This window comes from Podarcis erhardii (genome assembly GCF_964252035.2).
Source record: "Podarcis erhardii genome assembly, chromosome: 6".
Classification (NCBI taxonomy): domain Eukaryota; kingdom Metazoa; phylum Chordata; class Lepidosauria; order Squamata; family Lacertidae; genus Podarcis; species Podarcis erhardii.
This window is the reverse complement of record NC_138510.1, coordinates 73,486,632-73,558,720: the sequence shown is the minus strand read 5'-3', so window position 1 is coordinate 73,558,720 and position 72,089 is coordinate 73,486,632. Positions and strand designations below refer to the sequence as shown.

The 72,089-nt window shown below is 44.1% G+C and overlaps 2 long non-coding RNA genes across 2 annotated transcripts in view; one reads left to right on the top strand and one right to left on the bottom strand.

Annotated features, from left to right (window-relative positions):
• Positions 1 to 7,945, top strand: part of LOC309344072 — a 22,885-nt gene extending 14,940 nt beyond the window's left edge. The window contains exon 3 of the long non-coding RNA XR_014157603.1: positions 7,040 to 7,945. This is a non-coding gene — a long non-coding RNA (uncharacterized lncRNA). The remainder of the gene's footprint in view (positions 1 to 7,039) is intronic.
• Positions 7,946 to 15,973: 8,028 nt separating this feature from the next.
• LOC309344073 lies at positions 15,974 to 46,716 on the bottom strand. Its single transcript, XR_014157604.1, has 3 exons — positions 45,222 to 46,716; positions 26,381 to 26,500; positions 15,974 to 16,780 (listed from the first exon to the last, which is right to left on the bottom strand). It is a non-coding gene; the product is annotated as an uncharacterized lncRNA (long non-coding RNA).
• Positions 46,717 to 72,089: the final 25,373 nt, after the last annotated feature.

Genomic DNA, 72,089 nt, shown 5'->3' with positions numbered 1-72,089 from the left:
ACATGGAAATAAATTCCCTTGTAAACCACGGGGATTACGTTCCAAGTAAGGCTGCTGTCATAAACATGCTTACTCAGTTGAACCACTGAAATAATGAGAAGTAAACTTGGTTAAAATCAGACACTGTCTTTGAGACTGACATTCCAGAAGAGAGAAGACAGGAGAATTGCTGTAAGTCTTTTTCCCAGCATGGAGAAGCAGGGATAGTGAAAAACTGAGGCATGGAGACACAATGAAATTCTGCTATGTGTACCGGATTTCTGCGAGTCTTGCAGCTTTTAAAGGTGTCAAACCTCTTCAAGGAAAAAAGTGGGTAACTTTAGCACAAGTGAAATGCACAGGCCCCAAATCTCTGCTTATGGATGTCTAAAAATTTAGAATTTGCTAGACAATGTTTTTCAGTTTTTTTGCCCAGTTGTTGCATGGGCTCCAGACGTTTTACCTCTGCCAGCAATTCTGTTGTGGGGAAATGCGTGTCTTCCTGTAATTCAAATGACTAGATCTTGATATGGGGAAAATGAAATCCTCCCGTCTGGCCGTAGCTAAGGGCCCTTATTATAATCTGAGGTGTTCTAGGCACATATAAACAAGGAGGAAACAAGCCCATTTCTTATTCCTTTGTCTTTTTCTGCTCTTTTAAGAACTTCACTATTGATATACTGAAATAAGGTAGTCACAGGAGGTTTCTACAACATGGTTTTGCTGAATTGGGTACCTAGGCCTTTTTAATTTTGTCGCTGGCTTAAATAGTCTGCACTCACTGTTGTTACCTGTAAGACAAGATGGATTTCCAAGCAGCTTTGGCAGACCTTTGACTGTGTACACATTCTGGTTTGCTTTATATGCAGTGCACTCCCAACACTGGTTTTGGAAATGGTGTACACATGACATTAGCCACAATTCATACCTATCCTTTTCTCATATCTGCTTTTTTTAAAAAAATGAAACACTGCATTTTGATGTCGTTCCCACTTGAAACCAGCTTTGATCCGAACCGAGAAAAAGAACAACCTTGCTACATTTGGAGCCAGCAATGTGTACACAGCCTTAGTCATGGAAGTTGAACTAAATTTCCTTCCCCCTGCCCACGCCGAGACCTTGTGCCACTAACAATTCTGCGGCAGGAGTTCAACAGGTGCAGCCTCACATCACTGCATCTGTATGGAAGGGGGGAAAACCCACATTTGCCAACCAATAAAGGCACAGGAACCTTCCTAGCAGAAAAGCAGCAACTGGAGTCTAGAGGGAGCTCGCCATTATATTCATTGTACAGATAAGGAACTAATATTAGCATCGCAGTAAGGCCACAGCCAAGCAATGATCTGGATCCAAGGATGAGCTCAGTACTTTTGCCATTGTGCCTATTGTCCTCCTGCAGCCGAAACGAATACAAATGTCTTCATCCGGCTGGTAATAATTCAAAATAAAACAAATCTGTGGGCTCAGTAACACATGCATATGAGAACTTCTTTGGAGAAGGCTTTGTCAGAATTCATGAGATCTCCTCTATCAGCTTTTTAGCACAAGACAACCACCAGCAGCAGAAGAAGAAGCAGCCAAGGGGGAACAGATTAATTTGGCACTGATTATATGCCTGCGCGACGGATTATGGCCCTGCTGTTGGTGAGCCCTAGGCCTGGTTTGGAAAAACGGGAAAGCTTGGCTCAGGCAGTTGTATGTCGCATTTGCAGAGTGCCCCCTGCCGGTGCCCTTCACGGATCAATGGAGTGCAGGGCGCTAATGAAAGGAAGATTGGTCAACAATATATTTTAATTACTGTACGGCTTCTCTCGCTTCACTGGCCTTGTGTGGTGATTGCAGGGCTTTGCGGTGTCCTGATTGACACTTGGCCTTTTTCACACACACACACACACCCTCTTTCTTTTCCTGTGCCATATTCTAGGGTTGTCATATTTCAAACCGTGAAAATCCGGACAGAAAAGTTTGTTTTTTGGCCAAAGGTGTTGAGCTTTTTTGGGGCAAGATAAAAATAAATAAATTAAAGATTGCTGTTTTTGAGCTATTGTAAGGGGAAATTGGCACTGCCGACATGAGATGCATCTGGATTTTTCCTGGATATCTAGATGATTACTATGGATGGATGTGGAATTCCATGTATGTCCATGGAATTCCGGACGTATGACACGCGTTCTCTGATTTCATTCCCTTGTCACTTTTGTCTTAAGAAGCTCCCCATCATCCTTGGCTGGTCTTATCTCTCTCTTGCTCTCCTTTCATTCTCCGAAATACACCCCCTCCCCGCACCGTCGAAGCCACCCGGCGGGATCCATCCGTCGCGGGCAGCCCAGACAGTTTTCTTGTACTTTATTAAAGTGTAATCAAACATCGGTTAAGTGGAAAATAAATATCCAGATCTAATAAGCTGCTCAGTCAGATCGTGTAAATGCAAATTGCAAGCTGGTTCCCATCTCCCCGCCAGGGGACTTGGAACAAGCCGCAGCAATGGCTTCATCCGCCGCGATTGTAAATCAACGAAAATAATGGCTGGATAATGACCAGTTTGCGGTTTCAAGCAGATTGAATGATAACAAACGGCGTGTGTCGCACCAGCTTTTCATTTAGCATCTCATCATGGAGCGAGCAGCTCGCCTAACAGCTTGCCTGCCTCATTAGGTTGTTGTCGGCGGCTTGTAAATTCCTGGCTGCAGCGAGCAGATTACCTGACAAAGTTCCGGAGGAGGGGAGGAGGGATGCGAGACAATTCAATCCGGCCCATCCATCCCCTTCCTTGCAGAAGGGAAACCGCCTTGATCTATTGCTGAGGGCTGCAGTGAATGGATAGCAATATGATGCTTTCCTAATGGGGCAATGGGAAAGGGGGGGGGGGGACATACACACGCCGTATAATATAGAGAGTGTATCTGAAGAAGTGTGCATGCACACGAAAGCTCATACCAAGAACTGACTTAGTTGGTCTTTAAGGTGCTACTGGAAGGAATTTTTTTGTTTTTAATATAGAGAGAGGGAGAGAGAGAGAGGAGGGAAAGGAGTCGCAGCGCTCTGCTAGGTGCCCCAGCGAGCTTTCTATTTCTTGTTTGTGCTGATGTTGATTTAGCTGCTAATTGGTGACAGAAATTGTCAAATAAGCGGCAGAGAGCGACTCCCCTCCCCTCCCGGAAGGTGCGAAAAGCCTTTCAAAGATGAACTGCTTGCCTTTAGAAAAAGGGGGGAGAAGGGGGTAAAAAAAAAAAAAACCACAACCAAAGAGAGAGAGAAAAAATGCAGAAAGGGAGGAGCAGGAGGAGGCGACGACGGAGTTTTGCTAAATTTCTCCCGGATATTTATTGCACGCATTAAAAAGACAAATCAGGCAGCAGGCCCCATATTACAAAGATCTCCCTCGTCCTCCTCGAGAAACAGGGATCGGGCGCGTGTTTGTTTGCGGAATGTGTTTGCTTCCAGGATGTAATTTAACAGAGTCCCACTCAACCTATTTAAACAGAGAGGCGGATAAAGGGCTTCCTGGAGATCTCTGGGGGAGCTGCCAGAACCCTGCTTTGACTCCTGCTTTCCCCAGGAGCATCCGCTGAACAGTAATTAGGCTTTGATACTCTGGCAAATGAACAGTAATTAGAATCTGCTACCTCCAAGTCCTTTCTGCCGCGTTCCCGGCTCTCCCGCTCCCTCCCCATTATGGAGCATTTAGATGAGGCAGCTTTCCACCAGGGCGAGCCTCGCCACAGCCCCACAGATGGCCCAGGGAAAGCGAGAGGCTCTCCGTTGGAGGGCTCTGGGACCTCCGAGGGGATTTTCTGGTTATTAGAACCCGACTAGATCAGGGCCAATTATAAAGAAAACTGTCAGTCAAGGGGAAATGGCTACATGATTAGTGAAAAGGACAAAATCAGGTGAAAAGTGTGAATCATTCAGGCAGCTTTGATTTGCTAATCAGGGGAAAGGGAGAGAAGAGGGGAGTCCCCAGCTGCACCTCTCCGGTTTACTCTTTTCGTTTTTTATCGTGACCTTCTGAGCAAGTTGCTGATTTAATCTGTGGATGTAGAAGAAGAAGAAGGGGGCCAAAAAAAAAAAAAAAATATCAAAATACACACGCACAGAGACAGAGAGATGAAGGGGGAACAAGCAGATCTCTCGGAAGCCCACAGAAACAAGCTCCCAAGGAGCCATGGCGGGGTCAGGCAGTGTAAATTGAGACGAGACGACAACCCCGCCTTTGAACAATGGCTGCGGCGGGAATAAGCGAAGCCCCCGTCGTTCTTAGGGGCAGGAGCTTCCTAATTATGTTAATGGTTTTTAATAGACTAATTCCCACTGTAAAGCTTCGGGAGACGGCGTGCGCTCCCGCCCCTTCGCTTCTCCGTCGAGAAGGGCAGCATTAGCAGCAGCAGCAGCAGCAGCAGCAGGGCTGTCTCTTTTGCAAGCGCGCGTGGCGCCATTTTCCCCTCTTCTCCCCCTTCAGGGGCGCGCACACAAGAAGGCGCCTCTCCCTTCCCGCCTTCCTCCGCCGCCGCCATGGTTTTGACATTTGAAGGGCGTGGCGGCCCCTTTTGTCAGGTCTAGCTAGGCCTTGGAGAGAGAGAGAGAGAGGAGGCAAGCAAGCAGCAGCAGCAGCCGCCGCCGCGCGCCAGGAAGGGAGCTCTAATGAAGATGAGCGAGAGGAAGGAGCCTGACAGTTCTGGCAGCTGCGGCATCGGGGCCGCCATGCTAATTTCCCTCGCCGGGGAGAGAAGGGGCCGCGATGATGGATCCCCATCGCAACCCCCCCCCCGCCGCCAAAAAGACAGAAAAAAAGAAATCTTGACCACCCGTCCCATTAGCCTCTCGTCGCTGACAGTGGAAGAGAAAGAGACGGGGAGAGGGGAAGGGGGAGATGACGGAAAGGTGGGAAGCAGTCAAAAGAGCCGCGCTGAAAACCTGAAGCTTCTCTTCCCAAAGTAATAAAAATAATAAAGCCACCCCCGCTCTCTCCTCCCAAGACGCTGCTTACTGCCAAATTAACCTCTCGACCAAGGAGCTGGTGGGATTTGGGGACTGACAGGAGGGGAAATAGTTGAAATGTGTTTTCAAACCCCCACACCGCCCAGCCCTTGCGAGGTCTGAAGCTACTTGGTGATACTCTTTAGGTGCGGCAGAAAACAACTGGACATTAATGAAAAGTAGCTGCCTTCCTCCAGACGCATTGGTGCCCCCTTCCTCCAAATGCATTGATGCCCCCTTCCTCCAAACACATTGGTGCCCCCTTCCTCCAAACACATTGATGCCGATGGATGAGCACAAAAGAGGGTTTTGTCTCCAAATGCTGGAATCTCAGGCTTTTAATACACGATAACTGGGGTAGGCGGGCAATAATTACGCAGTTGTCACTCATTGGGAGTGATTCAGTTGCCTTTGCTCAAGATAGTTATTTTGCTGGGGGTACTGGATATTTCTAGCACCTCCACTGCTTGTTGCTGGGAAAGTGAAGTTCTCTGGCCAGATATTGTCAGTATTGCGATTCCCACCTTGCAGAAATGTCACAGGCTCTTGTGGATTAGATCTAAACTCTATATCCGTTTTCTTGAACCTGCTGCCCTCCAGATGTTGCTGCTCTACAACTCCAACCATGCCTGACGATTGGCCAAACTAGCTGGAGCTGGTGGAATTGCGAATCCAGCAATATCTGGAAGGTTTAGGAAGATTACTGTAGATCACTGATGAGTGGCAATGTGCCTTTCTCTTCGGAATTTTCATCTTTGAGTTCGTTTTTTTAAAAATATGTTAAATGGGCATAGGACCACCTGTCTAGCAATCAAGTTGTTCCATCAAGTAGCTGTCTTGACACCATCAGTCTTCCCTTGAGCTTTCTACAATGCTTGAGCTTTCTACAATGCTTCAGTCTTCCCTTGAGCTTTCTACAATGCTTCATACCCAACTACATTTTGGGTGCATGGGCTATTCTTTCTCTCCACAGCCTGCTCCCCCTATGGTTATTTTCCTGCATCAATTCTAGACCCACACTTCCAATTCTGGATAACAACTGTGTGAATACAGTACTGTAGGAAAAGATGGTTGGATTACATATTGTTTACAAACTTTTTGCAACATTTGAGGAATATGTTTGCAAAATGTCAATTTGATGGGATTGATCAGTGGTCTCTTTAAGTTATTCAGACACTTTCTGCTGCCCCCTTGTTCCCTCCATTAGAAGCATTTCTTCTAATGCTCAGCTTAACCCTTTCTGGGCACCTTCTTGGCTACCTGACAAGCCATGAACAATAAGAGATTTGTGTGCATTGCTATTGAACTGGGGAAGAATGAATTGGCACACCATATCCTTCAGCAATCAAGAAATGCAAATAGTGAGCCAGAAGGAGTTGGAAGACCTTGCATCTCCCCTACCAACTTCTTTCACGTCACTGTTAGGCAGGCCAACCTTACACTTCGAGAAGCATGACAGCAGGTGCTGTGCGCATACGAAATCCATCCATCAAGCTCCTCATTACAGCAATTTTTATTACCGCCTTAGTTTTCAATTTGTATACCTGTGAGTTTGGATATCTTACGGCTTTGCCATACTAAAGGAATTTAGTATTTAGAGTATGACATTGGTACCAAATGACAGAGGCTACATTTCATCTTGAAAAACTGGCAAAATATGGATGACTTTTGCATTCCTCATGAAAGGCTAAGGCTTTAGAATCACAGCCCTATGATGAAACTTAAAACCCAGGTGTATCTTTGCTGTGAATGTTATTGTGCGGATCAGGCTAAAAACTGTTGACACATCCCCTAAAATACAAATGACCTCCGCTTCGGACAAATAGAAAAAACCAGTTTGGAGGGGATGAAGCACAGGGAAGCTTCTACACAATTGTCAGGGTGAATTTTTATTTTTTTTAAGAGCGAGAGGGAAAAAACCCTGTGTCTCCACTTTGCAGTTGACAAATAGTACGGTGTGGAATGCTTGGGAAGGCAGAGGAAGAGGGTTACCTTGACAGACAAGAAGTACAATTATCACAATATGATGAAAGAGTTTCCACGAGGGTGTATTGCACCGTTAATTACTGTCCTTTTTCTACAGGCTTCTAATGTGAGGAAAAACACGCAATGACAAGTGTGGAAAAGAGCAAGCACTAAATTACTGTCAGAAAAATAAACGGAGTAGTGTGCTGCTGCACAGTGATTTACGGGGGCAATTAACCACCACCCCACAGAGCTGCTGAGGACAGCACTGCTGCCTGCGGAAGTGTCAGGAGAAGAGGAAGGAAGAGGCATGCTTGGCCGTGGCTTACCAGACAACTTTGCAAAATAAAATAAAATAAAATAAAGCAAGGAGCCGAGGAATGTGAGGGCATCAGTAGCATGTCTAATCCATGTGCATCTCTCCTTGCCTTTCTGTCCTTAAAGGTTGAATGCGGAAACAGGCTGAAATGAATGCACAGATCCAGAGTGTTTCACTAGCGGCTGGAGGCCACTTCTAAGAGTAGTCTGCCTCTATCCATGACCAACTTCATGCCCATGGGAAACTTTCAAGTAGGACATCTCGTGCTGTTTTTTACCGGCACCTGCTCATTGGAGGGATAGGGCCTCTGAACTCAAAGTTCCAGTCTTAGACAAACACTATGGATAGCTATTTTTTTTATTGCACTCTGGGCTAGGGGCCCAACTTCATGCTTCAAAAGATGCAGTGTTTTGTAGCTTCGACTGCATGGAGAGTGGATGCAGTGATATCCTTACCATTCTTCGTCAAGTGATTATGTTGATCTCTTCTACCCAAATCTCCAGAATGATTTCCTGTTGTGTGGTGCTAAATTTGAAAAGTGGTGCTCTCTGTTTCCTTTATCATCAAGGTTTCCAATCTACAAATTAAACATATAAGAGCCAAAATGCAACTTGGATTTAGTAAGAATTCAAAAGGGCTCTTCATAGTGAATGAGGGAAAAACCCCCACATATGAATTAACTCTGGCATATACCTACTAAAAAGGTAAAGGTAAAGGGACCCCTGACCATTAGGTCCAGTCGTGGCTGACTCTGGGGTTGCAGCACTCATCTCGCTTTATTGGCCGAGGGAGCCAGCGTACAGCTTCCGGGTCATGTGGCCAGCATGACTAAGCCGCTTCTGGCGAACCAGAGCAGTGCACGGAAACGCCGTTTACCTTCCCGCCAGAGCGGTACCTATTTATCTACTTGCACTTTGATGTGCTTTCAAACTGCTAGGTTGGCAGGAGCATGGACCGAGCAACGGGAGCTCACTCCGTCGCGGGGATTCGAACCGCCGACCTTCTGATCGGCAAGTCCTAGGCTCTGTGATTCAACCCACAGCGCCACCTGCATCCCATATACCTACTAGAGAGCAACAAACACACACACACTGTGCTATACATAATCTTGGGTTGGAATCAATCTCATTCATCAGCTTTTCATCAGGTCCATGGTTAGGCCAACTTAACCGAAACAGAAAACCAACCTTCCACCTTTGCTGCTGCTTTTTCCTTCTGCAAGCATAAAATTTTGAATGGATTTTCAATTGTTTCTCCCATTTCACCCTAAATTGTCCCAGTTCTCATGCTGTACGCCTGCTTTGTGCACGGAGAAGAAAACAAATCTCCCAGAGCTGTGCTCGGGAGCTTGTGTTCTTCAGGAATTTGGAGGAGTCTGCAGATCTGCTTATTTATCATTGAAGCCAATCTGGTTTGCAGGTGTGGTAGATGATTAAAGAGACTGTAAAATAAAGGTTAAATGAAAAATACTCTGCAAGAGGAGAGGTTTGAATGTAAGTTTTGATTAAGAGAGTGCTATTCCATCAGGAAATCTGGAGCAAATGCACTATGGAGGATGAGCTGAAATGGTACGAGTGATGGTCAGTGGGGCAAGGCAACCAATGGGACCCAGAGCCAAGGAACCCATGAACTAAAGGCTGCACTGTCATTTTGGCTGTTTTTATAGAGTCTCATCACATAAGAGAGAATGCACACTGCCTATCGACTGAGAGAATGTCCAAAAGTTCCCTGTTAACAGGAATGCAGATATTCTCAAAGTCTGTTCAAAGCACCCTCCTAGGCAGACAGCCTCAACAGAGCTGAAAAACTAAAGGGGACCCTGTAGTTAATGCAGCCCACAAGCCTCCATGTATAATTTGATAATGGATTTGGTAATACTTAGCAATGAGAATCCAATGGCAATTTTGTCATTGACTCTGATGCATGGCATGCTGCATTAGGAATTCAGTACTTCTCAGTTTGCAGTTCATGATTTTGCACCTCATCCTTGTTACTACAATATGAAAATAATTGTGGAATCACACAAAGAAAGGCCTTCCTATTTTTGCTCATGAGTTTCCCGGGTGTCCTAAGGATGTGAATATGTGAGATTTGTCACACAGGAATCTTGTTCTAAACATTACATTTCCATGCCATGCTCAATGACACTTGGAGCAACTGCTTTTTCTGCCATCGTGTTTTAATTATTTTGAAATACTGTGTGTGACCCAATGGTGCCATTGCCTGGTGTGTTTCTCCCTGAAGGTGAGTCTTGCTAAGGGGAAATTTTTTCTCAAGGGTCTGATTTCCCCTCTTTCTAGGTTGCTCACCATCTCACAAAGAAAAATATCCCACCCAAATGTCTCAGCATTTGAGTGGCTGACCCTAAGGTGAACTTCATGACTAAGTGGGGATGGAGTCTAAATCTAGAATTCTAATCACTGTCCTCAGCCTTAGTCATTTTGATTTAAGCACAATTTTATTATGGAGTGGGAAGTCAGAGTTTAATAATGGATGATAGACAGACAGACAATGTCTAATCCTTGTTTAAAGAGGTAAAGATAAAGGGACCCCTGACCATTAGGTCCATTTGCAGATGACTCTGGGGTTGTGCGCTCATCTCACTCTATAGGCCAAGGGAGCCGGCATACAGCTTCCGGGTCATGTGGCCAGCATGACAAAGCCGCTTCTGACGAACCAGAGCAGCGCACGGAAACATTTACCTTCCCGCCAGAGCGGTACCTATTTATCTACTTGGACTTTGACGTGCTTTTGAACTGCTAGGTGGGCAGGAGCTGGGACCGAGCAACGGGAGCTCACCCCCTCGTGGGGATTCGAACCGCCGACCTTCTGATCAGCAAGCCCTTGGCTCTGTGGCTTAGACCACAGCACCACCCGCGTCCCTTGTAATCCTTGTTTAGGATGTTACTAATAGGGAAAGTTGATCAGAGGGTAAGTATGCTAGTCAACACTTGTCTTAACTGCCCACTCAGAATAGTTTCTGACATCCTCAGAACACTTGGCCATTTCATAGTAAATGCTGGCGTATGTCATATATACAAGATTTTTGCTCCGGAAAGCAACTATTGGAAAGCAAAATGCTAAAAGGTAAGGGATGGGTAGCAAAAGCTGACCCTAGTTTTAGAGATTAAGGATACCATTTTAGACACTTTCATATGTAGTGCTTTTCACTCATTAAACCAACCCAAACAGCTGGTTCTTTGCTTCTTAAGGCTGAGAATTCCCAACCAAGGAGAGAAATATGGGTAATTTCTATTTCTAGTCCTTCTTACAGGGTGCAGTAAAGTATATCAGGTATCAACTCTGGCTTGTGTAAGATGCACCCTTCAACTAAGATGGTGTTCCTAAAGAGAGTTATGGAATCCCAATGATTCCTGAATGCTCGTGGAAATTCAGGTTACATGCATGACACTTCTTTTGAAGCCCTCGTCTCACTACCTGGAATGGTGAGATGGAAAGGGCTATTAACAGGTATCATGAAATACCTTCTCCGATGGTGCAGAGCTCAGAGTGCACCCTGGTTTTTCCAGTAAGCTTGAGGCAATGAAGCAGGCTGGATGACCACTGGCACAAAAGTCGCAACCAAGCTGGTCGAACACAGATTAAAATATATAACCACCCCCTACCATTGAGACAGGCATCTTATGGAGAACCTTTCCTCCATATCAGCCAGCCTAGGCTCTTAGATCGGCAGAAGGGCCCTTATTGTTGCCCCACTGGCAAATGTTGCTTCTTGTGTGGGGATGCAGGATAGCACCTTCTCAGTAACTGTGCTCTGGCTGTGGAACTCTCTCCTCTTGGCAGTATAGATGACTACGTCACCGATGAGCTTTTGTTACGTAATTAACACATCTTGGCTGCGCCTGGTGTGGAGTTGGGGGATGTTTGCATTATGAACTGTTGCTCCTAATCTGAATTTTAGCTGCCATTTTGTTGTAAGCACTGTGTTTTATTTTGTGTCGGAAACCGCTTTGGGACCACGTCTGTGGTGAAAAGCAGCCTGCCAATTTATTTATCTATATCTATCTATCATCTATCAATCTACAGTATATCTATCTATCTATCTATCTATCTATCTATCATCTATCTATCATCTATCTATCATCTATCTATCTATCTATCTATCTATCATCTATCTATCTATCATCTATCTATATCTATCTATCTATCATCTATCTATCTATCTATCTATCTATCTATCTATCTATCTATCTATCTATCTATCATCTATCTATATCTATCTATCTATCTATCATCTATCTATCTGTCTAATCTATTTATCATCTATCTATCTATCATCTATCTATATCTATCTATCTATCTATCTATCTATCTATCTATCTATCTATCTATCTATCATCTATCTATCTATCTATCTATCTATCTATCTATCTATCATCTATCTATCTATCTATCTATCTAATCTATCTATCATCTAAAAATCAACCAACCAACCAACCAACCAACCAACCAACCAACCAACCAACAGGGTGCCTGGCTCATCAAAATACCTGGCAGGACTGAGGCCTCCCAGGGATGTAGCTGGGACCAGCTTATCGAAACAGCTGCTGTCAGCTGTTCACAGGAGTCTGTGCCAGAAGCAAGAGGGGAGGGGGGAAGAGAGACCCAGGTCTTGTTTGTCAAAGGAACCAGCAGCTGTAGCCCAAGCAATATATACGACAAAGGGAGGTGAGGTGAGGTGTGACGGGGCTGGAGGCAGGTGAATGTTGATGATATCCAAATTCTTTATAAGGAACCAGGAAAACTACTAGGAACAATTCTAAGGGAATTAATTTCTAAGCATTTCGATGACTAGCAGAAGCCAGCGTGGACTTGTCAGATTCTGCCAGACTAATCTGTTTTGGGTGTGTGGGTGTGTGAGGTTACTAGTTTAGTGGACTGTGGGAACGCTTTGGACCTAATTTATCTTGATTTCAGCAAAGTATTTGACAAAGTTCCCCATTATATTTTGATTAGCAAATGGATTGAATACAGATTAGATGGTAATGCTGTGAGGTGGCTTTAAAATAAAGGAACCCTGGATGGTTAAGTCCAGTCAAAGGCGATTATGGGGTGTGGCGCTCATCTCGCTTTACGTCAAGAGAGCCAACGTTTGTCTACAGACAGCTTTTTGAGTGATGTGGCCAGCATGACTAAACCACTTCTGGCGCAAGAGAACACCATGACGGAAGCCAGAGCTCATGGAAACGCCATTTACCTTCCCGGCGCAGCGGTACCTATTTATCTACTTGCACTGGTGTGCTTTCGAATTGCTGGGTTGGCAGAAGTTGGGGTAGAGCGTGGATTCAAACCGCCAACCTTTTGATCAGCAAACCCAAGAGGCTCAGTGGTTTAGACCACAGCGCCAGCCATGTCCCTATGAGGTGGCTTTACAGCTGGTTCAAAAACCACACTCTTGAGCAGGAAGACTCAAAGAAGTATTTCCTGTTCCTTCTCTCTCTCTCTCTCTCTCCTCCTCCTCAACCAGCCATGTAGACTGATGTTTGTATGCGTATTCCAGCACCAGGTTCATGCTTGAAGCTGTTTCTCCTGTAAATATATCATATTTTTCAGTGTATGGGACACCCCCATGTATCAGACAACCCCTATTTTTTTGAACCCAAAATTAAGAAATCAATATTTCTTTGGTTGTTGAGCGTTTTTGTCTGCCCACCCTTCTCTGTATTCACTATCTGTGTTAAAGACAAATGTGGAAAATTATCATAAAGCCACTCTATAAAGTAATTTGAGGAATAAAAACATCATTCCATCTCTAAAAGCTATGGATGCGTCTACATACAAGAAAAAAAATGCTATAAATAGCCAGAAATTAAATTGTTATAACAAAAGGGGGGGAAGCTATGTAAAAACTGCATAGAACATGTTTTTGCTCCCTTGCGCCATCTGGTGTTGCATGTTTATAACGAATTCAAAACTTTTTTTGGCTAATGTAGCTGAGTCCTAGGAGAGAGGGCGCTTGACAGAGCTCCTGGGGAAAGGAATCCTACAACTGTGGAGCCACCACTGAGTAGCCCCTGCTATTAGCCAACTGACCTTCATTAGTGGTCAACCACTTGGGTAGGTTCACAAACATTTGTGAAGCCTTGTTGGTTGTGCTGCGCATTTTGATTTTCAACGGAAAGTACCCCCACCCCCATCCAGATAAGCTCCCAGTCACTGCCCATGGCATATGCTCATCAAAGACAAAGACACACACCCAGATCATAAGGTTAGAAGTTACAGTCCTTGATAACGTGTGCATCGCTCCTCAGAAGAGCTCCGTTCGCTCTGGCAAATTGCTTGAGCAGAGGCTGCAACACATCACATGTTTATGTATGTATATTCTAATTATACATGCTGCGTTATCTACCTACTTAATTACAGCTGTAGTTTAGAGATTAAAGTTTATATGCTTTGTGATGCATGCGCACCCATGCATAGTTATGCATTCATGCTTGAAAGGAGCATCATTAAATATTCATCATTACTGCTCAGATTAGTTGTCAGATCCTATAGAATACAAGGGGCACCTGCTATCTTTCACTGTTTTAAATTCAGCAACGAGCGAACAGCCGTATTTTACATCTCGCAGTTAATGTACTTCTCTCCACCCCCCCGCCCCTTAAAAAAAAAAAATCTTTCGGATTACGTGTTGGGAAGGGTGGAGGAGGTGGGAGGGGAATGTGCTGTAGAATCCAATATGTTACAATCTTTGTTTACAGTGCATTTAAAGGGTTTATTGATTTATCAATAAGTGCCCCTTCTGCTGAGTGCAAGTCTGAGGCCCTGTTCAGTGCAGAGCAGCTATAGCATGTCAGCCTGGAAGCAGGGAGGTCTAAAGGTGTTTTCTGGGGAGAGCTGGGTAATGTAAGGTCATACCTTTGTAACCTATAGCATCTCCTAAACTTTGTTGGTGGCGTAAAATGCTGGATAGTTCAAAATTTAGAAACAACACATCTATTATTTTTAATGTTGTGTATCTGGTATGGGAAGAGTGAAATAAGAGCCCCACAGGGTTTTCTTTTTAAATATAGAAATCTGATAGATTTCGCAAAGTGGACCTGTATGTTACAAAATAAGACATTTTTGTTTGTGCAGTATATATAAATATTATATATCATATCATATCTCTATATATGATTATTATTCTGACCAAAGTATTTATCTATCTATCATCTATCTATCTATCTATCTATCTATCTATCTATCTATCTATCTATCTATCTCGTTCACTTTGCCTTAATCTCTCTATTTGCTACTGCTTAAATTGCTTATTTTCCTACAGACGAGAAATACAGTTTTTAAATCCCACTCAGCTTCCCCCTCCTCATTGCAGCTGGACTGGCAATAGCCACCGATTTCTCTCTCTCCCCCCTCCACCCAAACAGAGGGAAAGAATTATATAGGTCCATGAATCAATCTAGATAATGGGGAAGGCTGAATGTAATAAATAATACAGTAACAACCCTAAACTAATGAGCTGTTGCTAAGGTACATTTCACAGGCTCATCCTCTATATAAAAAGTCACTAATAATCCCTTGGTGTAATCAGATGATAAAGCTTTGCCATAAGGCAACACCTGTGCAATTAAAACTGCAGATTCTTTTGCACGTTTCATTAATTTCAGGATTTTGTAAAGGCACAATGACTGCACTAATAATCTAGTCTACTTGACTCCATGTCTACTGGAAACAGGGTGTCTAATTAGGTAAAGGTAATTAATTAGAGATAAATGGAGCTAATCAGACTCAGTTAACACTAGTTCTCTGAATTAAGACATTTGGGGACACCTACTATTCCACTGCCTTTGATATTTTCCCAACAAAGAGTTGGAGGGGAACAAGAAAGCATTTCATTGATGTCATTCCAACAGGCCGCAACAATTCCATAAATGTTTTTATTAACATTGGTAGCCTCACTAGAGTCCATAGGGAGTTATGTAAGTGGTCATTATACACAAGGTTTCAGTATTGAAGGGCCATTATGAATTTGGGATTGTGCAAACCAAATACTCTGTATTATCTGATTTGCCACATGACAGAAAAGGCAATTACTGGAGGTGGGTGGAAGTTCCAGAGAACTTCAACCAATCTATTTTAAAAAAATAAATGAGCTGCCTTTGAGATTTCTCAGAGTTTGTTTTGTTTTTGCCTATGAAGGAATCGGTGAATGAAAATTTTGTTTCCAATTTCAGGTTAGGCAAAATTTGATGGCGACTGTAATAGTAATGGAAGATTAGGGGGTGGGTTGGGGTGAAGAGTACATCTATAATAATACACTACACCACAATCAGGAAAAAAGGTTGTTTGTGTGAAATAGGAAGTGCCATTTTCTCTTTAAGAATTTCTTTACCAAATTCCAAAACTGTTTCTTTGAACTCTTGAGACTTTGAAGCAGTTTGATGTTTTAATCTTTTGGCAGATTTTGGGTTTCAGTAGAGAGATTGGGTTCCTAAGTCATTACTAGAGTCCATATATCCTGGATGGAACAATATCTTTTTTTAAAAAATGCTGTATGCTTTGTGATCAGGACCTTGTTTGAACTGCAGATTAGCTGCGATCTCTCTGTAGTTGAAGAATAGCTACTTTGGCATGATGTAATAAAATTTAGACACCCCTTGATTGTAAAAAAAAAACAACACCACCCAAAACTATTAAAGCAATTTACAAAAAAAAGATTAAACAATAAAATCAAGGAAAATTTACAGCCATACTTTAAAATTTATGTCTTTTGTATACAAAAGTTAAAATACTAAAACAGATTTAAATTACCTCAACTTTCCAAGCAATCTGGATAGACTTGTCTAAACAATCATGTTTTTAGCAGGCACCTAAAAGAGTACACAGAATGCGCTTCATTGATATCAATAGCAAAGTTGATCTTGTGCAGATATCACCAATTTTGTCTTGTACCTCCTACCCATTCTTCTGCAAAGAACTACTCATCCAAGTAACTGAATACAGGGGTTTGGGCCTTCACAAAACATTATTCTTTACAATCTACATGAAAGCCCGTTCCGTTTCATTTTAAACCCAGGGATAACATACAACAGGGCAATGTTTTCCAGAATTTTAAGGGTGAATGAGATCCGTCAGGTGAAGAATACATGACACAATAGACCCAAAGACTTGTAGATGGACCACAGGTACCCTGTTCAAACTGAAATATTACCAACACCTGCAAAAGTTGGTTGAAGATTGCATTGGGTTGGAATAAAAATAATAACCCAAATATTTCACCTCTTTATTTGGTTCTTTGGCTCTGACATATTTCTCGAGGGCAGTCTATCCTATTGGCATTTGGTTCTGAGTGTCATGTATTCTTATCTAGTTATCATAAAGACCACTTTAGTATTGACTGAGTTATTGATATTTTCCCAAAGACTTAACATTCTTTCCCTCTTGCACAGTGTTGAGCCAGCTGTACTCCTTCGTGACCACATTGTGGGTTGCAATCCAATATTTGGAAAACGCAGATACGGGTGATTTGAAAGAACTGCTTATTCACGTCAGGCTCACCAAATCACCGTAAACTGTAATCTGTGAGAGCAAAGTAAATAAAAGCCTTTTTTTTAAAAAAAATCCAAAACTGTAATGGAGGGAAGGAATCTTTGCTTTTTGGAAGCCCCACCTTGTGACTTGCCACCCACTGAAAGGTTGGAAAATTCTAATCTTGATTGTTAAAAGTGCTTGGAGAGATTTTTTGAAATAATGAAAAATGCTGTAAATAAATAAGGAGTGTTCTGGGAATGAGACCTTGTTGAGAGAGTTTTAGCCTACAGCATGTTTTTTAAGCAGCCAAGTTCCACTCTCCTAAAAGGAGCATTTATAATGGAAATGCCTGAACCTTTTAACTCTGCTAGTACTGTCAGAGAGTGTTGTAACTGCTTGTTTGGAGGTTCTAGCAGGGGAGCGCAGCTATCGTATACCCTTGACCGAAGAACGGTACACTCCTTCTATCTGGGACGGTCATCCTCTTCCACCGAGCGCGCAGCTTCGGGAGGGACGCACATGGAGCGGTGAGGGAGGAAGGGGACACCCGCCTAGCCAGCCAGATCAGCCGAATCAACCCTGGTGATCAATGGGGTGACAGATGTCGCAGCCAGATTGCCCTCACATCAAGGTATACAAGTCGGAGCTAAACAGTACAAATTGAAAGCATTTGCTGATGATTTGGTATCGACATTACAGGAGCCAGAATCTAGTACTAAAAGAGTATTGGAACTGATCCAAGAATTTGGACAAGTAGCGGGATTTAAGTTGAATAAGATGAAAACTAAGGTTTTAGAGAAAAATCTAAAAGTGACTGAGAGAGAGAGGTTTCAGAAGGAGACAGGATTAACACTGGTAAAGAAAGTGAAATACCTAGGGGTAAATATGACTGCCAAGAACGTGAATTTATTTAAGGATAATTATGAGAAATGTTGGATGGAAGTGAAAAAGGATCTAGAAATATGGTCAAATCTGAAGCTATCATTGCTAGGCGGAATTGCTGTGATAAAAATGAATGTATTGCCAAGGATGCTGTTTTTGCTTCAAACATTGCAAATTTTGGATAAAATGGATTGTTTCAAGAAGTGGCAGAGAGATATTTTTAGATTTGTCTGGCAGGGCAAGAAGCCTCAAATAAAATTTAAGATATTAACTGATGCTAAAGAAAGAGGTGGATTTGCCCTGCCAGACTTAAAACTTTATTATGAATCAGCCGCTTTTTGCTGGCTGAGAGAATGGCTGCTTCTTGAAAACACTGACGTGCTGGACTTAGAAGGTTTTAACAATGTATATGGGTGGCATGCATATTTGTGGTATGATAAGGTCAAAGCACATAAAGCGTTTAAAAACCATATTGTCAGAAAAGCATTGTTTAATGTCTGGTCAAGATATAAGGACTTGCTTGAAAATAAAACCCCAAGGTGGTTGTCACCAATGGAAGCAAAGGCTCAGAAAAAGCTCAATATGGAAGCCAATTGGCCGAAATATTGGGAAATTTTGGAACAAGAGGGAGACAAATTAAAACTGCAGAGTTTTGAAAAGCTAAAAAATAGAGTGCAAGACTGGCTCCATTATTATCAGATAATGGAGGCATATAATTTGGACAAAAAAAATGGCTTCCAGGTGGAAAAATCAAAATTGGAAACAGAACTGCTAGATCCTAAAATTAAGAATTTGTCAAGAATGTATAACTTGCTGTTGAAATGGAACACTCAGGATGAAACGGTGAAATCTGCTATGATTAAATGGGCACAAGATGTTGGACATAATATTATGATGGCTGACTGGGAACAGTTATGGACCACAGGTATGAAGTTCACGGCATGTAATGCCTTAAGAGAGAATATAATGAAAATGATCTACAGGTGGTACATGACACCAGTCAAGCTTGCAAAAATTTATCATTTGCCCGAAAATATATGTTGGAAATGCAAAGAGACCGAAGGTACATTCTTTCACCTTTGGTGGACATGCCCAAGGATTAAGACTTTCTGGGAGATGATCTATAATGAAATGAAAAAGGTATTTAAATATACCTTTCTGAAGAAACCAGAGGCCTTTCTCCTGGGCATGGTCGGCCAATTGGTGTCAAAGAAGGATAGAACTTTCTTTATGTATGCTACAACAGCAGCAAGAATACTTATTGCAAAGTACTGGAAGACACAAGATCTACCCACCCGGGAAGAATGGCAGATGAAGGTGATGGACTACATGCAACTGGCGGAAATGACTGGCAGAATCCGAGACCAGGGAGAAGAGTCGGTGGAGGAAGATTGGAAGAAATTTAAAGACTATTTACAGAAACACTGTAAAATTAATGAATGTTAGAAGGATGTTGGAATGAAGTTATGTGGTTTTAGCAGAAATGTTATAAGGGTTTAGGGGAAAATAGACTGTTAATTGGTGAAAGGAGGGAAAGTAAAGTTACATCATATTGAGATAAATTACAGAACAAAAATTGGAAAAGATGGAAAGGATTTGCTGAAATAGTTAACCGAATTAGAATACAAAAAAGGGAGGTGTGAGGAGGTCAAGGAAACAAGCAAATGAAAGATAAGTTATGGGAAGATTAGTTGTGTTTTTTTTTCTTTTTTTCTTTTCTTCTTTTTTCCTTATTGTGATATGTTGTTTTGCTTTTGTTTAATATGGTGTTATTACTTTTACTTTTGTTTTTTGTAACCCTTAAAATTTTTAATAAATATTATTTTTTTAAAAAATAACTGGACATGAAAATCTTCATTGTGTTAGAACTGTCAACAGAAACAGGAAGGATCCCTCTTGAAGGATAAATATGCTCTAGAATAGTCAACAGTGCAATTAAAGACTTTTAAGTCTCTGGACCTGATGGGTTCTATCCAACCCTGCATGAGTGGATATTCAACTGTGCAGTGATACTTCCTTTTCCTTTCTTTCCCTCATGTACCCACCAACTCTGCTCTGGAATGCATCATCCAACATTGCATGGATACCTCGTTTCTGAGTTAAAAGGTAAAGGGACCCCTGACCATTAGGTCCAGTCGTGGCCGACTCTGGGGTTGCGGCGCTCATCACGCTTTCTTGGCCGAGGGAGCCGGCATACAGCTTCCGGGTCATGTGGCCAGCATGACTAAGCTGCTTCTGGTGAACCAGAGGAGTGCACGGAAACGCCGTTTACCTTCCCGCCGGAGCGGTACCTATTTATCTACTTGCACTTTGACGTGCTTTCGAACTGCTAGGTTGGCAGGAGCAGGGACCGAGCAATGGGAGCTCACCCCGTCACGGGGATTTGAACCGCCAACCTTCTGATCAGCAAGTCCTAGGCTCTGTGGTTTAACCCACAGCGCCACCTGCGTCCCGCAGAAAGCATCTTAGGTAACCTGCAAGCCCCCTGTCCCCTTCCTAGAGATCCCAGCGCACCTCTCAGTGGAAACAGAGGCATGCCTTGTAAGAGCTCAACGTTCCCTAACAGACATTACAATCCAGGAGTAACAAGTCCAGGTAAGTGACGCTCCTCTGGACTGCTCTAATAACTCTTTGTACGCAAGTCAAAGCTAGCATCCAGAAGAGAAGACTACAGGGCAATTGTGTACGACAAACATAATAACTGGCAGCACTCATCATCCCCTTCTGTATTGCAAACACCATAGTTCACTGAATGGATATGTTCTGTTGCCTACTGACACGTCAAAATGCCGGCACCATGTCACATTTCTAAGAAATGCATCTAGTTGGTGTCTGATGAAGTGCCCCTTTTGTTAACTGGAAGGAAAGGGTTTAAGAGCCTGGGTGAAAGATATCATTTTTGGATGAAGGGCATCATCATTCTTCTCTATCTGAGCTCCTTGAATGGCAACCTAATGCAAGCCTTCCCGCCAGAGCGATACCTATTTATCTACTTGCACTTTGATGTGCTTTGTGATTTGTAAATGTATCAGGTGACCCATGACCCCAAAGTACCCACCCCTCAAGCTGGTTTTGAGGGTGTGCAGAGAGATGGAGGTGACAAGAGAAGTTCTGCTGCACACACAGAAGTCTGTTGTGTGAGGTCGTGAACAGGAAAAGGATGCAGAGGACCAAACTCCTGGCATCAGCATCGGAGGAGAAGAAGAGGAATAGCCTGCGCTCAAGGAGGAAATGAAGCTTTAACAGCTTTCTCAGTGACGCAGCTTACACATTTTCTGTGTTACCTGTGTTCTTCCTGCAAGCTCTCTCCTTTGTAGGTCCATTATGGCATTGATGTCTCTGTGTCCGAGTCTCCTGTCCCAAAACTTCAGATCCACCTCATCCTTCTAGTTTGAGTGTACCACTTTAGCAGATTGTGGTTCTGAAAGTTTAGTCTCATACACGCCATCTATTAGACTTGCTTCAACATACACTATGCCCTTGCTCTCTCGGTTCTTGAGAAGAGGAAGGTTCAGGAAAACCTCTGAAGGATCTTTCGTTTTTAGAGAGAGATGGGAAGGAGCACCAGAAACTTACGACACTTTTGTTAATAGCCATTTACAAATGTACAGCTACAGTACTGTGCTAACTCTTGAGATGTTCTTTCTCTCCCTACAGTTTAGTTCCTTACAGAGCACAGCAACGAACCGTACCTAAGAAGAATTTCAGGAGTGCAGTTGCACTTATTGGTGAGTTTCCAGACTGAGCCTCGGGAAAACGAAACTTTGTAATGCCATTTACTGGCTCCTGCATTGTATTTGCCGAACTGGAAGTCGATGCAAAACTGCAGAGTATTTCTAAGGTCTCTAGCGCAAAGGATGCTTCTTGATCTTTACAATCAAGTACGACGTAGTGGTGAGAGTATTGGACTTGGGCAAGAGAGTACTGGGTTTGAATTCCCATTCAACAATAAAACTCAGTTGGCAACCTTAGGCCAATCCTTATCTCTTGGCATAACCTTTATCTCAAAAAAGATTGTTGTGAGGATGAAATGGGATGGCTCCACTTCCCTGAGCTGCTTGGGGTGTAAATGTGATGGCGATCATTAAACAGAGAGGGAAAATAAGGCAACTTCAACAACAATCACAAATAATATATATGAACTCAATAAAAGAGGAGGAACATTAACCTGTTAAGAATAACTTGCCTTTTCTTCTCTATTTCCAGCCATTCCTCTTGGTTTTTGACTGCTATTTACTCAAGTGATATCAAAGTAAGCTTCCCCACAGCTAGGAGCTATAATGCAGCCTATAATCCCCCATTTTGTCATCCACTCACTAGATTCTGTGCCAGGAATTGAACTGTTGTTCTTAAAAACAGTGGTTGGTTCCTGCACCGTCTTAGGACCCAGCAGGCCAGCTTCACATCTTAATTTCTCTTTATCTAAACACTGAAGCGCAGAAACTGATTGAGGAGGGCGCGAGGTCAAAGCCGCACTCCAGTATTTTCCGCTCATATAATCAATGAGAAGTGAGCTAAATATCTCTTAAAACACAGCACTCCACATGATTTCGTATGCTCCACAAGCCGGAAGAGAGGAAATGGATGATGGATGTGAAGAGAATGAGTACAGTATAGGAAAGAGGGGAAAAGAGAAAATGGGGCTTACTCCCAAGTAAGTGGATATAGTACTGCAGCCTTTGGAAATGCCATCCTGGATGGCCTATCCAGGACTGATGATGTATTACGTAGTTGTGCCACACTTTCCAGGAGCAGGTCTGGAGTTTAAAACTCTGTGTCTGAGCAGTTTTTTTGTCCACATTTTGCCCACATTTTACCACAGAATTAGAGCAAAAGGCGATCCACAGAAAACCCAGTTGAGAGCTACAGTTCCCAGAGTTCCCTGGGAAGAGGGATTGGTTGTTGAACCATTCTGAGAATAAGGTTCTCCTAACAGCTACGGGGTGTGGGTGGTGCTGTGGGTTAAGCCACAGAGTCTAGGACTTGCTGATCAGAAGGTCGGCGGTTCGAATCCCCGTGATGGGGTGAGCTCCCGTTGCTCAGTCCCTGCTCCTGCCAACCTAGCAGTTCGAAAGCACGTCAAAGTACAAGTAGATAAATAGGTACCGCTCCGGTGGGAAGGTAAACAGCGTTTCTGTGCGCTGCTCTGGTTCGCCAGAATCGGCGTAGTCATGTTGGCCACATGACCTGGAAGCTGTACGCCGGCTCCCTCGGCCAATAAAGTGAGATGAGTGCTGCAACCCCAGAGTCGGCCACGACTGGACCTAATGGTCAGGGGTCCCTTTACCTTTATCTTTAACAGCTACCAGCACCCTTAACAAGCTATAGTTCCCAGCATCCTTTGGGAGGGGGAAGCCATGGCTGTTCAAAGTGGTATGATGCATTAAAAGTACAGTGCAGATGGTGTGTTGTACACTAAACCTGACATGGATATGGAAGCTAGCTGCCATTTTGTTTTTTGTGACTGATGTCACAGGCACTTGCCAATAGATGGCTGCGACAGTCCCACCTCTGTAATCCCAATGGCGCTGCAAAGTGTAATGGAAGCCCCTGCTGGATGAAAAATTGCACCAGCCCAGCATCGGCTGTAAATAATACAGTGAAGTTTTTTTAGGCCAGCTGCCCCACTGCTGTTCCTTGTAAAGCCACGTCTGAAAGTCCAGTGTAACACGATGCTGAAGTTGGAAGTTAAAATGGCCAAGGCCTTCATGCACCTATGTGGAGGTGTCTTCACTTACCTGGGAGTAAGACCCACTAAACTCAATGAGGTTTACTTTCAAGTCAACATGCATTGCTATTGCAGTTGTATCCAGTATTGCCTTGGTCCAGTATATCTGAAGGAGCGTCTCCACCCCCATCGTTCAGCCCGGACACTGAGGTCCAGCGCCGAGGGCCTTCTGGCGGTTCCCTCACTGCGAGAAGCCAAGTTACAGGGAACCAGGCAGAGGGCCTTCTCGGTAGTGGCGCCCTCCCTGTGGAACGCCTTCCCATCAGATGTCAAAGAGAACGACAACTACCAGACTTTTAGAAGACATCTTAAGGCAGCCCTGTTTAGGGAAGCTTTTAATGTTTGCTGTATTACTGTATTTTAATATTTTTCTGGAAGCCACCCAGAGTGGCTGGGGAAGCCCAGCCAGATGGGCGGGGTATAAATAATTTATTATTATTATTATTATTATTATTATTATTATTATTATTATGAGGCACTCTTTAGATTCTGCCAGAGGTTACTGACAAAATGTAATTCCCTTCTAGCAGAAGTTCCCCTGCTAAACTGTTGCTGGGAAATTGCTTGCCGTGACTGAGCCACAATAATGTATTGCCTATGTTGTAAAATGATGATTTGCAAAGCGTCCTTTTCTTCTGGGACTCCTCTAAAACTTCCCCGCTATACTGTTCAAGAAGCGTTTTAACTACATGACAGTTGTCGAATGTTTAATATTTCAAAGAGAAAGTTCATAAATTTAATAGTTTCTTTTATTATAACTCTTTTGGATGCAATTAGCCGAGGGTGTACTTTAAACTGCCTTCTCCTTGCTATCAAATTGGGTGGAATTTTCCCCCTCATTTTTATTTTTATTTTTTTTATGTTTCAGAAAGAGGATGGGGGGAAGGTCTGTCAAACCATGGGCCTTCTCCCTTGGTGCACATTATTAGAGTCTTTTTAGAGACAAGCAAGCAATTTTGCTGTCATTGGTCTTGTTCAAATAGACTCTGTTTATTTATGCAATACACTTGGGGAAGGGTGTCGAAGGAAAGCTCACCACTGTGCAGCTGACACCGAGCCTGCACACTCATCTGAAAATACTCTCAAACAATGCACTGTCAGAGAGAGTTCACTTTAAGAAATATCGCTGATGGCACACTTTGTGCCTCTCTCCTTCACTACGAGACCAATTTATATCGCTCTGGCAGGGCAGAAGGGATATGAAATGGGAGGGTGGGATTAGGTTTGCATCCTTTTTGGACAATGGGGAGGCGGTGGCTACTTACAAAAAGGAAAAAAAAGGGGGGGATCCATCACTGAAAAAGAGTGCAGATATTTGTATAAATCTGCATAGAGTGGTACCTTGGTTCTCAAACGCCTTGGCACTCAAACAACTTGGAACCCAAACACTGCAAACCTGGAAGTAAGTGTTCTGGTTTGCGAACGTGCTCCGTTTTGAATGTTACGCTTCCGTTCTGAGTGCCGCAATTCCGTTTTGAGTGTGTCTGTTTTTGCTATTTATTTTGCTTTTTTGTTTTTGTGGCTCTTTTTGTTTTTTTGTGACTGTGTGGAGCCCAGTTCAGCTACTGATTGATTGATTGATTGATTGATTGTGTGACTGCAGTACATTGTTTATTGCTTTCATTTTCAATGGTCTCATTAGATAGTACAATCCACATTAAATTGCTGTTTTAGGGGTTGTTTTTAAAAGTCTGGAACTGATTAATCCATTTTGCATTACTTTCTATCGGAAAGCGTGCCATGGTTTTGGAACGCTTTGGTTTTGCAACGGAATTCTGGAAGGGATTAAGTTTGAGAACTAAGGTACCACTGTCTTCCAATACATGCACATACAAAGACAAACTGATGCAAATGTTGAAATAATTTACTGCAATATAAATGCAATGCATCTCTCCATAGTGGGGATTGGGAAGGTTGTAGCCATCTAAGTCTGCTGTCAAGGTGCTCCCTATTAATACTCCTGGTCTTCTCTTTGAACCAGCCTCAGACTGGACTTCAAATAGAATACAGCTTCAAACAGAGTACTCTAAGGTAGGACCCATGGCCCTTTGAGCAGACAAAGAGTAATGCAAGAATGACCCACGTGCTAAGCGAAGCTTGGTTTTCGGTGAACTGCGGCCAGCTTAACCCTGTACAGAGTTGGTCCAAGGTTTTTTGCTGCCTGAGTAGCAAATGGCCTATTCCCTCCATGCCAAGGTGGATAGTATTCAAGCGGATCGTGTTGTTTCGGTACCTGAGGCAGAAACCCCACAAGTACCTTTTGTGTGTTTTTCCTGTCATTAAAAATACAACAATAGTAAAATGATGAACAACTTACTGTTCGGTTACCTACAACAGTTTAACAAGAAGGTACAGCAACTCGGGCTGTCAATGGAACATTTGCGATCAATGTCCCTACCATCTGCAAATGCTATAATAAAAACTAGGTTGTGGGATATTGGACGCCAAGAACTAACAGTAGCATCAGAGAAAACATGTTCCCCTCTTTATTTTCAACTTTCTTGGGCCCATGAAACTAACCATGATTACCTTGAATTTCTGCTTAACCCTCAAGAAAGAAGGGCATTTTCGCTGGCCAGGTTTAATTCAAACCCATCAAACCTCCTTTGCGGAAGGTTCCCAGGCAGGGTGGAAGGAGAAAGAACTTGCCCATGTGAAGACCACCTGGTAGAAACCCTTACACATACGGTTCTCAATTGTAAACTATATGCTTATCTCCGCAAGCAATTTCTAGATCAACTCTGTATCCCCAAATGGAAACCAGAGTCAAAGGTCATACAATTTCTATTACTGGGGAATGATCAGGAGCTCACCACGTTAGTGGCTAAATGTCTCTATTTGGTTTTTTGTCGTCAAAATACACTGCAGACGTCTGATCTCCCTGGAGACCAAGAGATGTGACGACAGACTGCTCTGCCTCCTTTCTTTTAGCAAATGTTTTGTGCCACTCGGGAAGTGGTAATTCTGTATTGATTTGATTTGTTTTGGATGTTGTATGTGATGCCAATAAAAGGTTTTACAAATACGAATACGAATACTGTTCGGTTAGGACACCTCCACAGATCAGCCGATTGCAGTGGCTGTCTCACGCTGCCTAAAAGTAGTGCCGGCTTGCTCAGTAGCTCACGTGTGGCTCCTGGGCAACCCTTTCTGCAGATCTGCAGGGAGGCAAATACTCACAGAATCATAGAATAGTAGAGTTGGAAGGGACCACGTGGGTCACCTAGTCCAGCCCCCTGCAATGCAGGAATCTTTGCCCAACATGGGGCTCGACCCACAACCCTGAGATTAAGAATCTCAGGCTCTGCCGACTGAGCTATCCCTTGGAAGATTAGCTATTCCACATTTAAAAGTCGAGGTAGTTTGTTTAGCCCCAGGGAGAGGTTTTTTGGGGGGGTGGGTAAGGAACGAGATGCTAGTACTCATATCTTGATAAAAGTGCTGTGCATCCCAGAAAAAAATATCATTATTATTTATTAAATTTGTTTACCAACCTATATCTGCAGGTTTCAGGGGAATCAGCTATACAGCCGCAAATAGAATGTTTTAAATGTGTTGTAAAGTGCAATATACAAATGTGACACTAGATGGCGAAACTGAGCTATGCAAAATTCAATGTATTTTTCAAAACTTTTTTTTAAAAAAGCGTTTTCACAGCATTTTTTTAGTATGTGTGTAGATTCCACCAGGGTGGTTCCCAAGATAAAGTCACAATATAAAAACACAGAATACATAATCAAAATAAAAAACAAGAACAACCCAATAACCCAACAGCAAAATGCTAAGTGATGGTACTCTACATTGGTGAGTAGCATCACAAAAAAAGCACTGGGTTTGTAGGATTGTCTCTTTGGGGGAATGGTGGCGTTTAATGTTCCATCTCAGGCAGCAAAATGTCTTGAGCCTGAACTAAACCACCTCATAGGTCAGATGTGGCCATAAGTTGGCCTTTTCTTACCTATCACTGAATCAGACCTCCTTTTCAAACTCTGTGATAAATTGACAGTCACTTGGAAGTAAGGGCTTTAGTGGGTTGGAAGGCTATGGAGGGAATTGCACCTCAAACCATACGAGGTAAGCGTTCTGAAGGGTCTGAGGAATGAAATTGCTTCTGAAAAATTCCCCTCAATGGAAAATTTGTGACACGCCTTTGACTCTCCAGAATGCCCATGGAGGAGCTATTTGTTTGCATATATTTATGTGTTTATATCCCACCTTTTATAAATAGGTTTTTCCCCGTCCAAAGTGTGTGTGTAATTTTGAAATTTTTTTTGTTTTAACAATGAAAGCCATAATATCTCAATAAAATCCAAATGCTAAAAACAGCACAGTGTAAAACAAAAATGGACAAGTTAGCATTCACAGGTCCCCAGTGATGCTTTTCCTTAAAAATGAAATTATAAGCAGACTTCTTTTTTCTTTTACAGCACATTGATTAAAAATGGCTTGACCCTCTTTGGGCCAGACAGTTTCTTCAGGGGAGTCAGCTGAGTCCCGTGGGACAGCATCCCTGACTGAAAGTATACATTTCTCTTTAAAGCGCAGATTATTTTTGAAGGTTATCGATGCATGCAGATTTCAGTAAAACATGTATTGATGGAATGCCATGTTCGCTCTTCCTCTGGCTGACATGTAAACTCAGCCCTCTCAGCTTCAAGAGTGTGGCTTTCAGTAGGAACGTACGTTATTAGGAAAGCTGGCTCCTCACCCTTCCTCCCACCTTTTGCGCAAAATGCAAGGAAAACTGAAAACCGGTGTCCATTAAAATAGAATCTCTCAACTTTGCCGTTACCTTATGACCGAAATCTTTCGAATACGAAGCACAAACGTCTGTTATAAAGTTTGAAACCGTGCCCTGTCCTTCCCTCTGATTTCTTTGACGTTATCATTCAACGAGCCTAGCGAGAATGATGGAGTTTAAAGGAATATGCTTAAGGTATACATCACTGGTGTGAGTGAGGAGAGAGATGTGATTCCTTGTCTTTTCATTAAGGATGAATTCAGCCCAGGGGTGCACTGCGGACTTGGCAAATTGCATTATAATAGTGAGAGAATATGGCCCACTGGATAGCTTGAGCAGATGATTAAATTTAAAAGTGCACATTGTCCACATAAAGTAAATAATGTTTGGGTTTTTATTATTATTATTTTTACATGCACTGTGAACATTCATCACTGGTGCTGAAGATACGGAGTTGCTAATTATTGCAGGGCTTTTTTTTATTTGTAATGTACTGTAAATTTTGTATAATACTACTGTGACCTTATAGAGAACAAGGAGAGATGACAGGGGGCCTATAATTATAAGATGGTGAAGAAATGCTATAATTATTTACTATTTTTAGGAGCAGTGTGCATAGCCTCTTAATTTGCATAAGCTTTAGACATTCACACGTTTTCTGCCTTTGCTCGCAGATGATAAATTTTTCTTCAAATGAGAGAGGAAGACTCTTTCCATAAGAAGTTAGCCAACTGGGAGCCTGATTATAACGAACAACAAAATTGTTGGTGGCAGCTTTGCAAAAAAAATGGGGAGAGTTTATTTGGATAAAATTGGTTTTAAACCAAGATTCAAAACATCCCCTCCATTGGGTCTTGAAAGCCTGTGATTTGCTTTTAGAGAATTGACTAAATTATCTTGTGGCTAAAGCATTAGCTTAATAAGAAGGGGGGTGGGGTGGGGAGGAAGGCCCGCAACTCCCCAGTAATCTATTTATCACGTGTAGAAGGTGATTATGACAGTATGTTCTTATTAGGGATGAATATTTTGTGCTCATTAAGTTTACCCCCTTGAGTACTTGAGGATGTAAAGTGTGTTTTTCAGCAAGTACCACAATGTAAGCTACTTTTATTGTTTCATATTTAGTTTTCATTTGTCTTGCTGCTTTGTTGTAGTACTTCTGGTGCTATTAAAAGGAAATGGTCCAGCCAATCTGGAATGGCTGGCTCACATACCAAGGAATGGGGAGGAAGCAAGGCTTGAAGAGAGACCAGCTCCCCCCTCAGAATGCTACCTAGGATTGGTAGCCCACCTTCTGGCAAGCATCCTTTTATATTAGCATTTGAATAAGGAGTGTGTCTCACTAGATGGGGCTCTCATGGATAGCTCAGATTTACTTCTAGCAATTTGAAGTCACTATCTGCGGGGATTTGTCTTGGAAGTCATATTCCAGTTTTAAGGAAATGCATTCCCTTGGATATCTCCAGCCCTACTAAAGATAGACATACTTCTTCCCTAGCTGGTGATGGCGGCCATGCGTCCTACTTTACAAATTCCTGTGTTTTTTATTTATTTATTTGATGGGCTATCAGAGGAACATAGGAAGTTGCCTTATACTGAGTCAGTAGATCTAGCTTAGTATTGTCTACACTGACTGGCAGTAAGGTAGTGCTATGGTCTAAACCTCTGAGCCTCTTGGGCTTGCCGATCAGAAGGTCGGCGGTTCGAATCCCTGCAACGGGGTGAGCTCCCGTTGCTCTGTCCCAGCTCCTGCCAACCTAGCAGTTCGAAAGCATGCCAGTGCAAGTAGATAAATAGGTACCACTGCAGTGGGAGGGTAAACAGCATTTTCGTGCATTCTGGCTTCCGTCACGGTGTCCCGTTGCACCAGAAGCTGTTTAGTTATGCTGGCCACATGACCTGGAAAGCAGTCTGTGGACAAACGCCAGCTCCCTCGGCCTGAAAGCGAGATGAGCGCCAGAACCCCATAGTCACATTTGACTGGATTTAACCATTCAGGGGTCCCTTTACCTTACCTTTTTACCTACTGACTGTATAGGGTTTTAGGTGGGGATCTCTCCCTGCCCTACCTGGAGATGCTGGGGATTGAACCTGGGACCTTCTGCATGCAAAGCAGATGCTCTACCGTTGAGCTATGGCCCTTGAAGGGCTGTCCTCTCCATCTTAAAGGAGGGGATGGCAGCCCTCTCCATAGGAACCCCATTCTCCTTGCCAGGAAACCAATATTTTTGGAAGCCAAGTGTGATGGTCTGTGCTTGGTACTGGGCAGAGGGACAGAGGGAGGATCTTGGGTTCTAGTCCACCCTGCTTCTCAACAACCTCACCACCTGATGTGGCAGAGGCAGTCTGTGGTATAGTGTGGGAGAACCCTATGATAATGTTCCACCTTATCTCATGAATTCATGGCTGTCATGAGAACTATGGGGCTGTCTCAATACACAGCCATACCTCGGATCCCGAATGCCTTCCAAATCAAATGTTTTGGCTCCCAAATGCCGCAAACCCAGAAGTGAGTGTTCCGGTTTTCGAACGTTCTTTGGAATCCGAATGTCCGACGCGGCTTCCGATTGGCTGCAGGAGCTTCCTGCAGCCAATCGGAAGCCGCACCTTGGTTTCTGAACGTTTTGGAAGTCGAACGGACTTCTGGAACGGATTCCTATCGTCTTCCGAGGTACCACCACGTTAGGCACCCAACTCACATCACAGGTCATGCTCTGCATTTTGCTATAGAACAGATCTGGGTTTTGCTACCAAATGGATTGGAAATAAACCAGTGCCTTGAGTGTCAACCCCAGGTCACAATGGTTGAGATTTGCATCTACTCTGTTCAGACAATAGATGCACTGATTTCACATGATTTGATTGCACTGTAAGAAAACTGTCATATTCTGAGTCAGATCATCAGTTCACCCAAGTCAGTACTGTCCACAACTACCACAAGCAGATCTCCAAGGTCTCAGACAGAGGTTTTCCCCCCAACCCTTTCTGGAAATGCAAGGGACTGAGAGCATGTTTTATATTCCTTCTTCCAAACCCAACTTTCAGTGGTTTAAATAAGTAACTTGGCTCAGTGGAAGACATTTCACTTATTCTAGCATTCACATAGATACTTAATGCCTGCAGGATCTCATTACCATCTTTTGCGATGCGGTAATGTTATGGAAGCGACACGTGTTCGGCAGTAAGGTGCTGCTGTTCTAATAAGAACAATTATAATGAGCTTTAAGGAAGCTAAGGAAGAAAGCAGAAGGCCGTAACATGGGAGGGAGTGTTATAACGGAGAGCCAGTTAATCAAGATGAGGAATAACCTCGCTCTGCCTGTGTAGTACCTTTTCTGTCTGTTCAAACCTCTGACACTTAGAGGAATAAAGGACTTTTTCTTTTATACCTCATTCATGTCATGAATTGATGTGAAATAAGATCCACTGAAAATACTAGGGATTTGCCTGGCAGGACACAATTTGTAAAGTGCCTTTTCTCCTAATCCAATTCCGTTTAAAATATCGTAGGAATGGGGCTGTAATTGATTTATATTAATTGACATTGGAAACTTGGTGCTTGATCAAGAAATCAGATAGGCTCAAAGTATGGCTCCTGACTATACATTTGCATTTAAAATGTTGCAGGCATCGTTAGGGTTTTTTTTATTAAAAAACCCCAAATCCTAGTTTATATTAAAAACCACATTCAAATGTGAACTTCTGTCAATCAAGTTGGTGTTAAAATTGTCAGGGAATATTTATTTCAGTTAACTGAGTGTCCTCTCAAGTTTAAGGATTTCCGCAGTTAGGCCACTGGTTTTCTGAATTCCATGTTCAACAAAGCCTCCCTAAATTCTCATTATATATTGTTTCTATCTGCAATGCCGTCCCCACTTAAACTGTAAAAGGACTGCTCCACAAAATGTCTTCATTTGAACATAAAGCAGACTTAGTATGACAGTTCTTAAACAAAGGCTAGCATTTCAATGGTGCCCAGAGCTGAAATAAGACTGGAGTGGATAGGAAGTATATTTCCTTAAAGAAAATTTATTAGGCCAATTAAAGAATCGGGGCCAAGACAGACAGACGTAACTTGAGCAGTGAGCCCATTGTGGACCCCAGACAACTTTTTTTGACATCCAAAATGAATGAAGGCCATGACCAATCAGCTCTTCCTGTTTCGATGAGAATCTGGCTGAGCCGACGACTGATTGGATGGCCTTACAATAATCATTTCCCCATCTGGCTGTGCAGAGTGTAGATTGGCTGGCACTTGTGAGAATCATGAGGTCACTCACACTTAGTCAAATGAGGCTCCCGCCTTGCTCACCCTACTTTTATGCAACATGTTGGCGATTAATATACACACAATAATTACCTAAATGACTATACATTCTTTATCAGTCTTCTGAGAAAAATACAAAACCTTCTGCAAAGCCACAGAGACTTGTGAACTACCCTGCCTAAGATGAAACTTATAATGTCTGATTTCAATGGATTTTTCAAGTGCTTAACTCAGTCTTTTGTTTTCTTTATCTTTTTAGGTACCGTAACTTCATGAAGATACCAACAAAAGGTAAGTTCGGTGTTGTTCACAATACTGAGAGATGCTAGTGAAGTTGTAGATGGATGTTAATGAAGTTGTAGACAGGGTGCCGGCGTTTTGCACCTGTTTCGCCCTGGCAGTTCAAATAATAAAGTGGCCGCTATTCGCCCCCGATGGGGCCCTTTTACTGGGGCTTGCAGGTAGCACACTCCCAATGTAGTTTTCTGGGCTTCTTCAGTGGTCTAATCTCAAAGCCTTGATATGTATATTGTTACAGTGGTACCTCAGGTTACATACGCTTCAGGTTACATTCGCTTCAGGTTATAGACTCCGCTAACCCAGAAATAGTGCTTCAGGTTAAGAACTTTGCTTCAGGATGAGAACAGAAATCGTGCTCCAGTGGCGCAGCAGCAGCAGGAGGCCCAATTAGCTAAAGTGGTGCTTCAGGTTAAGAAGAGTTTCAGGTTAAGAACAGACCTCCGGAACAAATTAAGTACTCAACCTGAGGTACCACTATTTAATTTCATAGAGAATACTATTTCTTGGCTTAAGCTTAAGAGACTGATTTGCTTAGCCACTTAGTCAAATGAGGCTCCCGCCTTGCTCACCCTACATTTATAGCCAATAGGTCACTCATAGTCACATGGGATGTTTACTCTTCAGGGTATGTCAAGCCATGAAACTGTCCTCAGCGGTATTACATCCTGTTATCATGATGTCCCCCCCCCCCAACTAAAGAAGCATAGGATATTGGTTGTGGTTGCTAGAGAGCTAGATGCACTCTCTAACCACATCTATACCTACCCAGAGACATAAGGGGCACGTGTGGAATTCAGGAGCCAAGGCTCAGAGAGACCTCGCCCATTGCAGTGCTATGCCTACAATGAGAAAACATCCAGTTTCTGTGATTTTCGTAGGTTCCTCTCTCCCCAGATACGCTTTTGCTCTCATTTCCCATATTGTGATAGGAATTTTGAGGTCTTAGATATATGGTAATGTTCATAACCGCACATACATAGATCAGCACAAGAAGACCAACTTGAAGCCATTTTGATTCCTAAACTGAGCAAATGTTTTCTCTGCAAGGTCAAAGTGGAAAAGCCTCCCCATTGTCTTTTCCTTCACAAATCCTGTCTTAAGGGTATGTCTGTGTTTGAATAGGGTGTGAACCTGTGACCTGGCCCAGGAACTAAGTATTTATCTTTACAAAAGATTGGCCAGGCTACCCAGGAAATCCAATCAAGTAACCTGCCAGACAGGAGATAAACAACAACAGGAGAAAAACAACTTTCTGTTTAGACCGCCTTTTCTGTGATGTAGGTATGATGTATCTGAGGGGTGGTCTTAGGTTACACCCCCTCTGTGATGTATGTATGATGTTTCTGGGGGTGGTCTTGATCTACAGGGTGGCAATTTCAAAAGTCTTTATAAGGCCTTGTGCGCCATTTTTCCAGGTTCCTCCTCCTCTCCTGCGGGTGAGGGGAGCACCCTGTTACAACAGATCAATAAAGATCAAGCTTACTAACTGCTTTGCTTCTCAATATTCTCTGGTTGGCCTCTGTTATTCTCTCCTACCAATAGGGAACTTATGTAAGGACTCTATACGGGCTCTTGGATACCCCATAAGGGAAAAGGGCAATTTTTGTTTACAACATTCCCATTGTTTCTTAGTGGGGAATGTGTGTAACTTCGCAACATACATCCAACTAAGTGTGTGTACAATGTCTCAGCGACTGAACAGCGCAGTTGTCTTTCCTTGCGCATTCAGAATTCAGGGGGGTGACTGGGAGAGGAATCCAGAAAAGGGCAGAAAACCAGCCAACGTCTAATCTGAAATTTGGGGAAGGGTTAGAAAGATTACGGTTGCCTTGGCTTTACACCTTGCCATCCAAACAACCTGGTTGTAGCATGGGAAGTAGGCACAGGACAGGGAAACCTGGAACTCAGGGTATCACTGTCATATCATACATGGCATCTATGATAGCGCTGTCAGTGCAAATTATATACGGTGCAGGTGTAAAGACAATGCATGCCCTAACACAAACTCGGCAGATCAGATGCATGTAGCGATACATCAAATCAGCATTAGGGTGTGATACATCTGGTACAGGCAATTCCTTAATTCATTTGCTGGGTGTCCTGGGCAACTTGTGGTGCAATGAGCTTTGCCAGAAATCACTATTTGATTTGATTTTAAGCAAGACCTTCCATTTTTTGAATTCAAATACAGCCTACTTGTTAAAAGCTCTGCCACCCTGTGTGCAAGCAGGCATATAACACCCATGGGTCGTGAATCCTCCTTTATTAAAAGGGAGAAGGCGATGGGCCCCAGTAATTGATCGTATGGATAAAGAACAGTGCAGTCAACATATTTAAAATGAAATAGGTTTGCTTGGGAATGCACCAGGCAAGCATACCCTTTCGAAACAGAGTTTTAGGTGATAGGGATGCGTAACAAAGTAATCCGATGGCCTTATTTTACAATGCAGTGTGTACGAAAGGGCAGGGCAAGAAAGAAAGAAAGATATGGTTTCGCTGTTCATATTGTTTTTTCCTTGTCCGTTGTTTGGCAAGAAACCGTCGATAATTAGTGCATATCTGCATATCAGCCTCCGTGGTTAAATAGGCTAAGCTAAAGCTTTCGTTTGATTGATCCTTCGTCGTGGAACGAGTGGTTCCTGTTACAACCCAGTCAATAGCTGTGTCGCTGAGGCACAAGGCAATGTGGCACCCAAGGTACCGGTCCCCTTTCATTTCCACAAGAACACACCACGCCGTGGTGACAGCAAAGCGGCAAAGATATACAGTACGTACATGTATAATAAATATTGTTGTTTGAAAGTTCTTCCACGCACATTGGGCACCGACTCTCTCTCTCCCTCTCTCTTTTTAAAAACTTCACTACAAAAAAAATCACAAGGCGTAATGACAGCAAAGACATTTCATACCCTTAGCGCGTAGTAAATAACAAACACAAAACACTTTTTTGCTGTCACTGTTGCGGTTCAGAAGTTCCACCGGCGTGCAGTGGGCTCCACTATCACTTTCATTTCACAAAACTGAATTAATAGCAGAGTCACATCTCTCCTTAGCGGCAGAACGCACCAAACACTCTTAAGTTTTGTGCAGACACATTGTACAAATATTTCATTTGAGCACATCAGAAGGGAACAAAACACCTCCGCCTGCCTACACGGTTGCACCTGAACTACCAGCATAACCAACGCTACCTGTCAATTTCCTTCCCACACATATACTTCCTTAAGAAAGAAGAATATATATATTCTACACACTCCCTGCCGAGATAGAAAACCAGAGTTTGAGTAAGCTTCCAATGTCCAGGAGGGCTTCAGGAAAAAGTTGTGAACTATAGAAAGCTGCCGAATGCTGAGTCAATCCATTCAGGGGAGGAGGAAGGGGGCGGGGGGCACCTCGCCCTGGGTGTCATCACGGAGGGGGGTGACATTTGGCACACCGTCTCCCCACAACTCCCAAGCCTACCCTGAGCCATTGGAGGAAGGAGTGGAGCTGCACCGCCATGCTGCTGGCCTTCCCCCCTTCCCCCTTTGTTTTAACAGCTCAGGGGAGGCTTGGGAGTCATGGGTGGGCGTCTCGCCGTTGCCCCCCGCTTCCAGGCTGCTTTCTGGGGGGCGGGGGTGGTGGAAGCTGTTAGAATTCCTGCTCTGTAATTGCAGTCATGGGATTGTTGTCAATCACATGACGGTGTATGTTTTGACTCCACAGAGTGGGAAGTGACGGAGACAGGATGTTTGTGTTACTGTGTTCCGTGAAGTGGGACTATTGTCCTTCGTTCTTTTTTTCTCTTTGCTGTCTGATGCTAGAGAGAGAGAGGGAGCCATATTGCAGTGCTCTGTGTGTGTTTATATGTAAATAAAGTAGATTAGCCAAAATGCTGAGTTGCCGCGGTCTGTTACGCGAAATGCACGAACTCTGCGGATCCCTAAGTGTGTCTGTGTTGGTTGGCATCGGTCACTGTGATGTTCAGGCTGAAGAAAGCTCCTGAAGCTCCTGAACGAAAGACCAGGAGAAAGAGAACATGCCAGTCAGGCATGTGTCTCTGCCAGGGTCCTACTCGAGTGTAGGCTGAACTCCTCCCCCAAGCTGTCAAAAGGAAGAGGGAAGGAAGGCTGCTGGCAAAGCGGTAAGGCTCCCTCCCCCCCCCCCGGAAGCAGCCCACCATTGGCGGCTCGCTCCACCCCACAAGGGTGTCGCGCCTTGTCTGCCTGGGACGCTTGTCCCTCCCCCATGGCCCTGCCCCCCGCCTCTGAGTCCATTGGTCCATTTAGCTCAGGTTGGCAGCAGCTCTCCTGATGGGGCTTCTCTCCTAGTCCTACCTGGGAAGCCAGGAATTAAACCTGGGACTTTTTGAATGCTAGGATCTGCAGCCCTTCTCTAAACAACCTAACAATTCAACGGACTGCTCTTTGCAGTAGCCCAAGATTTGTGACCTAAAATGTGGGGTGCAGATCACCAGCCCCACTGCACCTCGTTTTTGCAGCCAGAAAGAACAGGAAGTTTACTGAGTTCCTGTTGGGTCACCAAACTGAACATGAGCTAAGTTTGGTGCCCGGCCCACAAAGTGTGCAGGCATCCAAAAGTCTAGAAGGAATGATCCACATTATAGAGCTGGACGGAACCAGTGCTGTTTTTCTAGAACTCACCTTGAACACCTCCCTTGTTCTCTTAGAATGGCAATGGTGTCCACTTGAGAGGTGCCACCTGAGAGGAATTGAGTTCCAGCTGATAAAAATCCCTGGATGGAACCTTGTAGGCCTTGAAATTCAACCCTATCATTTGATGCAGGCCATTCAGGGCGAGAGCACATAGCTAGAACTGTGGGGTTGCTGGTTTTTGTGTGTGTGTTTTTAAGGGTGGTGAGAGTTGTTAGGAGACTCCTATTCCCCTCACAGAGGTTTTGGCCAGAGGTTTCTGTGAAGAGGGATACAGTTTTACGCAGGGAACTGTAGCTCTGTGGGGTCATCTTTCATCACCCTGCACAGGGACCAAAAATGTGGGAAGTGTGTGTAGTGGAGCATAAGGAAGTCTAACAAAGTTCTGAATTTTCCTATGAAAATGCTTATACACACACACACACACACACATTATTTCAGTAATTTCTCTCTCTCTCTCTCTCTCTGTGTGTGTGTGTGTGTGTGTGTGTGTGTGTGTGTGCCCCTGCTTTTGCTGGTAGCCTATGCATTTGCTCAGTGTGTCTATTGTGTAATGAATTGCTGAGTCAGACCAATGGTCCATGCAGCTCAGTATTGTTTACAGTGACAAGCAATGGCTCGCCAGCATTTCAAGTCAGGAGCTTTGCCCAGCCCTACCAAGCAATGGGATTTCATTAACGTTTACCCCAAAACTGCTTTCTTGCAGTTTCCACCCATTTGTTCTTCTGGTCTGGCCCTCTGGAGCTGCAGAGAGCAAGTCTGTTTTCTAATTGGCATAGCACTGTTGCCTGAGATCAGTGGCATAGCATGATGGGGGCACAGGGGCGGTTCTTAGGGGTGGGAAATTTCAACATCTGGTGCTGCCTCAATACAGCCGCATGCTTCACTTGCTGGGCTCCGTTGAAAATGGCTTCTCCATGCAAACCAGGAAGTGACCTCTCCAGACAACAGAACAACTCTTCTTTACTTATCTCTGCAGCTGTGATCTCATGGGTGACACAGATGCCATTAGGCAGTTGAATGTGCGTATGTACTCCATCCATTTCCTTTCCTTGTCACCTCTGTACAGCCCCGGACACTGGCAACCCACGCTATGCCACGAGATGAAGAAGAGAAGTTTGGATTTGATATCCCGCTTTATCACTACCCGAAGGAGTCTCAAAGCGGCTAACATTCTCCTTTCCCTTCCTTCCCCACAACAAACACTCTGTGAGGTGAGTGGGGCTGAGAGACTTCAGAGAAGTGTGACTAGGCCAAGGTCACCCAGCAGCTGCATGTGGAGGAGCGGGGAATCGAACCCAGTTCACCAGATTACGAGTCCACCACTCTTAACCACTATACCACACTGGCTCTCCTTGAGGGAAAGAAAGTGCGGGTGTCACTAGGAAGCTTACTAGCTGCGCTGCTTTCAAGCACTTTCCTATGGTGGCGTGGCTTGTGGTGCTTCTGTGAGGGAACAGGAAAGGGTGGAAGGGAATCTTCTGCCAAATGAAGCTTCTGAGCAAAACCAGAGCGTTAGAAGATTCGAAGCCAGTTGTGGGAGACATTTGGCCTTGCAGATGATGCTGAACTACAACTCCCATCAGCCCCAGCAAGCAAGGCTGATGGCCGGGGATGATGGGAATTGTGGTACAGCAACATCTGGAGCGCCAAAAGGTACTCCCCTGCTCAAAAAATGGGAATTCCAGGTGGATCTATCAACCTTGACCTTGTGTGTGCTTTATGTAGGCTCAAATGCCTGAGGATAGAGACTGAAGGAGCTTGGTGATAATGAAAATGGAATGAAAAGAGAAACTTGCAAAGGGGGTAAGAGTTAGTTAAAATGGAAGTCCATTTCTCCTTCCTCCTCCTCTTCTTCTTCTTCTTCTTCTTCTTCTTCTTCTTCTTCTTCTTCTTCTTCGTATGTGATTTGCAGTTCTGTAAACTGCCTGGACTAGATATGTGATCGGTGTTATATTATTGGTACTGTTCATCATCATCAACATCATCAATATTGTCAACAATAATCTCGTGAAAAATTGTTAATGTTATTTGTAATAATAATAATAATAATAATAATAATAATAATAATAATGTGAATAGCCACTATTGAAAATCTTTGCATTTTCATGAACTATTTGGAGAAAATAGGCACCAACGAAACATTTCGCCATGAAAAAGCCTCGCAAGATTCATTCTCAATTATTTGCAGGCTGCATATCGCAGGCACAGGGCACGATGCCAAAGGAGTCAGCAGTCTGGCAGTTTAAAAAGAGAAGGGAAAAAAAGAGAAATAACTGATTCAGAGAATGTGTGACAGGCCTTTTGCACCATATGGCGCCCAAGAGTTAATCCAGGCAAGGAGGGTGGACACCTAGGGAGATTCATGTTGAAATGCCATTTAGAAGGGAAACGTCAACTCGAAATGGCAAGAGTCCAGGAGCCTAAACAAGCTCGACTGGGGAGCCAAGAATCAGGGCGGGGAGGGAGGGAGACAGAGGGTAACTGGCTCCATTTCTGAAAGCTTATCTGAATTTAATTCCCCATCTTCGCTTTGTTCACTGCACCCCTGGGAAGGGACAGCCTTGTTACCTAAAAATGCGCTGTTGTATTACCCCGGGAAGAGAGGGCTCTGGTTGGTGTCAGTTCACCCTGATCCATTCACCTCATTACAGGTCGATATATGTGGCTCAGTTGTAGGCCGGTGGATTTCAGAGTTGTTGTTATAAAATATACAGAGTGCTCCAGCTTGGCAGCTCTTGCGTTTCTCAGTTTGATGGGCGGCCTGGCCCTGACAGCGCTGCTTCCCTGCTAGAGCAAAAGGAGACTGTCTCCATAGAGTCCTTCCCAGATTCCCTCAGTTAAGGTGGTGCATGTTTCACAAGATCCTGCATGGAATCCAGCGTCTGGCGCATCGGGGGCAGACAGAGCATCATAGAATCGTAGAGTTGGAAGAGACACCAAGGGTTGTCTAGTCCAACCCCCTGCATTGCAGGAATATCAACTCAAGCATCCATGGCAGATGGCCATCCAACCTCTGCTTGAAAACCTCCAAGGAAGGGGACTCCACAACCTCCCGAAGGAGACTGTCCCACTGTTGAACAGCTCTTACTCCCAGAAAGCTTTCTTGCAACTTGAATCCATTGGTTCGAGTCCTACCCTCCAGAACAGGAGAAAACAAGTACAGTGGTACCTCAGGTTACATACGCTTCAGGTTACATACGCTTCAGCTTACAGACTCCGCTAACCCAGAAATAGTGCTTCAGGTTAAGAACTTTGCTTCAGGATGAGAACAGAAATCGTGCTCCAGCGGCGCGGCGGCAGCGGGAGGCCCCATTAGCTAAAGTGGTGCTTCAGGTTAAGAACAGTTTCAGGTTAAGTACAGACCTCCGGAATGAATTAAGTACTTAACCCGAGGTACCACTGTATGCTCCCTCCTCCATGTGACACCCCTTGAGATCTTTGAAGATGGCTATCATATCTCCTCTCAGTCTCCTCTTTCCCAGGCTAAACATGCCCAGCTCCTTCAACCGTTCCTCATAAGGCTTGGTTTCCAGACCCATGATCATCTTGGTTGCTCTCCTCGGCAGACGTTCCAGCTTTGGTTCCTTTCTGCAGGAAGACACTCAGCTGGTTCAGTCTCCCCACTGCAGCACTGATAGGATAAAATGCACCTTTGGAAATCTTGGCCTTCCTCTGGAGTGGAGCAACTTGGCCCTGTGGACTACATGTGATCTTCTAGACCTCTCTGTCTGGCCCTCGGAAGAGGTGGGGTTTATCACAGCATGACTACTTCCCCTGTACAGACACTTTCCTACCTCCTTCCAAAAGATCTAGTAAGCTCTGGGCTTTGGTAAGAAGGCATGAGGGCTCTAACAGGATCCTACAGTCCTCCTGCCTCCTTCTCAAAGCCTAGTTAGCGCTTGTCTGGCTTAGGGAAGGAGGCGGGAGGCCTCTAGGACCCTGCCAGAGCCCTCACACATCCTTCCCCAAACCTGGCACTTCCCTTACCCAGCTATGGGGAGGCAATGTGAAGGCGGGGTGGGGGGTGCTATTATAATAATAACAGAAATATGGTTAGATCCAGACTTGCTGTGGCTGTATGAGACTTGCTCTACTCATGCAAATCCTGCAGGACGAGGTAGGGGCACAACGGATACTTTTCCCGTTAAACGAATGTATCTTTCGCTCTATAAGATGCACCCGACCATAAGACGTGCCTAGTTTTTAGAGGAGGAAAACAAGGGAAAAAAATTCTGAATCAAATGTTGTTGAAGAGGATTTGCACGGCTATCCCTGTAGCCAGAACAGCAAAAGGGATTGCTGCAGGAAAAAGGGAAAGGGGGAAATTGCGTCTTATAGAGTAAAAAATACAGTAATTTCTCTCTCTGTGTGTATGTGAATAATTTTTTATTTTTATTTTTGCAAAGGAAAGCATTCATCCTGTCTCTCCCACAAACAACTAGGGGTGGATCAACACATAGGAAAAATTCCACTATGAATAAGTCAGAAATTAAATTGTTTTAACAAAAGGGGGAAATAAACCTCTATGTAAAATAGTTTAGAATCATTTTTTTGCTCTCCATCGCCATCTGGTGTTGCATGTTTATAACGCATTCAAAACACTGTTTTTTGGCTAATGTAGCTGAGCCCTAGGTTTAACAAAGAAGTATATCAGTTCAGAAAATGTCAGGTTTAAGCCCTGAAAGGTGGAGTTTTTTAAAAATAAAATAAAAAACAAACAGTTCAGAGGACTCACAGCTGCTTGTGCACTTGTTTTGCTTTTAAATGTGCCTGCTTACATGTCCTGCTGAATCTTTTTTTCTCTACAGCAGCGACTGCCCCAACTTGAAAGATGCCTGATTCAAGAGTAAGTGGAATGTACAAAATGGGAGGATTTGTGTTTACAGCATTACTTGATCGGTGCCTTAAGGACAGAAATGACACCATCCTTCTACCTGGCGCTGACACAGATTGCTGGAAGGAAAGCGTTCTTATAAACAAAGTGCTGGAGGCCATCTTGTCTTCCTCTTCGTGCTCCAGAGCTGGCAACCCAAGTACATCTTCATGTAGCTTAATGGCTTCCTAGAACAACTAGGAGTTCAAAAGAAGCTAAAACAGCTGCACTTAGGAGCGACTACAAGGAGCAATAGGGAAGCTTGTTTAGTATGCACATCATTCCTGAATCTATAAGAATCTATGAATAGCCTGGGCCTTTCCCCCCTTTACACTAGTGTATAGCAGACTTAAGCAGCGAACGCGAGAAGATTCAACATCAGTGAAGAGAGATCTGTAGCTGTCAGGGAAGAACCTGACAGGTATTTAGAACAAGTTGGCTAAGGGGATGAGGGCGGCCGGGGCTGGGGGGTTGGACACACGTGGCTGATTTAAAAATATATGTATATACATACGGCTTCAATTGTACACAAACCACAATTTGCTCTGAATGTAGGGCTCAATGTTGTTTGTTTATTCATACAAGTATTTTTGTGCTGCCATACCATGAAATTTCAGGGTGCCCTACAACGCCGACGCCATCATTAAAGAGATGGTGATCTATTCATTGACCACAGTATAAAATGATTGTGTGCCAAAACTGGAAAAATCCTAACTCTCTTGTCTGTTTATGGACAGTTGGTTAAAGGAAATTTGGTCCAACTAACTAATTTGATCAGAAACAGAGAGAGAAGACAATGTGAATTTGTGGAGAAGTTGAGCATGTTCATTTGATGCTAGAGTAGCAAAGTTCAGGGCTCAATAAACGCTCAGCTGCTCGTTAGAAGACGTTTGAGCATATGGAACAGAACGGGGGACAGCATCAATTGGTTTATTGTTCTATGTTACTTATTAATTTGCCTTAAAATTAATCTGTATCTAATGTATTGCATAATTGAGTGGGCAATTGATATAGTAGGTTGTTTTCGTACACAGGGATTTTATATAGGGAACAGTATCACTATGTTATGACTATATACGTTTTGCATATTGCAGACTCTCCAGGTGTGTCTATTTTCTAGGGATGTCCCTGATTTAGGGAACCTGTCCCGGTTTTTTATATGATCCTGGAATGCTTTTTCTTAGGATGTCCCTATTTTCACTGGAGAAATGTTGGACCATATGGAGTTACAGTATCTAACCCCCAAGCCATCTGAAGGCAGTCCTGTATAGGGAAGTTTCTTAAATGTTTAAAGTTTTATCATGCTTTTTTATATATGTTGGAAGCTGCCCAGAGTGGCTGGGGCAACCCAATAAGATGTGTGGTGTATAAATAGCAAAATTATCATTATGGAATGGGACGTCCCTATTTTCATCGAAGAAATATTGGAGGGTGTGATATGGCGTATGGATTTAGAATGGTTGCTGTTTGCAATCTTTGAGGAGGTGGAAGAAAACATGTAATGTAAAAGCAAATACATACAAAGAGGGCTTTTTTTTCCAGCCAGAAAAAAAAGCTCAATTCCAGCACCTCTCAGGTGGGCCCCATTGCTATTGTAAAAAAATAGGGGGAAGGTTTGCGGTGTATTCTGGCAACTTTTTAAATATAAAAACAGCACTGCATACAAATATCTGTTCCACAACACAAAGACATAAATCCCTGTCCAGGGATATGTAGATGAATGGCTGCACAAGATGGAGAATGATTCAAGTTCGCCGTGAGCCTCATCAAGTTCTAAATACACAGGATATAACCTGGAATTCAGCTTTGTGTTGTGGGAAGTTCAGGGAGAGGCGTGAAACTGGCTCTCGCTCCACACAAGGTGGGCACCAGATACGGGGCAGGTTTAGCTCCTACACGAGGAGCCGGGAACCTTTTACACCTCAAGGACCTTCTGTGCAACCTTTGGAGGGCCACAGGCAAGTGCCAGGTGTGTCCAGGGGCACTGCAATATATGTAAATGTTCCGTTTTTACAATAGGCTATTTTCCATGCATAGCAGACTCCACTCTCTGTAGTCCATTGTAGGCAAGCAAGTGCTATTGCTGGAGCTCAAGGACACAGTCCATCCATGCAAACAGCCTCCATGTAAACGGCCTGGGTCCAGGATACCTGAAGGAGCGTCTCCACCCCCATCGTTCTGCCCGGACACTGAGGTCCAGCGCTGAGGGCCTTCTAGCGGTTCCCTCACTGCAAGAAGCCAAGTTACAGGGAACCAGGCAGAGGGCCTTGTCGGTAGTGGCACCCGCCCTGTGGAACACCCTCCCACCAGATGTCAGAGAGAAAAACAACTACTAGACTTTTAGAAGACATCTGAAGGCAGCCCTCTTTAGGGAAGCTTTTAATGTTTAATAGATTATTGTATTTATTATTCTGTTGAAAGCTGCCCAGAGTGGCTGGGGAAACCCAGCCAGATGGGCGGGGTATAAGTAAAATATTATATTTATTATTATAAATATGCTTGGGCTGTGAAGCAGATCCACAAAGGGGTATGGCCTGGGGAGAGGTCCAAGGGCCAGACAGAAAGGCAAGGAGGGCTGCATTTGTTACCCCACTCCTGTCCTAAAGCAAAGCTTTCTCCAAGAACACCATTTTGAATTTCTCCCATATAAACAAATAAGGAGGTGGTGTTTAACACATTGCATCATTTGGGGAGACTGCTGCAGTGGGGTCAAAGTTACTCACCCTTGAGAGCGGGTGGCAGCAGAGATTTGCCAATTAGGATGAAAGGGAAATTGCCACAGCACCTTCCGTCAGAGGCGTAGTATGTGGAGGGGAGGCAGAGGGGCAGTGACCCTGGGTGCAAAATTCTGAGAGGGGCGCAACGAAGCGCAATGCTTGCATGCCCTGCCCTGGCATCCGTGTGCCTCGCGGGCTCTGCCCTGCCCCCCCCACTGTGCGCCTCCACCTCAGCTGCCCAGTCCACCAGAGGGGCACAACACTTGACTTGCTGCTCCCCGGGTGCTGGCAACCTACGCTATGCCACTGCCTCAAGTAGCCCTCACTTGCCTGCTCTTCTTATTTAGATCCAGTCCAGGGGGCGGCACCGCCTGCCTTCTTCCTTAGTCTCAAGGCTGCCTTTGTAGAACTCAGCAGAGAGGACGATGGGAGCAAAACTGAATTGAGTTGCGTCTGCCTGTTGTTGGCTCTGGCGCCACCTACTGTTGGGCCTCCCTGGCTGCCATTCTACCAGTCCCAATGAGCACCTGCTGGAGCCAGGCCTCTATGAGGTTCTGAAATGAGTGACCTTTCAGAGGAGGTCAAGAACAGCTCTGCTCTCACCGCCTTCCCGAAGGTCTATTAAATCCGGGTGGCTTTGGGCGGTTGTTTTGATTGGAAAACTGCTTTGATTCAATCTGTGGGGGTTTTTTTTTGTGGCCATTGAATGTTTTTGTTGCTGGTGTTCTGCACCCCTCCTCCCTGATTGCTTCTGTGTAATTGTGGCTTTAAATTGTTATGTGTTATTTTAATCTCAACTGCTTTGAGCTTAGGAAAAGTAGTATATAAATATTTTACTTAGAGAGATAATAGGGCACCGGGATAATGGGTAGGCAAAATGGATTTAGCTGGAGCCTTGCAGTAGCTACTGGCCTGGGGTGTTGTGGGGCAGGAGCTAAGCCTGTCAGTGCTTATTCTTCCTGCATGCAATTAAGCTCCATTATTAATTTATTGCAGTTAGAGTAGACTTGTAGGCAGTTGCTTTTGTGATTCCCTATCACCGGAAGGCCTCATTCATTATGTTTTTATTTGGAAAATGTATGCATTAGTTCAGGGGGGGGGGGAGCCAAGTCCCGTTGCTCTTCAATTTTTTAAAAATTCTCATTCCTCTAAACTATGATTTCTGTTGAGGCCTCTAGCCTAGAAGTAATTAGAAAGAGGAAAAATTCTGGGGTGTTTTTTGGGGGGAGGGGGGTGGCGGACAAAATTTCTGATTGGATGAACGCCAAATGAGGGTGAGTGTTGAACACTTGCTTACATTTTCCATGCATGTTCTAGCTAGTCTTTTTGTTTTTATTGGTTATTATAATTTCTGTTTTATGTTAAGCTGTCAAAACCTTTTGGAACATCATTTTCGGTATAAAGGCCAGTGGCTAATTTGCCTAATGAAATATATTCCTGTGGTTATATTATGCTTCTCTTTATTTACTCCCGTTGAAACTTACCTCTATTCATTTTACCAATTTGTTTTATCAGATGCGTTGGTTATTTATCTCTGGTTTGTTTGCGGTACGTGCTCTACGCACTGATCCTCCAAGTTAATTACCTCCATGTTACAGACAAAAACTCATTTCAAACGCATCTTATAATTTCTTAGTCATTTGGGAGTCAACTTCAATAGATGAAAATGTCTTTATATGTCTTTCCCCCTACCGTATAATCATAAAAGGCAGTGTCTTTTTTAAAAGAAGTGTTTGTCTAGAAGTGATTTGTTCTTTTCTTGTGTCCGTGTGAGCTGTAATTGATTCTTTAATTGGGTTTGACCCCAAATCTTCATTACTTTCTGTACAAGTTTTTTTTTTTGACAAAAATAAAAACCTTAGATCTTTGAACAGTGCCCCATGAAGCCACATTGACAACATCTTGTTCATTCTGGTCTCTCTTTTTCTTCCTCTTCCAAGGGGATTGTGATCTGCTGTGCTTTAATTATACTGTCTTTTAAGAATCCTTAGCTATTTTCCACCCTGCTGGATTCCAATGCGTCTTCTCGGGACAAGAGGCTCTATCTTACAGGCTTTATTTAAAGCAATTAGGATTTTATCCTGCACCCTATGAAAGTCAATGACTGCCCTCCATTGATTTCGGTGGCAAAGGGTTGCGCTTGACAGGTTCACACAAGGAAAGTGCCATTCAGGGTGTGAATTAGGAACCAACCCTCCTTTAAATCAGTTTAAGTTTCTCAAACTTCCAATAGATGAGAACACTCCCACCCCCACCCCGCTTTTAGAGGCACACTTCAGCCTTCGAAAGCTTTCATTTTGGAGTGCATAAGAGAATCCCACCACCTGTCTCCTTGCATGAGTTGCTGTTCTAGGCATGCCTCCTGAGGGCAGGTTTGAGTGTCGGCAGTGAATGAATAATCCGATTGCATCCAAATCACAGCTGCACCAGAATTCCTGACCCACAGCAGAAGCTGAGTGGCAGGAGTCAAGGCAGAGCAGTGAATCATACAGGGAAACAGCAGGCAGCCTCTTCTGTGGGTACTCTGGACTCAAAAGAGCCTTACATTTGTTTAATAAATAGAGGCTTGGATAATTTCAGCAGCTGACTTTTTTATGCTAATACTGTTTGGGTGTTCCTGCTTTAAAGAGAGAAATCTTCATTTCCCTTCCCCGCTTAGTAATTTTTAAAAAAGACTTTCCCAAGAGAATCTTCCACCTTATGTATTCCTTCATTGCAACCTGACCTTCCTCTGCTCATTCCTCCCCCCAAAATCCTGGGAACTGAAGTTTACCTTTCATAGAGCTAGTTCCCAGCACCCTTAACAAACTATAGTTCCCAGGGTTCTTTGGGGGAAGTCATGTGCCTCACGTGTGTTTAAATGTGCACACATCCCAAGTCTCCATAACTTAAACCCTGGCACCGAGGAGCTAATGGCTGCACCAAACCAGTTAGATGCCTATATTGGCATGAAGCAGTAGACAAACAAACAAACAAATGACTAAGAAAGGACACTGGCATCCAGAACGGACTTAATTTTGGCTCCTTCTGACCAGACTACAAACCTTGAGCAGTTATGGCAAGCTACTGGTGAGGCAAATTGCTCCCTCCTTGCTGCTGTCAGCTGTCTAGGATTGCTGCTTGTGGTCCTGAAACTCTTGCCTTTGAACAGGGATGGAGGGAAAATCCAATTCACATTCACAGCCGAATTTATCCAATTCACACTTTCCAAAACAATGTGAGAACAAAAACAAAACAAAAAAAACATAGCCAGTTTTTGAAATTTGCATTCATTCAAATTTTGTGATGGGAGGTCTCCAACCAACCAACCAACCAACCAGTGTTTACAAAAATGGATATATTAGGCACAAGTGAAAAATGAATATATAGGTAAAATAAATTCAAAAACGTATTATCTTAGGAGAAATATATATATATATAAAGTGAATATACGGGTGAAAATCAGTTCAAAAACATATTATCTTAGGAGAAATTGCTTGCAAAAATGTGTACAGCAGTCAGTGCTCCATATAAAAATGTGTTGATTAGGAGAAATCGGCACTAAACGGCTGAATAATTTTCACGAGGATTTGAAAGGGGAAAAAAGAAAACCCACAAATTGTTGCAGAAATGTGGAGAACCAAATTTAAATTTGAAAAAGTGAGAAACGAAAAGAACCAAAATCGACCCATCCACTCACATATCCATCCCTACTCTTGAACTCTGACCTGGCTGCTAGCCATGGTCCTGATCTCGCTCCAACACAAAAGCCGCCTTAGGCATTCCTGAGCCTTCTTCCACCATATTGTTTGGCCTTTTTATGTCTTCTTGTGATGGAGGCAACTCTGGACTTGGACGCCTCATCTCTCATAACCCCTGCTTCCTCCTCCCTCCCCAACATTTCCATTCAGGGCCGACCACGTGGGCCCACGGCTAGGAACCGTGTCTCTTCCCTGTTTGACGTCCTAAAATACTGATGATCCTATATAAATTAGCTGAAATGCGCAGCTAAGGCACAGAGGGCACAAGTCTTGCTTTGCTGTGCTGGCGCTGCTCTTTGCTATAAAGATGGTTGGGCGAGCACAGTTGGGGAAAGACTTGTGCTGAATCCGATTGCACACAGCCAAGATCCCATCATATTCTGTGATGGTGATTATAGCAAAATATAATTACTGCCCCTTTTAGAATTAAAAACCGTCGCTGCCACAGCCACCAACGCCATCTATTTAGCATTGTCCATTGGAATAACTCTGAGTGTGATGTAATTGGTCCTAGCAACTCACCGGATTATGCTAGCTGTTTGGCAAAGTGCCGTGTTCTGCTTGCGGAACACTTTGCAGAGAAGGTATTTGCTTCATTGCTTTTCCTTGGATGAATTTCAGGCTTATTGAAAGCCACTGTTTTCCAGCAGGTTGAAAACTTGTCTTGGGGAGAACCGGCCTTCTATTCCTCATTCTCGCTTTCCTGTACATTTCTATCAAAACTTCTACCTTGACTCTTAGCTAATCACTGGTCCTGGGAAGGTGTGACGAGTCAGGTGCTGATGACTAGACTCCGGTTTATCATTCAAAAAGAGTAAAATTATTCCCTTCCTTTGCAAAAGGTCGTTAAGCTGAAGGGAGTGGGAAGGAACCCCTGGAAAGACATTGGCAATGCATGTAAAGGCTTCTTTCTTCCGCATTAAGCAGAGTAGCCAAACCTCCTGAAAGTGGAGCCCTCATTTAATTAACCCCCTTGCTGTAGTACCATGTGATTAAATGTGATGGAGCCGCTCCTTGGGGTTCCTCCAACTGAAAATACCAACAATAATCATTTGTTTTGCTTTTATATTTAAACACATTATTGCATAGCTTGGTGCAGAGATAATTACCAATTTCATCTCCTGTGTTCTCCTAATGTTCATTAATAACAATAAAGGGTTGTAGGTTAAAAACTCATTTAATTGCCTTTATGTTAATGACATTATGAATAGCCTTAGCTACAAGATTCTAATTTTGTCCAGTATCCAGCTTCTCGGCGAAGCCCCAGGAGAGCTGCTCATTTTATCAGCATTACTGATTCAGAGGTTTTCTTTCTTTATTTTGTCATCGTCCCCCCCCTTTCTTTTTCTTTCCCTTGCAGGTGGGTTTTTGTACATAATCAGAATTAATGCACAACACATTTTTTGCAAGGAACTGAGTAAGAAGCCCTCTGAATAAGTAATTAACTCAAAAGTGCCTAAGGAAAATGCCTAAACAAAAAAAATATATATATTAAAAAATAATGTCTGTCCCCACCCCCACCCCCACCGCACGACCACATATATTCCATAAAACATTAAGAACAGTCACAAACGCAGGAGAAACACTTTACAGATAATAGACTTCCATGCTTTCCCCCCTCCTCTCCAGCTCTTTCGTAAACTGGAAATAGACACGATCTCAACGCTCTCATTAAAGAGCAGCTGCCCTTGAAACAGATTATAGCCGGAGTCACATCAGACAAGGACTTTTTGGAAGATAAATGGAAACCAACCTAGGGCTTTCCTTTCTTCCCAAAGTAAACAGAAAAATAGGTTGATATGCATACACGAACTAGTCTTCCATCTCCTTCCTAAGAACCACATGACACAAGAGGAAAGCAAGGTTACTCGAATTACGTTTTTTTGTCACTTTTGTATCTCATCCTTCTTCAAAAGAACTCACTTCAGCTGAGCAAAGGGTAGTCCCGTTTCCCCTCTGAGAAACAAGTCACGCTGAGAGAGCTTCCATGGCTAAGAGAAGTTGAACCTACCAACCGCACCAGGACAGCGCTTTCATGAGACGTAGCTTTGGCCATGAGTGTGTGGGTTTGTATCCAAGGTAACGCAAAGTAACGGTCCCATCCGTGCAAGGATTTCAGCTTGCACTTTCCCCTCTTTCCCCTTCCTTCCTTCCTTCCTTCCTTCCTTCCTTCCTTCCCTGCCCATCTGGCTGGGTTTCCCCAGCCATTCTGGGCAGCTTCCAACAAAATATTAAAAATACAATAAAACATCAAACATTAAAAACTTCCCTAAACAGAGCTGCCTTCAGATGTCTTCTAAAAGTCAGATAGTTGTTTATTTCCTTGACATCTGATGGGAAGATGTTCCACAGGGTGGGTGCCACTACTGAGAAGGCCCTCTGCCTGGTTCCCTATAACCTCACTTCTCATAGGGAACTGCCAGAAGGCCCTTGGAGCTGGACCTCAGTGAATGATGGGGGTGGAGATGCTCCTTCGGGTATACTGGGCCGAAGCCATTTAGGGCTTTAAAGGTCAGCACCAACACTTTGAATTGTGTTCAGAAATGTACTGGGAGCCATTTGCCACCTAAATCTGTTCTGGGTTCCCCTCCCACAAGCCTCTGGAGCAGATCTGGGTAGGGTGCAAGCTATGCATGGGGGGTGGGTAGAGGAGAGGGGGCAAATCCCGCTGCACAAGCAGGAATCTTACACAAGCAGGATGCTTACTTAGTGTGACATTGGATACAAGTCTTCTCCAGAGATCGGTTGCAGTGGAATTCCGTAACGAAATGGTTACTTTGGGACTCAAGACTCCCGGACAAATACAGCTCTTTAATCTGATACAGATTTTTCATGCCTCACGCTGCAAGTTGCATTGGCTCCTATCCTGCACAAAGTTAGGCTGCTCAAATCCCATTGATTTAACGGGCAGACAATTGTTCGCAGCCGGGGCGTGCAAACCTGATTCCACAGAAATCAATAAGCAACTCATTCCTACAGGCTTAATAGACTCAGGACTGCCTATGTGTTTTGTCATTGTTTTGTTTTCTGTGGCTTGATTTCTCAATCTCCAGATCTGTGTGCCATGGAAGCCAATTTGGACAGTCAGAGGTGCTGTGGCCAGGAACAACCCTGCTAATGCTCGCATGCTCTGTGCAATGTCTGCCTTGTGTGGTTTTTTTAAAGAATGCACTTGTGTGGTTTTCAGTGTGAGAGGGAAGGTTTGCCGAGGTGTAAAAATGTGCACCTTTAGTTGGATCATGCCCTGTATTTCTGGTAAGGTGCAAGTTGGTGAGTCAGTGTGGTGTAGTGGTTAGAACAGCCTTTTTCAACCTCGGGTCCCTAGATATGATTGACCCACAACTTCCACTAACCCTGACCACTAGCTGTGCTGGCTAGGAATTACGAGAATTGTAGTTTGAAGTGAAGGCATGAGGCAGGAGTTGGTAATTCATGTGAGCTGTGCACAGGCAAGCTGCCAGCTAGCTCTGTTGAGGCTCTTTTTATTAGCACAATATGCAAAACCAGTCAGATACATTTTGGACTGTGACCTTTACACATCTTCCAATCCTGAGATCGAGGGGTGGTACAAAGTTATTTTGGCACCTGTTTCTACCACGTCATTTCCCCCTTGCACAATGTATGATGAAGGAGACAAAGGTCACAGACAGGGCACGCCAGACCACTGAGAAAGCCAAAGATTAGATAGAGGGCATGATATTCCGACAGCTGAGGCTTGTCTGCAGGTGGAAGTGTGCTCCACACCCTTCAGTAGTTTAACATTTAGGAACCCGAGGTTGAGAAAGTTGGCTTAGAGTGTCAGACTAAGACCTTGAGAGACCAGGATTCAAATCCCTACTCAGCCATGAAACTCACTGGGTGACCTCAAGCCAGTCACCTACCTCAGAGAGCTGTTGTAAGGATAAAATGGGGAGGAAGAGAACCATTGACCCATACCTTCCCAGTGTCCCGATTTCCCAGGGACAGTCCTGGAATAACAAAAGCTATCCCGGTTTCTGATTTGATCCCGGAATGTCCCTATTTCCCCTGGCAGTGCTGCTGCTGCTGAGTTCAGGAAGGAGGACGAGCCAATGCTAGTCCAGGGTGGCGGCTGTGGAGGCTGCAAGAGAGCATCTCCTTGCCTCTCCATGGCCACTGCTGCCGGCCTCCTCCCTTGGGCAGCCCATAGCAGCTGCTGGAGAGCGGGCAAGGCAGAGGAGAGGCTGCCATCACTGAGGCCCAGCCGCGTGTGACGTGCTGGGTCTGAGGGACAAATAGAGGGCAAGACTGCTCTGGGTGGGAAGAAATGGGGAGCTAAGTGGCGTGCAGGGAGTCTTTAAAAACACACACACAATTTTTTTAAAGACTCGTATTTGTGTGTCTGTGTCTAATCTTGCCTCCTTTTACAAATCTGTTTATGGGTGTGTGTTTTTCTTTTTGTAAATCAATCAAAGAATAAAATAAAACCAGGATTAAAGGGTTTTCTCAGGACAGTGGAGGACAGTGCTGATCTTTAAAGCCCTAAACGGCCTTGGCACAGTATACCTGAAGGAGCGTCTCCACCCCCATTGCTCAGCCCGGACACTGAGGTCCAGCTCTGAGGGTCTTCTGCTAGTTTCCTCATTGCAAGAAGCGAAGTTATAGGGAACCAGGCAAAGGGCCTTCTCAGTAGTGGCACCCTCCCATCAGATGTCAAAGAAATAAAAAACTATCTGACTTTTAAAAGACATCTGAAGGCAGCTCTGTTTATGGAAGTTTTTAATGTCTGATGTTTTATCATGTTTTTACTGTTCTGCTGGGGAAACCCAGCAGGTGGGCGGCATATAAATAATAAAATGATTATTGATAATTATTATGATGGAGGGCATGTGGTGCTGTTTTCCTTTGATGCAGCGGTTGTGGCCCTTGCCCTTCTTCTCACAGGAAATGCTTTGCGGGTGGGCTAGGGTAACAAAAATGGTGGGGGTCGAGGAGAGTCAGTTGACGGGGAATGAGAAATGTTTCTATTTTCACCATAATCCCACTGGAAGAAAGGTGGGGTATAAATGTAATAAAGTAATTAAATAAACGTCTGGCCCAAACTGAGTCTGAGAGCTAGCTAATATGTGCCAGTGGCCTGCTTATCTGAGGGCTTAACTAAGCATGACATGTGGATTATTTACTAAACCTGATGAGTGGAAGAGTGGTGTGTTTTTCTTTCCCAGGTTCGTATCACCTCCAAATTCCTCCCTTTGTTTGTTTGCTTGCCTTGCAGGATTCCCAAGGTGTGTCTGCAAGTGTCACACAAAGTCTAGTCTGGATAGCACCAGAGAGACCATAGATCTCAGTAGCTACTGGGCTATTTTGGCACTGCAAAAGCTGAATTGGAGAGAGTCTGCTAGCTCCTTGTGATCATTGCCAGCCTAATGGTGTCTCACAGAGATGACAAGTTTACCATTGGTGGCAGGAGATCCAGGCTGGCTCTATGGAATCCCCTGGAGTTGGTTGGATCAAGGCCTGCCTTTTGCATTGTCCTAGAAACGGACCCCTCAAGTGTCCCGATTTAATCAGGACATTTCAAATTTACAGAAGCTGCCTCGTCTTCTGAACTCAATCTGGGATGCCCCTGTTTCCCCAGAAACCACTCCAGGCCGTGCCATGTTTACTGACCTTCTGGGGACCATGTAGGCCATGTGTGGTTTCTGGTAGCCCCTAGGCCTGGTGTGGCCTTCTGGGGGCTGATCGAGGCCTGGCGTGGTCTGGAGACGCAGCGTTTTGTGAGCAGGTGGCCGAAGATGGCAAAGGGAAGAGAGGGGAGGGAAGGAGGGGGCAAGCAGGCGGTCAAGGAAGGGGTCAGCGGCAGGGAGGGGGTGAGCGATGGAGATGCAGGATGGGGGGGTGCCCCGAATTCATCTCACAAAATGTTGGAGTGTATGTAGAAAGCACCGGACACTGGGAAGAGGAGTCAAATGCTGGGAGGGGCACTTTTTGTTTTTGTTTAAAAAACCATGTAGTAGCATGAAGCCATGTATTTGGGGTGGCAGATTTCAAAAGGGACTCGGTTTCCCTGCCTCCGATATTCATCTCTGCGTGTCATTTAAATAATGAGCTCCATTTATGAGCAGGGGGTGCCATTTCCATTTTTCACTTCAGGTGTAAGACTGTCTTAACGCCAGTCCTGCACCTCTCACACCTCTGAAAGCCGGCCTATCATATATCCTTGTGATGAGAAACTTGCCTCACCTGGCTTCTGCACGGCTGCAAAGCTGGTGAGTAAGGTGAGGCCGCAAATCAAGTGCTGCTGTTTTGCTCTGGGAGGAAGGCAATCAAACAGACAACAACAACAACAACAACAACAACAACAACAACAACAACAACAACAACTCCCTTGGAGCAAGCTAGAGAGTGGAGAGCTGTCAGTAAGAGAGAATGAGTAAAGCAAGGCATGGATGGAGGAAAACAACCACCCTGAAAACTGAGAAAACTGGGAACCATTGCTTTTGTGTGTGGAACAGTGGTGGTTAGCAAGACTGGTCAGTTGCACTGGGTGCTGGACTGCAGGGGGCGCCAAAACCAGGGCTTTTTTCCCCCAGCCAGAACTCAGTTCCTGCACCTCTCAGGTGGGTGCCATTGCCATTATAAGAGAACAAGGGAGGTGTTCATGGTGAGTTCTGGCACCTCTTCTTTTAGAAAAATAGCACCGGCAAAAGAAAAGGGACATGCCAGAGGTCAACAGGCAACAACCGCTCTCCTTTTCCTACAGACATAAGCATGCTTGAAGTTCCATTGGCTTAATGTTCAATTCTATCCTGAGGCTTCAAAATGCTTATTTCTGTTCCGATTGTGCACCATTTTTGTGTTTTGCAGTAAATATAAACCCAGATCAACTCCTCAAAAAATATGCTAACACCCTTTTAAAGGGGGAGGGGGAGGACTTGCTTTCTGCAGCTCTTTGCATTTATTCATTAGGCGGAGATGCAAATTCCATAATTTCCTTAAAAGTCAAGCTAGCTCCTAACACTTTGCAGTGGGCAATTTATATATATATTTAAATGAGGAAGAGAGAGAGAGAGAGAGAACACATGTATGTGCCTGCATTTGCAGTAGATTGTAGAGAATAAAGCCCCAATAATGTATATTCCAACCCCTCTCCCACCCCCACCCCCCAGCTTTTCCGATGCTTTAACCTTTCTGGAGAAAAGACTCGTGGGACATAATTGAAGGAAAGTGTTTTTCTTTAGCAGATGGATTGCTTTGGTAAGATAATATTTTAGTTATGCCAATAAAACGAAAGGTTCACAGGAAACCTATGAAACTGCCAGCAGTTGTTAGTGCGTGACTATTACCAAGGCAGAAAATGAGGCCAAAGAGATGATAAATGGGCACATCTTGTGCGCTTCATCAGCTGAATGATGACCTGGATCCTCTTTACATGTGAGCGCCGAGTGGGCCAACATTTTTCACAGCAGCACTTAATAGTGGACATTAACTTAGCCCTTTCCAAAAGGGATGACCTGAAGGGTAGCCTCTGCCGTTCTCCCAACTGCAATCGCTTGTTCAGCTTGTAATTTTATCAAATGGCACGCACCTTTTCCAGCCACTTATTGGCCAATTAAGTCAAGTCCTCACTGAAGGGGTCCAGCTGGCTTCAAGTTATCTGAGATGAATTGATTGAAGACACCCGGCAATCTATGAACCCGGTTTAATGATCTAGGTGATAATGCTAGTTATTCTTCTCAGTCAAGGGAATTTGCAGCAGCTGTTGTCTGCAAATCCACGTTTGCAAGGCGGCGGAGCACCAGAAGAGCACTAAAAACCGCCCTCTCTGCGCTGCTATATAGGGGCGGCTGCCTTGCGAAATGGGAGGCTTGACATTCACATAGCATTGCCAGGATATGAGGCACGATCTGTTCGCAAGGCGTTTCCTTAAATGCGCTAGGACAACGCAGAGAAGGTTATCGCGAGGAAATGGATAATCAATAACACAGGCTGGATGTCGAAAGGGCAGAACTGCAGGAAGTGGGATGACAAAAGTATTTTTATTTATTTTTTAAAAGGCCAGGATTGAAAGAGCTAATTTAGGATTGGGAATATCCAGCGGAAATTTTAAAACACTTAAAAAGAACAAGGAGGTTTCTCTACATACACATTCCTCCCCAACAGTGACATATTGCAAACTGCTTTCGAAAGTCACCTCAGTTTTGGGAGTTGCATCTGTTACTGAGAAACTCTAGGTCAAAGCCTTCTCAGTCACACATTTATTTACTTCCTTATTTAGAAAAATGTAGACCCTGATTTTCTCCATCTGGAATCCAAAGTGGCTTACAAAATAAAACATGCAAAATTTAAAATATTAGAATTTATTTATTTATTTATTTATTTATTTATTTATTTATTTATTTATTTATTATTAAATTTTTATACCATCCAAAGATCATAAGGGCAGTTCACAACACAAAAATGCAAAATGAGAACACAATATACATAATAAAACAAAAACCAACCAATAATTCCCTTCCCATAAACTCATATAAAATGCTATAGCCTGAGAATGATCAGCCAAAGATCTGGCTGAAGAGAAACATATTTTCCTGGCACCTAAAGATATGAAACGAAGGCACCAGGCGGGCCTCCCTGGGGAGAGCATTCCACAAACAAGGAGCCACTGCAGAAAAGACCCATTCTCGTGTTGCCACCCTCTGGACCTCTCATGGAGGAGACACACTAAGAAGGGTCTCAGCCAGTGCGATAGGACCAAGAATGGTGTAATAGGCTAAAACTAACTTGTCCTGGTGAGAAACCTGGCCACCAAATTTTGGACTAGCTGAAGTCCAAAATGTCTGAACTGTCTTCAGAGGCAACCCTACATATAACACGTTGCAGAAATCTGTCCCATAAGTTACCAGAGCTTAAACAACACTAGTTAGGCCAGGGGCAGTAAACTTACCGCGCCTTGGGCCGCTGTCTCCAGCGCTGATCACGCAGCGGGCTGGAGGGTGGGGGAACGCGTGCCCATACACGTGCGCACATGCTATTTTCAGCGCACTTCCGGGTCGGAGGAGCACTGAAAATAGCTTGTGTGCATGTGCACGGGCCTCCTCTGACCGGGATGTGCACTGGAAGTAACACTTGCACATGCGCACAATGCTTGCACATGCGCACAAGCTATTTCTGGTGCTCCTCCGACCTGGAAGTGGGCAGCTGCACAGTGCAGCGCTGGTAAGAGTGGGCGGTGGCAGCGGGCAGCAGGAGTCACCGCGGGCCAGATAAACAAGTCCCTCAGGCCTTATCCGGCCCATGGACCTTAGTCTGGGGACCCCTGAGTGAGGCTATCCCTGTACAACCAATGCTAATGTACGGCACTCCACAGCACTAAGGCCCCCTGAGCCTCAAGCGAAAGCAAAAGTCCCCAGAAGTACAGTGGTACCTCGGGTTAAGTACTGTATTTTTTTTGCTCTATAAGACTCACTTTTTCCCTCCTAAAAAGTAAGGGGAAATGTGTGTGCATCTTATGGAGCGAATTCAGGCTGCGTAGCTATCCCAGAAGCCAGAACAGCAAGAGGGATCGCTGATTTCGCTGCGCAGCGACCCCTCTTGTTGTTCTGGCTTCTGAGATTCAGAATATTTTTTTTCTTATTTTCCTCCTCCAAAAACTAGGTGCGTCTTATGGTCTGGTGCGTCTTATAGAGCAAAAAATACAGTACTTAATTCATTCTGGAGGTCCGTACTTAACCTGAAACTGTTCTTAACCTGAAGCACCACTTTAGCTAATGGGGCCTCCTGCTGCCGCCCCACCGCCACCGTTGAGATTTCTGTTCTCATCCTGAAGCAAAGTTCTTAACACGAGGTAATATTTCTGGGTTAGTGGAGTCTGTAACCTGAAGCATATGTAACCTGAAGCGTATGTAACCCGAGGTACCACTGTACCTGCAAGTTATGGACTTGCTCCTTCAGAGCGAGTGTAACCACCTTAAGAGCAGGCCACCACCCACCCACCTGGTCTAGGGAACCACCTACTAGCAGTGCTTCTGTCTTATTTGGGTTGAGCTTCACTTTGTTGGCTCTTGTCCAGTCCACTGCTGAGGCAAGACACTGGTCCAGCACTTCCACTGCCTCACCTGCAGATGTGAAGGAGAAGTAGAGCTGCGTGTCATCAGCATATTGCTGACAATGTACTCTAAACCTCCAGATAACCCCACTCAGCAGTTTCATGCAGATGTTAAACAGCATAGGGGATAAAAGTGAACACAGAGGAACCCCACGTTGAAGGCTCTACAGGGCCAAAAAGCTCTCCCTAAGCATCACCTTCTGGAAAGAACTACTCAGGGCCAGACCTACTGCAAAGCAGTGCCACTCACCCCTAACACGGACAACTGCTCCAGACAGATACCATGGTTGATGGTATTGAAAGCTGCTGAGAGGTCGAGGAGAATTGAAAGGGACACATTTCCCCTGCCTCTCTCCTGACAGAGGTCATCATACAGGGCAACCAAAGCAGTTTCTGTGCCAAAACTGGGCCTAAAGTCCAATTGAAATAGATCTGAAAAACCATTTTCCTCCTGGGTCTGGTCCATGCCAGGGGATCAAAACATTAAAGCAGCATTCAAAGGAACAAAACAGTTTTCACCAGGTGTCTGAAACCTAGCAGGATAGATTTCCATTGAATTGCAGCTAATCAGTCACTATGCAACCATCTTGTATTATTTACCAGGAATCGTGCTATAGGGACAACTAAGGAAGCAGACTTGGAGACAATTTAAACAAACAAGCAGATTTATGGTATCAGTACTTATGAAATTTTCTTGATGCCAAACTCCATTACAGATGCAAAATATTATTCGACTTGCAGATATCGGCAGTCTCTGCTGTAATAATAATGCATGAAATCCTTGTCCAGATGTCCATATCTTTGGCCCCGATGATGTAAAGGGTGCTGTTCTTCCTCTTCCCAAAGGCAAGACACGTAAAGGGTAGAATATGAATGAAGAAACCCTGAGCCAAGCTGTTCAGAGCCTGATATTAATCTTCTAAGCTAGGCCTGAATGCCACCGCTTGTGCATCGCCAATAGAAAAAGCACCGATTTGCATAGCATTTGCACTCGCTAACTAATAGGTATACATTGCAAAACCAGAAAACAAATCCTGTAGTTTAGAGAGAAATGCAATACCTCTCACCTTAGTGGGGAAGATTAGGACTAGAGAACCTGTGTGCCAGCTCTATCTACTGTTTCAGGTGCTGTTGATGAGTAACTTGGGACAAGGTGGCCTGAAAGACAGCCTGCCCATGTACAGACCTATAAGGTCACTTAGATCAGGGTTTCCCAAACTTGGGGTTCCAGCTGTTTTGGGGACTACAACTCCCATCATCCCTGACCACTGGTCTTGCTAACTAAGGATGATGGGAGTTGTAGTCCAAAAACAGCAGGAGACCCAAGTTTGGGAAGCAATGTGGGGAAATTCTACTTGTGGTACTACCACCTACAGTATATCACAGGGGGGTGATGTCAAAATGGGCATTTTCTGGCGTTGCCCCTGTATTAAGTGTGCAGAGTGCCCGCTCAACACCCAATGGAACAGAAAAACACCAGACAGTTTGGGTAGGGTCGATTCCTTTACTAACAGCTTAGCAGTTACATACAACTGCAGTATACAGTCCTTTGAGCAGCATAATGTCTCCTTGCAGTGTTCCAACACAAACGAGGCTCTGGGCAAGGGCAGGGGACAAGAGCAAACTCGCTTCAAACACAAGTCTATTTACACTTTAGATTGTGCTGAGTCGCTCTCACATGCTCATATGCTTAACTAGTTGCAGGTGCAGGACAAGCACACCCAAAATTAACCAGCACACCTAACCCAACCCTTTCTTGTCCTTTTTCTCTGCAGGCACAAACCCTCATATAGTAACATTATGGAATGAACTTCCCTCTGCCATACATAAAACAGCAACTATCACTTGCTTCCACCAACTTGCAAAAACATAATACCTTTTTACCCAGACTTTCACCGACTCGTAAGACTGGACCCTGTCCTTATTTGTTTGAACTCCTTGAATTCCTGTTTTTATATGCTTCTGATTATTCTCTTTAACTGGCTTTTTGTTCTATTTTTGTTGTAATGATATTGCTTTTGTGTTGTACTCCATTTAGATAATTTTTTTAATTAAAAAACACACACCAAGCGATTATAAAATATTTTAAATAAATAAAATACATAAATAAATAAATAAACATCAAGGCTGTAATTTTCTTTTCTTCTGGTTCCTTCTCTTCAAATTGGAATTGGACCAGAGAGGTCCCTCTGATAGACTAGGACACATGGCCACGGACAGAAGCTCGATAACAAATAAAACATTTGCTGAGAATGTGTGATTCAGTGTTCTTATCTCTCCTATAACTTGAAGTGCTATACACATGAAGTAACTTTTTCATGCCTTGGGGATAGGCATAAGAGTCTAAACATCCAATAGAAAAGGCAGCTGTCCAGAAAGGAATGCTGGATCATTGACCACATTGTAGATGTGGAAGCTACTGAAACATTGAGTCGGTATGAGGGCTCTTCTTTAGGCGGGTGTCATGGACTGGACAGAGGATGAATGGTGGAGACCACCTCCCCAGCCTGACCCTTCCAGAGGAGAAGAAGACAGTTCAGAATTACAACATGGGTTTGAGGGAGGTCACAGCTCAGAGGCAGATGAGGGGGAAAGCTGGGAAATAATGGGAGAGGAGGAGGAGGAAGAAGCACCATAGGGAAAGACAGCTGACGGACACAGTGTCTTTAGAAAGTATTCCAGACCCCCATCTCCCAGAACCCGGCGAGCATTGAAAGTAGGAGAGCAAAGAGCTCAAAGGCAGAGGGCACATAGCAGCACCCGTAGTGATGGTGCATGAAGAGGAGAGAGGGAGGGGGTGGAGACTCACGCAGGGCAACGCCATTATTCCGAGAGGCCACATTCCCAAACCTCTCTCTGTGAATATTGAATAAGGACTTTCCCTTGTCTTGTCCATTCCTGGCAACCTGCGGTGGGGGTTGGTTCCTCTGCTGCCTGACAGAAGGACGACAAAGGCCTACGGAAGGCTGACTGATGCTATGATACCTGCAGAGAACTGATAACGTTTCAGCTGAGGACACTTCCAGGCAACCTGTTTATCGAACACTTAATTCTGATTTGTCTGCAGGGTGATTAGACAGCATTGCTTCCAAGGAAGTGCTATTCCACATGTTCTAGTGCATTTAAAAATAATAATAATAACATGGAAAAATCCAGTCTGCCTTAAATCATCCTGGGTTGTTGTTTCTAGAAGGTTAAAGCAACCTTGTCTTACCTTATAAGTTTAAGCTGCAAAGGATGGTATTCTGCTGATAAAAAAGGATCATAACCAGTGCTATTTTTCTAGAAAAAGAGGTGCCAGAACTCACCATGAACACTTCCTTTGTTCTCTTAGAATGGCAATGGCGCTCACCTGAGAGGTTCCGGAACTGAGTTCTGGTCCTCTGGCTGACAAAAAGCCCTGATCATAACTTAACAGTATAGCCTCTCCTAGTGTCTAAATCCATTCCTACAATTCCTACATGGCAAACTAAATAGGTGGGAACAGTGACATTTGGGGAGCTCGAATGCAATTTTTAGCATCTTGTGTATGACACTATTCCTTAGGTTGTGTGGCGAGTCCCCCCCCCCCAGTGGAAATAAAGACGCATGACACAATTATTAAGGTTAATGGGATAAATAAGGCCACAACTTTATTGGTTACAGGTGATGAGCAGTATTGGCTTAGGCATTGGTCCTAACCAACTATATCTGACTTCAGCCCGTCCGGGAAGGGTTAACCACCAGTAGGGGGAGTCCTGCTGATGCACATCAACTAGGAACTCCCCCGGGCTCACCGCTTGGGGGCGTGCCTTAGGCCCTCACCTCCCCAGGGTCACTCCCCTTGGAATCCTTTATGGGACTACCCTTCAATATGTGGGTCAGGTGATGGCGCTACCTCCCCTCTTCCATCTACAGAACAATACCAATGCTGGCAGGCAGGGAAAGAGGGAGATCCCCGGCTGCGTCCTGCCTTAAATAGGGCAGGCCACACCCCCGGAGCCAGCTGATTGGCTAGCCAGGGTGTGACGCGGCCCAGAATCCCCCAATTGCGTGGGGCTGGGGCCGTGAAGCCCACAACCCCACCTCCTCTGTAGGGCGGAAGTGCCTTTATCTAGTGTGACACTTTCCAGATGTTGTTTGACTACATCTCCCATCACCCCTGAACATTGGCAATGCTGGATGGAGCTGAGGGCAGTTGAAAGTGCAATGACAACTGGAGGGCACCATGTTGGGTACCCCAGATAACTGCTGGCGAGACTTTTGCAAGCCTTTGCATCCCTGAGTTTCATAATTCATAGCTGAGCGCAAGAATTTGTGTTTGTTCATTTTTTCATTTGAACTCTCTATCCACTGCCACTGGAATTATGTTCCTAAAGAGGAAATGGTGGAATAGGCCTTTGCTGCATCTCTCTGTGCTAGGCAAGCGTGATGGCATTTTGAAAGAAGTAATCATGTTTGCTTTCCTCAGTTGTATATGCATGCTTGCTAAACTACTGAAATGTTAATACCCTCTGTAAGAAACAAATAAGGCAGCTCGCATTAGGGGACATATTTTCATGTTGAAAACTCAAAATACTTGGCAATGAAATATCCTACAGAGCATCTGTGAAGTTTCTGGCTGGGATCCAAAGAACAGCACAACTAGTGCTGCAGCCCCCAAGGGGGTCTTTGTGCCTGCATTTCTCCAACAGGAGCTCCCAACCCCTCACTGTGCTGCATAGCAAGCTGCTTTTGAAACTGAAGGGACTTTCAAAAGCATGTTGTGATATGGCAGGGGTCAGAGGGGTTTCTCATGTTCAAAGGGAGGGAGGGAGAGAAGAAGCCACTGAACATGCCCAAATCCTTAACTGTGCCTGCAGTAGATCTCCGGATCCTCACCTCTGTTTATAAAACGAAATGGCACCATTCACTTATAAAAGCGGCAGTGGTTATATTAATTGATGCTGTGCCTGCAAAGATGTTTATTCCATTTCTCAGTAGAACAGACTTCTTTTTCTGAGTGGCGTGACTGAACCCAGCATCAGGGATAGACTTGCTCAGTGATTGTAGTAGTAGTAGTAGTAGTAGTAGTAGTAGTAGTAGTAATAGATATGCTGCCTATCTGACTGGGTTGCCCCAGCAACTCTGGGCAGCTTCCAACAAATTAAACACATGAAGCACAGTAAAACAGAAAACATTACAAACTTCCCTATTCAGGGCTGCCTTCAGATGTCTTCTGAAAGTCAGATAGTTGTGTATTTCCTTGCCATCTGATGGGAGGGCTTTCCACAGGGTGGGGTTTTTTAATTGTCTTTTTTAAAAAAAGAACAGGAAAAAGAACAACAACTGCTGTAAGATACTGGGAGAAAACGCATTTTCTGGGACACATTTCCCCCCTAAAGGTTATATAGGATTTCCAGGTCTTATTCACTGATGCTCTGTGCTTTATTTCATATTGAAATGATGAGTGATGAAGGGGAAATTGTGCTTTCGTTTGGTCAACAGAATAACACAGAAGAGAGATAGGAGCTAGCATTGTTTGCAGTGAGCAAACATCATTGGACAAGGACCAGAAAGCGCCAGGACCCAAGCTTCACTGAGCCGAAGTTCATGGGTGCTCTGGTCTCAATAATAATAATAATAATAATAATAATAATAATAATAATAATGTTAAAATAATTTATTATTTATACCCTGCCCATCTGGCTGGGTTTCCCCAGCCCCTCTGGTTGGCTCCCAACAGAATATTAGAAACACAATAAAACATCAGACATTAAAAACTTCCCTTCTCTCAGTCTAACCTACCACACAGGTTGGAGTGTGAGATTTTAAAAACCCCAAGTTGGCAATGGACAATGTTCATTGTGGTCTCATCCAAGGATCACCTCTGGAATGCTCCCGATCCGAGATGACAAGGGGACCAAATAAATAGCGTGTTGCATATGCCAGTGATGGCTTTATCATACCTCTCAAAACTATTGCCTATCTCTGGTTGGTTTCAGTTTGGTTGAATATGAGGACTAAAGAGTTGGTTGGGGTTCCATATCAAATATACCAAATATATACCCTTTTGCCCAAATGCATATCATGATCCTTTTATGGCACGCACCATGAGACTCTTAATCTCACAGTCGTTGGTTTGAGCCCCACACTGGGCAAATGGATTCCTGCATTGCAAGGGACCGGAGTAGATGGCCTTTGTGGTCCCTTCCAATTCTGTGATTCGAATTACTCATTTTGTGATTGTCTCAGGTAAAGATGCAACCAAGGGAACAGGCTGCTCCCCTTGACTCCTCTTCTGAGAAAGTAAGGTTTTTATTTACGCACAAAACTAGACCTTTGTCCTACACCACTCCACACCACTCCTTCGTATGATTTCCAAGCTCAAGCAACAACACTAAGCCAGCACCACCAGCAACAAGCTCTTTCAGGTTTCGATGCTTACATTAGTTCTTCCATCTCACACAATGCCTTTTTTGCCATTGCGGAGAACCCTAAGTAGCAGTCAGGCCTTCTTTTTATTTATTTTTTATTTCATAAAATTTATATACCTCAAAGTGGTTCTGACATGTGTACAGCTTTGCCTGTAGAAGTTATCAGCTATACACACACGTTTACATCAGTATTCGAGACCGGAAAAAAGAATCAACTTTAGCAAAGCTTCTCTGTCTGGTCACCTGAAGACAGTTCTTACTCGCCACAGGTGAGCAGGCTACCAGTTATTGACAAATCTGCCCTTTTTGTGCCTTTGCTCCCGAGTCTTGTTCTTCCAGAAGCCATGGAAACTATGCTCAACTATTTCTGGACATTCACAGAAGAAGAAGAAGAAGAGTTTGGATTTGATATCCCGCCTTTCACTCCCCTTCCGGAGTCTCAAAGCGGCTAACATTCTCCTTTCCCTTCCTCCCCCACAACAAACACTCTGTGAGGTGAGTGGGGCTGAGAGACTTCAAAGAAGTGTGACTGGCCCAAGGTCACCCAGCAGCTGCATGTGGAGGAGCGGAGACGCGAACCCGGTTCCCCAGATTACAAGACTACTGCTCTTAACCACTACACCACACTGGCTCTCAGAATTCCGGTCACTAAACAGAATTGCTTCTGCTGTGCTATTCCTTTTGTATGTTAAAGAAATACTTTTAAGAATGTCGCAGTGAGCAAAAGCACTGCTAATTGCATAGGTTTGATTTCTTTCTGGAAGCAAGAGTGGTAGTCAAAGGAAGCCTCTCCAACACAGGTGTTTTTTAAATCATCGGTGACCCCTACATTGTAGAGCTTTTAAATGCCTACACAAGTTGCAGGACAGCTGAGCTTTGGGCCGAAAGCTTTTTGCGTTTGATCATTTATTTCCTCTCATGTTCCTGCTCTCTTTTCTCAGCACTTAATTCGGTTTCCCAGGGACACCTACAGGTAAGAAGAGAGTCAGACGGGGAGAGAAAGCCCATGGCTGGGTTCCTGTATAGGGCAATTTCCCTCCCTCCCCCCCCCCACGCCAGTACTTTCTGTGACAGCTCCTGGACCATAATATATTCCAGCGGTGTTCAAACGCTCCTGTGATGCCCTTGGGAATCAAAGCTCAAACTAACCTCCTACTGTTTCTATCAGGGGCTAGGAAGATGCTGTTCCTCCTGTGGCTGCAGACTTTAGTTTGGACCAGGATCAGACATGTGGCATGCAACCTTTGAGCCTCCTCTAAAGATGCTGCTCCCCTTCATGGATCACTGCCTTGCCGTGGCAAAGGGGCTTGAATAACTCAGAGAAGCTATGAGCTATGCCATGCAGGGCACCCAAGGTGAACAGGTCATAGTGGAGAGTTTAGACTAAATGTGATCCACCTGGGGAGGAACCGGCAAGCCACTCCAGTATCCCTGCCAAGAAAACTCCATGGACAAAGACAAAAGGCATATAAAAGTTATGACGCTGGAAGATGAGCCCCTCAGGTCAGAAGGCGTCCAACATGCTACTGAGGAAGGGCGGAGGACAAGTACAAGTAGATTCAGAGCTGATGAAGCAGCTGGGCCAAAGCCGAAAGGACGCTCAGTTGCGGATATGCCTGGAAGCGAAAGGAAAGTCCAATGCTGTAAATAAAAATATTGCATAGGAACCTGGAATGTAAGAACCATGAACCTGGGTAAGTTGGATGTGGTCAAAAATGAGATGGCAAGAATAAATATTGACATCCTGGGCATCAGTGAACTAAAATGGATGGGAATGGGCGAATTCAGTTCAGATGACCATCATATCTACTACTGTGGGCAAGAAACCCGTAAAAGAAATGGAGTGGCCCTCGTAGTTAACCAAAGAGTGGCAAAAGCTGTACTGGGATGCAATCTCAAAAATGATAGAATGATCTCAGTATGAATCCAAGGCAGACCTTTTAACATCACAGTAATCCAAGCTTATGCACCAACTACTGCTGCTGAAGAAACTGAAATTGACCAATTCTATGAAGACTTACAAGACCTTATAGAAGTGACACCAAAGAAGGATGTTCTTCTCATTATACGACTAAACAACAACAACAAAAGATGCTGTTTGAAATTGTCTTGGATTTGTATCACAGATTTTAAAAGAAATAACAACAACAACAACAACAACAACAACAACAACAACCCAGTTCCAAGATAAGAACTGGATGAGGTCAATGGCCCATCTAGTCCAGTGTCCTGTTCTCATAATGACCAGCCAGATGTCTGTGGGAAACCAGCAAGCAGAATTTGAACACAAGCCCTCTCCCCTCTTGTGGTTTCCAGCAACTGGCATTGCTGCCTCCAACTGTGGAGTTCAGAGCCTGGCCATCATAGCTTGTAGGCATCGAAAGCCTGCTCCTCCATGAATTTGCCTAATATCTTTATCTTCAGTAACTCCTGAGCCACTAGAAAAATCGGAGAAGGGATCCTTCATTGCATTTTCTAGTGCTGGAAGTGCAATGGAAAAACAGATAAGCGCTTATGCTTTGATATACTATACCTAACAGTAGGGCACAAATGCTTCCATGCCTCTGAACATGTCCCATCTGTACCAGCAGATCTGTGTCATAGGATCATAGAACTGTAGAGTTGGAAGGAACCGCAAGAGTTATCTAGTCCAACCCTTTGCAATGCTGGAATCTTTCACCCAACATGGGGCTCAAACCCACAACCCTGAGATTAAGAGTCTCGTGCTCTACCAACTGAGCTGGTAAATGTGTCCTTACTTCAGGAACGGGGAACCTGTCAGTCTCTAGATCTTGTTGGTCTACAGCTCCCATCATCTCTGAACACTGGCCATGCTGTCAGGGGCTGATGGGAGTTGGAGTCCAGCAACATCTAGAGGACTTTCTCTTCCTGTTCCTCTACTCAGGCTGCACACTATCCCACTCCCCCCCTCTGTTTTTTCCTTCTTCTTCTTCCTGTCTTTCAGGGTATGTTTCACTCATGGCGATGGTTGCGGTAGAGTATATATTCTTTTCAGCTCACTGTAAAAAATATTTCTAAGAGAGAGGGAGACAGACAGAGAGAGAGAAATCATATTTAAATCCATGTTTTGAAAGCTCCTGGCTAAAATTAAGTGTAACCCTACGTTTATATAAAGGTCAATTGTGATTCTAATTACCCTTATGTAAACTAGTCGGTATTTGAACTGCACAATTATAATTCATATGCATCGCTTTCGTTGTCTGCTTTTAAGCTTTTTTATAAACAGAGGCAGGATTCCAATTCTACCTGGACAGCTGCAGAGAACAGAGCAGTGGCTGGATGCAAACCTCTGGCTCCCTAACCTCATTTCTTTTAGCAGTCTTTACACTAGTATAATTAATGTAGTCTTTCATTGGAGTCAGTTTGGTACCTGTGAGTTTCCCCTGATGAGACGAAGAGCAGCTTTGAGGGATTGGTGGGGGGGGGGGAGGAGAGAGTTTTACACTGGGAATATGGTACAGGAAGATAAATTAACCCCATTCCCCATTGCCATGGTCCCAATCCAAGGGTGGGTGGGTGTGGTGATAACTGAATTAAACATAAATGAAGGGAAATTCCATTACGGATCTTCTCCAGTCTCACCTGAGGGGAGAGAGAGAGAGAGAGAGAGAGAGAGAGAGAGAGAGAGAAAGAAAGAAAGAAAGAAAGAAAGAAAGAAAGAAAGAAAGAAAGAAAGAAAGAAAGAAAGATGGTTGTTGTTGTTGTTGTTGTTGTTGTTGTTGTTGTTGTTGTTGTTAGGTTCCTTCTTTCTCCCAAGTGTCTGACTTGGGTCTCCTATCCAGAGAAATGGTTGGGTCAACATCTGCTCAGAGTCAATTAGGGGTGGGGTGGAAATTCCATTCGCTTTGCATTTAAAAGCCAAACTTAATTCTGCAATTACTGCAATGCGTTATAGGGAGAGCAGCCTCTGAAGACATTTTGGAAACTTCAGCTGGTGCAGAATTCAGCGACTAAGTTGCTCACTGGGGCAAAACAGTCAAACATTATTCATAAAGAGGAAAGTCATTATGCTGTGGCAGGAGGCCATTGGAGAAGAAAGGAGGCAGATGTCTCCAGATGGAGAATTCCAGAGTTTAGGCGCAGCCACAGAAAGTCTAGGGTATTTCAAGTGTTCAAAGGCCTTCCCATACATAGTGGTGTAGCATGGGGGGGGGGCGCACTCCACAGGGGCAGTTTCCCCAGGTGCAAAATTGTCAGGGGCTAAAAATTTCAACACCTGCTGCTGCCTCAATACAGCTGCATGCTTCTGTAGATGGGCTCCGTTGAAAATGGCTTTTCCATGTGAACCAGGAAGTGACCTTGAGTCCAGACAATGGAACAACTCTTCTTTTCTTATCTCTGCAGTTGTGATCTCCTGCGTGATGTGGATGTGCATGTGTACTCCATCAGTTTCCCTCCCTCCGCGTGGCCCTGGACCCTGGCAACCTATTTTATGCCACTGCCCATACATTATCTCAGCTTGCAATCCTGTACGCACTTAATCTGGATATAACTAGGGTTGCCATATTTCAAGAAGCACAGACACAAAAAGTTGACCTTTGGGGGGGTTGTTTAGCTTCTGGGGGGGGAATCGCCCAAAGAAAGTTGTTGAACTTTTGGGGGAAGCTACTGAGCTTTTTGGGGGAAATTTCAAAAATTCTGGACATTTTGACAATTTTCAGAAATTCCTCCCAGACACTAATAACGTCATTGGAATCCCGGACCTGATTAGGTGTGCCCAGGACTGTCAGCCTTACACAATCCTACGAGTTAAATCAATATTACTGTTACTCCCAGGTTTCAGATGAGGGTCTTAAGCAGTCATGGCCTGCCTACGGCCACCTAGTGATTTACAGTGCGATCCTAACTACGTCTGCTCAAAAGTAAAGTCCCCTTGAATTCAACGGGGCTGACTCTAGTTAGGCTTGCAGCTTTAACGACTAAGCTAGAATCTAAAGCTGGTTCTTCTCAGCTATGCTGCACATGCACTGCAAACAGGTGTCTGAAAACAAAACTGAATGCTATGAAAATGACGACCCGCTCCGCTGCTCCTTGCAATATTCTGTGCAAACCAAGTCTAAGGAAGGCAAGTTCCAACTGGCTCTTGACATATCCGAGAAAGCTGAACAGAGCTTGGCGCAAGGCTGTAATTTGGTCACACCTTTGCTTATGGGTGAGAGAGCTCTTGCTGCAGCCTGACATCTGGCAAGCGGGAGTCTGTACACAACAGAATGCAACCCGGGGAACAGAAGACTCTGGTTCCCTCCTGCCTCCGACTAGCTCCATTCATAAGCCTACTCAGGGCCGTCCAAGCATTTGCTCCATATGGCTGTGTGTGTGGAATGGAATGGAATCGTCTGTCAGTTTCGCTTTCTCTCTGTTTCTCCTTTTTACAGTCTTAAGATCAGTTTGCCCCATTTCCTCATCTGTGTTTCGAAATAACAAAGCCCCATGAATGTTTCATACACATTTTCCAGGCAAGTTTCTCCTAACCTTCCCTACGAAACAAGTTTTTTAGAACTTTCCTGGAAATGGGCTCCGAAAAGTAATAATAATAATAATAGTGTTATCATCCCATCTGTTCACACATACATATTCACATTAGTCATTTGGGGCTCTAAAAGATGGGAGGAAGGAAGGAAGGAAGGAAGGAAGGAAGGAAGGAAGAAGATCAGATGTGTATCTGATGAGAGAGAACTAAATCGTCACAGCTCACTCATCACTTTCATGTCTGACTAAGTGTTTCAACCCAGGTCTTCCAAAACTCCACCAACTAGCCTTCGGTCACTTCCTAATTTTTGGTTCTTGTCACTACTGACCCTTCTTATTATGAGGCGCTAATTTAAGAAGCAAGAGACAACTTGCTCCACAAGATGCCACCTTCATAGCAATATGTATTCCGTCGGTCCAACTTGAATTTGAGAATTTTGTGTTAGTTAGTTACTGCCTCTGTAAAAAGATTCAGGGCTTCATCACTGTTAGTGGCGTTAGCTTGTAAAACAGCGCTGTAAAAATGTGACTGGAGCTGGTACCTATCTGTCTTTTCAAGAAAGCACAATGGTCGATCACTTCTCTGCCATTTATCTTCATAAAAACCTGCAGGCACAAGGTAATATTTTACACCCAGTGTTAAGATAACTGTTACAAAATATATGGGGACTTCATGTGTCCAGATGTATGGCAGGTGTATGAATGCATGGACAGCTGTGTACTTATGTATGTGTGTAGGTGCATGCATACATACATATACAGCCAAAGTCAGACACACTTCATCATGCTACTACAGAAAGCATGTACAAAGGGTGCTTTATATCAGGAACACTGTTGGAAATTCATTTTGAATACTAGACACTTGTGGCTGGATGAAGAAGATGTTTGACATATTCATGACAAACAGTATTTAGGCCAAGTCTGCAGTCTTTTTCAGCACGTTTTCCATTGTAATTGTTATTTTTTCCCTAATCAATTATCTCGCTCTACCTAGTTTGTATCCTTATACAGAAATGGCTGTAAAATTCTGTAAAAACTGAATGGGGCTCCCATTGCTTTGTCTCAGCTCCTGCCAACCTAGCAGTTCAAAAGCATACCAGCACGGGTAGATAAATAGGTACAGCTGCGGCAGGAAGGTAAACAGCATTTCCATGCACCAGAAGTGGTTTAGTCATGCTGGCCACATGACCCAGAAAAGCTGTCTGCAGACAAACGCCAGCTCCCTCAGCCTGAAAGTGGAGAAGAGCACCACACCTCATAGTCAATTTCGCCTGGACTTAACTGTCCAGGGATCCTTTACCCTTTACCTCACCTGCCCCAGCACCAATCCTGAGGCTCTGAGCCCTCTTTCCTTGGGGGTTCCCCAGCTGGTTCCTTGAACCATTCCTCTGCATCCAACCAGTCCATAACTGTGTGTTGGCTCTCATGTGCTCGTCTACTCAGAAGTAAGGCCCAGTGAGGACAATGAGACTTATTCCAAGGAAGCTGGGTTTTGGATTACAG